The sequence below is a fragment of the Hyperoodon ampullatus genome (genome assembly GCF_949752795.1).
Source record: "Hyperoodon ampullatus genome assembly, chromosome: 7".
Taxonomy (NCBI): Eukaryota; Metazoa; Chordata; class Mammalia; order Artiodactyla; family Ziphiidae; genus Hyperoodon; species Hyperoodon ampullatus.
In genome coordinates, this window is record NC_136920.1 from 40652774 (window position 1) to 40724862 (window position 72089).

At 44.4% G+C, this 72089-nt stretch overlaps 2 protein-coding genes across 2 annotated transcripts; one reads left to right on the top strand and one right to left on the bottom strand.

Annotated features, from left to right (window-relative positions):
• Positions 1–18524: 18524 nt before the first annotated feature.
• VSTM5 (V-set and transmembrane domain containing 5) lies at positions 18525–47153 on the top strand (the record flags this gene model as incomplete). The annotated part of the gene is made up of 4 exons (XM_079708393.1): positions 18525–18718; positions 46402–46728; positions 46839–46979; positions 47110–47153. The coding sequence occupies exons 1-4, from the start codon at positions 18628–18630 to the stop codon at positions 47151–47153; spliced, it is 603 nt and encodes a 200-aa protein (XP_079564519.1). The 5' UTR covers positions 18525–18627.
• A 21151-nt stretch (positions 47154–68304) lies between these two features.
• On the bottom strand, positions 68305–70464 carry LOC307055452 (YTH domain-containing protein 1-like; the record flags this gene model as incomplete). Its single annotated transcript, XM_079707686.1, has 1 exon — positions 68305–70464. The coding sequence occupies one exon, from the start codon at positions 70462–70464 to the stop codon at positions 68305–68307; it is 2160 nt and encodes a 719-aa protein (XP_079563812.1).
• Between the last annotated feature and the right edge of the window lie 1625 nt (positions 70465–72089).

Sequence of the window (72089 nt, forward strand, 5' to 3'; positions counted from 1 at the left end):
AATGAACAAAGGAAAGAATGAAAGTGTGGGTGGATAGAATCACCTTGGCGAAAAGAAAAGATAACTCTTCTAGCATCACGGGAGGACAGCAGGGGGAGGATAGATGGGAATATGAGTGATGAGCAGATTCAAAGGTGAGGAGTTAGGAAGCTGAGTGAATCTCCACAAGATGTCTTTTTCTTTATCTGTGAATTGGAGGGGGCGGGGGGTGAGGGGTTATCTCCTGAAAGGAGGGGTGGTAAGGAACAGGAGGAAGGATTGAGGACAAAACCAAAGATCTGAAACAGTTACTGTGGGGAATGGGACTAACTGTCCACCAGAGACTCATGAAGGGACTGCTGAACAGAAGGGTGGTCCAGAGGATCCAACCGCGATACCAGGGCAGCAGATGCCAGCAGCCCAGAGAGGGAACAGAGGGGAATGAAGCCTAATTCAGGGAAGAGTTATGGGGGTTCAGACTTGCAGACAGAGCTAGTCATCTCAGATCAAGAATTTGTCAGGCTCCGGGAATAAAGACACAGACCTACTAGAGAATGGACTTGAGGATATGGGGAGGGGAAGGGTAAGCGGTGACAAAGTGAGAGAGTAGCATGGACATATATATACACTACCAAACATAAAACAGATAGCTAGTAGGAAGCAGCCGCATAGCACAGGGAGATCAGCTCGGTGCTTTGTGACCACCTACAGGGGTGGGATAGGGAGGGTGGGAGGGAGGGAGACGCAAGAGGGAAGAGAGATGGGGGCATATGTATATGTATAACTGATTCACTTTGTTATAAAGCAGGAACTAACACCATTGTAAAGCAATTATACTCCAATAAAGATGTTTAAAAAAAAATTGTCAGGCTCCTACTGTGTGCTGGACCTGCTCACTGAGTACAAAGAAAAATCGGAGAGCCCTGACTTGGAGGAGCTAGAAAATGCATCAAGTATGAGGGAGTCAAAAATGCATAAATAAAACCACAGGAGGTCTCAGACTATGGCTCAACTGTGAATGCAAAGGATGCCAACACCAAAGGTGTTTTCTCTTCTTTCTCTCCATTCTCCTTTCAAACCAGAAATCACATCCTTGTCTCCATGTCCTTAATTCTTTCTCAGCAAGTATGACTGACACTAGGCAGTATTGGAACGCCACCTGGTGGGTATTCAAGTTATTACATATTTAGCTTCCAGGCGAAAGGGGTCTAGATTATAAGAACAGGAGAAAAATGCATTCATTCAGCAATATTTATTCCCTAAAACTCTGTAACAGTCTAGAAATATAGAGATACCCTCAAGTTTCTTCCAAACTAATAAGAAAAAATTTAATTTTTTATTAGGACTTATACTAATTTAGTAATTAAAAGTATATATGAATTCAAATTTAATAAGAATTAAGATCTGTTGACTGAATTATGGTTCCTCATAGAAGAGAACATAGTATCCACTGTTAAATAGAAAATAGAAAGTCTAGTCCATCTATGTAAGCTGTTTTTTTTTTTTTCTGAGCCTACTCTCATCTCCTCTAGCTTCCCAAATTTTACTCTGACCAGATACTACAAAACCCCATATCTTAGCCGCATAGCACAGGGAGATCAGCTCGGTGCTTTGTGACCTCCTGGAGGGGTGGGATAGGGAGGGCAGGAGGGAGACACAAAAGGGAGGGGATATGGGAACATATGTATATGTATAACTGATTAAATTTGTTAAATAAAAAAAAAAATTTAAAAAAAAACCCATATCTTCAAAGGTGGCAACAGCGGGGTAGGGGAAAGAGAACCAGACTGAAGTAAACAGTCCTGAAGTTGAGCTAAATAAAGCCAGGTGAACTTGAGCAAGTCTTTTTATGTTTCAGAGCTTGTATACTCACTAGTGAAATGAAAATTAAAATATTTACCTTTCAGGATGGTTACAAGGATTAAATAAGATAATAAGGTAGGGGGACTTCCCTGGTGGTCCAGTGGGTAAGACTCTGCGCTCCCAATGCAGGGGGCCCGGGTTTGATCCCTGGTCAGGAAACTAGATCCCACATGCATGCTGCAACTAAGAGTCCGCATGCCACACTAAAAAGCCCACATGCCACAACTAAGATCCTTTGTGCCACAACGAAAATCCCGCATGCCACAACTAAGACCCAGGGCAGTCAAAACTAAAATAAATAATAAATAAATAAATATTAAAAGATAATAAGGTAGGAAACACATTTCAAAGTGCTGATCAAATTCTGGTTATTACAGTTGTAAGTCCATAGAAGCGTACCTTCCATAAAGGAAAAACACATCCCTTTCTCACTGATGAGCCATCACTGACCCCAGTAAATGAGGGAAAGGTGAGGTGAATACCATGAACATCTTAACAAAGCCATTTTTCATTTCACAAAAAAATCGAAACTACATAGAAAAATTATCTGTATCTATGGCAGACAGATTCTACCTTTTATAACCACATCAAAAAATATGATGTACATAGGAATAAATAAAACAAAAGTTGTGCAAGATTTTAACAAAGAAAATTACCAAACTTATTGAGAGACATTAAAGATAACTGAATTAAATTAAGAGATAGACCATGTTCATGGACTGGAAGACTCTATATTATAAGATGTCAATTCTTTCCAATCAATTCTAGAGTCAATGCAATTCCAGTTAAAATTCCAACAGGTTTTTTTAGTAACATTTGACAAGTTAATTCCCATCTTATGCGAAGATACAAAGGGAAAGGAACAGCCAAGATGCACTACAAGAAGAAGAGGAAGGAGGATGGGGGGAGGAGGAGGGGGGAGAGGAGGAGGAGAAGAAGAACCAGAAGGAGAAAAATGGAGGACTCGTACTACCAAATATCAAGATTTGTCATGAAGCTATAATATTTAAAACAGTATGGATTGGTACATGGGTCAACAAACAGACCTATACAATAAAGTCCAGAAGAAGAACTTTGTATTATGTAAGCACTTGATACATGATAGAGGCAGGCAAAGGACAGTTTTTTAGTGAGTGCTGCTGGGACAATTAGCTACCCATATAAGTTAAACAGAAATCAATTCCAGATGAATCCAAGTCCTTAAGGTAAAAGGCAAAACTATAAAGCTTTCAGCAGATAAAATAGGAGAATATCTCCATGACTTTAGAGAAGAAAGCTTTCTTAAACAATTACAAGATGTACTAATTGTTAAAGAAAACACTGATAAAGTTTGACTACATTAAAGTTAAGAAGTTCTGTTCATCAAAAGATACCATTTAGAGAGTGAAAAGGCAAGCCACATAATCATGACATACATAACTGATGAAAGGATTCGTATCCAAAATATATAAAGTAGGGACTTCCCTGGTGGTGCAGTGGTGAAGAATCCATCTGCCAATGCCGGGAACACGGGTTGGAGCCCTGGTCCTGGAAGATCCCACATGCCACAGAGCAACTAAGCCCGTGCGCCACAACTACTGAGCCTGTGCGCCTAGAGCCTGTGCTCAACAGTAGAGGTCACCGCAATGAGAAGACCACACACTGCAACAAAGAGTAGCCCCCGCTCGCCGCAACTAGAGAAAGCCCGCTGAGCAGCAATGAAGACCCAACGCAGCCAAAAATAAGTAAATTTATTAAAATATATATATATATATATAAAGTACTCCTTCAAATCAGTGAGAAAAAAACAGACAATCCCATAGAAAAATAGGAAATATATTGGAATAAAATCAGTATTTCGCCAAAAAAAGGAAAAATATATATATATATCTGTCCAATAAACTTCATTACAGAGAAATACTAGATTACAATAATAATGATACAACACTACAGACCCACCGAATAGGCAAAAAATTTTAAAGTTGGTATTATTAAGTGTTGGGGATGTAGAGCAACTGGAATTCTCAGACACTGCTGTTGGGAATATAATTGGTACAACCACTTTGGAACACTGGGGTTATCTACTAAATTTGAATGTGTGTATATTTTCACTCTTAGATACCTTCCTTAGAGAAACATATGTACATCTGTACCAGAAAACATGTACAAGAATATTCATAGCAGCATTTCTCAGGAGCCAAAACACTGTAGACCACTCAAATACGCATCAAGAATGTAACAGAAAAGTAAATGGTGGTATATTCATATACAGCTGGGGTCAGGAAACGTTTCCTGTGAAGGGCCAGAGAATAAATACATTAGGCTTTGCAGGTCTCTGTCTCAAAATCTTAGCTGTTTTTTCTCCCCCAACTTTATAAATATAAAAAGCATTCTTAGCTCATGGGTCAAACAAAAACATGGCCCATGGGCCATAGTTTGCCAACCCCTGATGTAGAAGAAAACTATACAGCATTGAAAATGAATGAACTACAGCTACCTGCAACCCTGTGAATGATTATTACAAACATAACATTGAGCTAAAGAAGCGACACAAATACACATACATATATACAAATCACATATACAAAAATCATAAATAAAAACCATAGGAATATAATTCCATTTATATAAAACAGGCACAATGACACTATAGGATTTAGAAATGTACAGATAGGCCTTAAAACCACAAAGAAAAGCAAGAAAATAGTTACCATACAAATCAGGATCATGGATACTTATATGTGAGGGAGGGGGTTGTGACCTGAAAGGGACCTCTGGGGGTCTGGCAATATTTAATTTCTCGACCTGGATGATGGTAACAGAGGTGTTGGCTTTATCACTATTTGTTAATATGTATGTTTGTGTTTGTTATTTGTCAAATTGTGTGTTTATGTTTTATGCATCTTCCTATGGGTATTGTGTTTGGATGGATCATCACCTAAGGTCAACAAAGACAACAGTAGAGGACAGAGTTGAAGACAAACGTATGGGAGGGGGTCTGAAGGGAAGAGGATTATGTCCCTAAGAATAGAGGAGGCTGGTAATGTCCAAATATATGGACTTCAAAGGCGGAGATGCTATTGAACCAGAAGGAGAAGCCCTGGTTAGAAGCAGCTTTGGGCAGTGGGGAGAGGGCTGCCTGATTTTTCTGGTCCCAGTTGCGGGCTGGTACTGGAAAGTCATTCTATACATTTCACCAGAGCATAGACACTGGATGGGCTGGAAAGACCATCAGGAGAAAAGAACAGGGTTGACAGGGCGTGGCAGGGCAGTTTGGGGCAGGCCTGAACAGTGTAAGATGATAAGCAGTTTGTGCCCTCTCTGATGCCTCAGCCCCCAAACACTCCTTCATGGGCACAGGGAAGCAGGCAGAAGAGCTGTGTGCAAAGGGAAGATGGAGGTTTTTTTTGTTTTGTTTTTTGTGGTACGTGGGCCTCTCACTGTTGTGGCCTCTCCCGTTGCAGAGCGCAGGCTCCGGATGCACAGGCTCCAGATGCGCAGGCTCAGCGGCCATGGCTCAAGGGCCCAGCCGCTCCACGGCATGTGGGATCTTCCCAGACCGGGGCACGAATCCGTGTCCCCTGCATTGGCAGGCGGACTCTCAACCACTGTGCCACCAGGGAAGGCCCGAGATGGAGATATTTTAAATACATATTTCTTAATCTCTATTTTACAGATCAAGAAATTGAGAATCAGGGAGGTTAAAAGATGTGTCCAGGGTCACAGATTAATAAATGATGCCTGGGACCCCAACTGGTAGATGTAGTAGTCAGGGTTCCCAAGAAAAACAGACCAAATAGGGGAAGGAGAGAGAGACAGAGACAAAGACAGAGAGACCCAGAGAGAAAGAGAGATTGATTTTAAGGGATTGGCTCACACCATTGGCAAGTCTAAACTCAGTAGATCAGGCCAGTGGGCTGGAAACTCAAGCAGGTTTTCTATGTTTCAATCTTGAAGCAGAACTGCTTCTTTCAGAAAATCTCAGTCTTTGCTCTTAACACATTTAACTGAGTGCATGAGGCCCACCCACATTGTGGAGTGTAATCACTTTGACTTAAAGTCAACGGAATAAATCACAGAAACCTTCACAGCAACATCTAGATTAGTGTTTGACCAAACAAGTCAACATCATAACCTAGTCAAGTTGACACATAAAATTAACCATCATAGCTGGATATAAGCACCCAGTATCGACGGACTCTGGCCTAACACACGGTGATCAAGTAAACTTAAGCAGGTGTCTCAGGTAGGAAGCATGGCCACATATGTGTTCCCACCATACAATGAGGAAAGCGAGGCAAGGCCATATTAACTGACCTGCCTGGGCCTCCCAAGTAATTAGCATCAAGGCTGGGTCTGGCTCCCAGTCTCCAGACTCCAAATGCCCTGCTCTTTCCTCCCAGCCATGCCACTGTCTGTGGCTGCTCATCACTTTCCCCCTGCTCTGGAGCAGCTCAGGTGCTAAGCCCAAGCCTGCCAGGCTTGGGCCTTGCAGTGCTGTCCTGTTTTACCCTCCTAATGAGAACAGTGAACTGTTCTTGGAAATTCATTTCTTTTTTTCTAGACTATTCAGCAAAACTATATTAGGGGATGCTTAATGCTAAATCATGCAAACTCCTGTGTCAGGAATGGCCTCCCTTCTCTCTGGGCACAAAACAATGACTAGCCATCCTGTGGCTCAAAGGTCCATAGAGGTCCAGGCCTTCTCTCTCCCTCTCTTCTCACATGACCTGGTGGCCCAGGTTCAAGAACAATTCCATCAGGTCAGAGACTCTCTCTGGACCACTTGGTGGGGCATAGCACTCATCAACCAAGGATCCCCAAAGGAAGCAGACCACTCCTGAATTTCAAAACTCATGTTCCAACCAACTTCCCGTGAAAGAGTGAGCCTTGCTTAGCAAAGCAAAGCCACACCCACTTGCGGGTTCAGACCTAGTGAGCATGTTTGGGCAACTGTTGGCCAGGAGCCAGTTTTACATCAGGAACAAGTAGCATCTTGGCAAATCATTTATCCTAATAGAAGAGTCCCTCATATTTGAAGGGGTCAGTGACATTGGAGTAGAGAGGCGTGAATCTCAATGCTGGGTGATGTCTACCTCTCAGATTGTACATTAGGAGCTATAATGAGGAATGTGGACCAAGAAGCGAAGGAGTGGTTTGCCTGATACCTCTGCAGGACATCTGCTCTGTGGCCTGTGCAGGGAACACTGTGCAACACCAGTGGGAGTGAAATGTACTTGCCCCTCTTGGAGTGAGGGCTGAAGCTCTTAGGGGCATGAAAGAGAAATGGTGGGGGATTGTCTCTTCCAGAGAGAGATGGCTAGAAAAGCTTAGTGGATTCTAGGTCAGTTCAGATCAGATCAATTCCCCTCTATGTGCCAGGGCCAGAGATGGACAGATGAACAAGACACAGCCCTTGTCTTCCCAGAACAGACCGACTGGTGGGGGAAATAGACAGATAATATCAATAAGATATAGTAAGTGCTATGAGAGAGACATACCCAGGGTGCCATGGGAGCCTGGTGGAGGGACACCTCATCCTGAAAATGGGTTGGGCTACGTGAAGGAAAAGACACTAGAGCTGAGTCTTTAAGTGTGAGCAAGAATTTACTCGTGGAAGAAAGTGAGAAGAGCACTGAGGCAGGAACAACAGTGTCAGCAAAGGCCCAGGAGCAAGAACAGCAAGAGTGAGTCAAGGAAACGAGCTGAGAGTTCATAGGTCAGAAAGTAGGAAGATAGGAGGGCAGGGAGCTAAGGCCGTTAGTAAGGGAGGGGCCAGGCTCTGTATGCCAAACTAATAAACAGGTTAGACTTTATTCTATAGGCTATAAGGAGGCCCAACAGGCTTTAAATAGGGGTAAGACCCATTTATAGAGTTCCAAATTGCAACAGGTGTCATTGATTTCTGTATGCCCACCTTCACACTATCAGGTTCCAGAGTGATCTTTCTAATGTACAAATCCAATATTGCATGAATGAATCAAAAGAGTTATTCAGGAACAAAGAGAAAGGTTGTCAAGCTGCACTGAGGATCCAGCTGAGATGAGAAATCATGAATTTGCAGAGCCGCCAACTTGCACTGCTGTGTCATGTTCTCCATGATGGAGACAGAGTCAGAATATTGCCACGTCAGACTCGAGAGTGAAGAGTGCTGGTGAGAGAGTAATTTTGATAACTCACCACAGTGGTGAAGGTTGGGTAAGAAGGAGCATAGCAATGGCCCAGCACCTGAGTCCTGGCCTCGCTCTTTCCTCATGGAACAAACAACATGAGCTTCAGTGCCCAATCCACCTCTCCAACTACCGGTCCCTGGGCTCTGCGCATCACTGGGCCACCGGGTCCAACCGGTCACCAGCGCTGCCAGCATCTATGCAGGTGCCGGGGGCTCGGGCTCCCGGATCTTCGTGTCCTACTCCACCAGCGTCCGGGGTGGCTGGGGATCCAGGAACACGGGCGCCGGGATGGCCGGGGGTCTGGTGGGTGTAGAGGGCATCCAGGGCGAAAAGGAGACCATGCAAGACCTGAATGACCGCCTGGCCTCTTACCTGGAGAGGGTGAAGAGCCTGGAGGCCGATAATAGGAGACTGGAGTGCAAAATCCGGGAACACCTGGAGAAGAAGAGACCCCAGGTCAGAGACTGGGGGCATTACTTGAAGACCTGTCATGAGCTGCTTCTCTCTGTTAACTATACTCATGGGGGTTGCTTGTCACCCTAGTCAGGCCCAGGAGAGGGAATTGGACTCACCATGTTTCCATCACTCCAAAGGAACTACTGTTTGCCTTCCAGATGACTCAGAAGTCTCAAGGCCCTGGCCTGGCATCAGACCCCAGGTTAGCCCAGGGTAGTGTCCTCTCTGTGAGCACAGCCCGGCATCTGCACAACAAACATGTAAGCTCTCTGGTCCCTCTGCAGCCCATGAGGCTCAGGGGCCATTAGAGCTGGCCGGGGCCTCTGATATTAATGAGGGATGCTCTCAGTGCAACTCAGCGCTGCTTCCTGGGTATCAGCCCACCAGGAGCAGAGACAGATCTCACTGGCAAATGAGCTTCCCTCCAGGGCTGGGACAATCCAAGGCTGCCCACTGGATGGGTGGTGTGGGAAAGATTCTGCTTCTCTTTTTCCCTTTGTCTCCTCCCTTCCTCCGTCTCCCATCTCCATCCTCCCTTCCCTTCCTTGTCCCGCTTCACTTTCTTTTTTTGGTCCCCTCCCCTCATGCACACTTCTTCTTACTCTGTTTCCTTATCACTTTTCCGGCTGTCCCATTGTCCCCTTCCTCCTTTATCTGGCGCCCACCTCTTTTCCTTTGCTCTTTATTTTTCTCATCTTTGTCTAATCCCATCTCTCTGCCACCTTGCCTCTTTCTGTCTTTTGTATATGTCTGCCTCTGTCTCCCTTTCCCTGTTTTCCTCTCTCCCCCCTCCCTCTACATTTCTAACCCTCTCGCCCTCAATCTTGCAACCACTACAGAGGCAGGAAAGCATGGTTTAGGGCACAAGAAAAGTCCAATTCTAATAGGACACAGAACACATAGAGGGGGTAAGCAGAAGAGCCTGGGATGGTATTTGAAATTATCTATGAGACAACCTTGAAACCAGGTTAAAGAGGGTTTTCTCCTTCCAAAATAAAACACAATATCATTTCGCACCCACAAGACTGGATAAAAATTTGACTTGACCAGTTGCTGGCAAGGATGTACAAACAATGGAACTTTCATACGCTGCCGGTGGAAGTAAAATGTAAAATGTAAAATGGTGCCACCACCTTGGAAAATATCTTTTTCTGTTCTCATAAAGTGCAATGTACATCTGCTCTATGACCCAGCAATTGCACTCTTTGGTATAAACCCAAGAGAAGTGAAAAACTATGATCATATAAAGACAAAACATAATCATAGCAAACTGATTCATAATAGCCAAAATCTGGAAAATACCCAAATGTCCATCAATAAGAAAGTGGGTAAATAATCATGGTATATTCATACAATGGAATATACTACTCAGCAATAAAAAGGAACAAACACATAACATAATGACAAATCTCTAAAACATTATGTTGAGTGAAAGAAGCCAAACACAAAAGAATATGATTCCATTTATATGAAATTAAAAAATAGACAAATTGCTCCAGTTGATTTTGATTGCAACTTTGTGAGACTCTGAAGGAGAGGGCAGAGGTGTTTTTCATGTCATTAAAACTAACCTACTGTGATAAAAATGAGGACGGTGGTGGCGTAGTACTGACAAGAGGGCAAGGGCAGAAGGGAGATTAACTGGAGGAGGAACCTTCTCAGATAATGGAAATGTTCTCTCATTTTGGATGACATTTATACAAGTGTATACAGTTATCAAAATTTATTGAACTGGACAGTTAATATCTGTCCATTCTATTGTACATAAACTGTTCGTTTTTAAAATCACCCATAATTACATAATCCACAAAAAAATACTGCTATATTTTCTTTTTTTTCTATTCATATACAAATATATTTTCATAACTGAGGTTAAATGATATATACAATTCCTTTTCTTTTAACATCATTTTGTGCATTTTCCCACGTCTTTAAAATTTATTGAAGAGCATCCCTTTTAATGAATATAATAGATCATCCTAGAGATGTTCCATAATTTGTGCCACCATTTCCCTATTATTGGACAGGTATGTTGTTTCCATTTTTCACTATTATTAATGGCAATGTCATAACAAACATAAATGGAAATGTGTAGGTGCTGAAGATTTTTTTACATTAAATTAGTGGTTTAAGAGCAGACCAGTTAAGTTTGACCCTCAGTTCCACCATTTACTGGTTGTGGGACCCAGGCAGGTTACTTAACCTTTCTCTGCTTCAATTTCCTCACTGGAAATGATGGAGATGTTAATAGTAACTTACCTCTAGGGTTGTGGTGAGGTTTAATGGGGTAATAAATATAAAGCACTTAGACACGTGCCTTGCATTTAGTAAGTCCTCAAGAGGTATTAGCTATTGTATACAGTATTATGAGGAAAGAAATACAACTGGGCTTAGAACAATTGATATTGCAAACAAGTTAAAAAAAAATTATTGTCATGGGCTTCCCTGGTGGCACGGTAGTTGAGAGTCTGCCTGCTGATGCAGGGGACACAGGTCCGGGAGGATCCAACAGGCCGCGGAGCGGCTGGGCCCATGAGCCATGGCCGCTGAGCCTGCAGGTCTGGAGCCTGTGCTCCGCAACGCAAGAGGCCACAACAGTGAGAGGCCCGCATACCGAAAAAAAAAAAAAAAAAAAACGGGGCCTAGAGAGTCTCCTTCTGGGCCAAATTATGAACAAAAATTCACAATCAATGTACTGGAAAAATACGTAATCAAACTGATCTACTTAACAAACTTATTATCCTTCCCAGTACTTAAATCATGTCTCAACACAAGAAACTAAAATGTCAAGAGGATGAAAATAATGCAGTGTATCACAGTCTACAAAATTCTATTGAATTTTACCTGCTGCAACTTTGCACATATGGTCCTGAAATGATAGGTAAATGGTGGGATGTTTGGCATCTTGCTCTGTGACTTTATACCTAAGGAAGAAGGAAACGAATATTTACTGTGAAGCTGTTATGTGTCAGGTACTGTGCTGGGCACTTCACATGTTATCTGGTTTAATAGCCTAAAGAAGCAGAATAACAGCGATGGGGAGAACAGTCTCATAAGCTAAACAGCTGGGTACAAGTGAAGCTCTGCTCTTACTAACTCCTGCCTCAATTTTCTTATCTGTGAAATGGTCAGAATGATAATAATAGTACTTTCCTCATGGGGTTGATGAACTGATTAACGAATTACATGAATTATTACTCATAAGACACTTAGGACAGCACTGACTTTCCATGTTTAATAATCTACCTTTAGGGCTTCCCTGGTGGCGCAGGGGTTAAGAATCCGCCTGCCAATGCAGGGGACACGGGTTCGAGCCCTGGTCCGGGAAGATCCCACAGGCCGCGGAGCAACTAAGCCTGTGTGCCTCAACTACTGAGCCTGCGCTCTAGAGCCCGCGAGCCACCACTACTGAAGCCTGCCCACCTAGAGCCCATGCTTTGCAACAAGAGAAGCCACTGCAATGAGAAGTCCGCGCACCGCAACGAAGAGTAGCCCCCGCTTGCCACAACTAGAGAAAGCCCACGCTCAGCAAGAAAGACCCAACGTGGCCAAAAATAAATAAACTAAATAAATAAATTTATTTGAAAAAATAATAATAAATCTACTTTTATGTTCACAGCATACTTGTGAGATAGTATGACAATGCTCAATTTACAGATGAAGTAACTGAAATTCAGAGACGGGAGGCAATTTGCTCAAGGTCACAAAGTTAATAGTGCAGGAGGTATTTGAACTCAGGAATGCTCCAAGTACAGCCCAACGTTAAATTCCTGGCATTATTCAATCCTGAGCTCCCATAATGTGTCAGGCACTGCAGAGAAAGTGAAGAACTAGAAGATGAGGTCCTGTTTGTTTTGGGGGAAAGAGGGAAGCCAAAAACAACCAAACAGATGAAGAAAATTTCAGACAGTGACAATGCAATGAAGACAAGGAAACAGACTGACGTCAATAGGCAAAAACGGAAAATAACCCAAATGTTCATCAACAGGAGAATGAATACACAAATGGCAGTAATATATCCTAACAATGGAATAGCAGGGAATGAAATTCTGATACACGTAACAACATGGATGAATCTCAAAATCACTATGCTGGGCGAAAAAAAGCACATGCAAAATACTACATGCTGTATGATTCTATTTATATCATTCTAGAGAATGCAAATGAATCTATATTGACAAAAAACAATCCAGTGGTTGCCTAGGGCTGAGGGCAGAGAGAAGGATGGGCTGACTGCCCAGAGGAAACTTCTGGAGTGAAGGAAATGCTCTGTTTCCTGATTGTGGTCGCTGTTTCATGGGTGTATACATATAATGAAAGACATCAAACTGTACATTTTAAATGGATACAGTTTCCTGCACATTAATTAAGCCCCAGTCAAGTTGATTTTAAAACATGGAATAGTGACTGTGCAGGTTGGTAGGGCAGGGCTACTTTAGGTCTCTCGAACAGAATGAAATTTGTGCTGAGAATTTAATGATGTTCAAGCAGTAAGAGATCTAGTCCAAGGGCACCCAAATATTTTCAATCCATGGCAAATCAAGGGAAGGGGGCATCTGGTCCCTGACGCAATGAGGAGGTGCAGTGTCTAAAAAGAACTTAAAAATAAGAGTAAGATCCACTTAAGAAATTTCATTATGACCATGCACCGGCAATTTTAAACAGTGTCAGTGACAGAATACTCTTCCCTGCTCAAGCAGACCACTCCTACAACCTATGTTTTCAGTAATGGTCCATGGGATCAGAAAATTCTGTGTGGCATATAGTTAACCTTAATTTTTTTTTGAGTACAGTAGTAAACCATGATTTTAAAATACGTCTCCTAGGGCTTCCCTGGTGGCGCAGTGGTTAAGAATCCGCCTGCCAATGCAAGGCACAGGGGTTCGGGCCCTGATCTGGGAAGATCCCACATGCCGCCGAGCAACTAAGGTCGTGCGCCACAACTACTGAGCCTGAGCGCTAGAGCCCGTGCGCCACAACTACGGAGTCCGCGTGCCACAACTACTGAAGGCCGCGCGCCTAGAGCCCGAGCTCCACAACAAGAGATGCCACCGCAATGAGAAGCCCGCGCACCGCAACGAAGAGTAGCTCCCGCTCACCGCAACTAGAGAAAGCCCGCGCGAGCAACGAAGACCCAAAGCAGCCAAAAATAAATAAATAAAATTAATTAATTAATTTTTAAAAATATGTCTCATAAGCTTTTATCATACCTATTATAATTTCCTTTACAGTGCCCTGCCTTTGCGACTTTTTCATTGACTTTTATTGAAATTAGACTTGAATAGCTCAGTTCCCATCTTGTACACGGGATACCCAGCCCATCTGGGTCCCTAATGGTCATGTCAGATACTGCTGGCCAACCAGCTCACAAATGCCAGCGAATTCAGGAAAACTATTATTTGTTTTTCTAATTTTTATTTTTGTTTTGTTGTGTTTGACTGAAAATCTCCTGCAGACCATATTCTGGGATCAAGCACCTGGCATCTACTCTAAACCATGCATTCAGTGCCAAACTCCTCATTTTTACCAATGAAGAAACGGAGACCCAGAGATATTAAATCATTTCCATAATGGAACAGCTAAGACTAGGATTCAGGTTAGACTTTTGCCATCCACCACACTGCCCCCACTGCATATTTACTGAACACTTTCTACATGCCGGGCCCTGTGCAGGAAGAGACAGCCCATAGATGATCTGAAAGAAATGGTCTCTGCCCTTTAGAAGTGTAGTCTTAGTGTCCAAGACTAAAAAGGCATGAATCCCACCATGGAAATGTATTCAATTGCTGAGCACCTATTATACAAGACACTGAGCTGGACGCTGTGATAATAACTGACGTGGATCAGGGGTTCCCGTGCAACCATCCCACTTCACACGTGTGTCTTATTTGACCCTCCCAGCAGCATTACTAAGTAGTAATATCAGAATCCCACTTTTCAGAGAAAAAACTGCTGTAAAGGAATGTGAAGTAGCTTGCCTAAGGTCACACAGCTAGGAGTGGAAGCGCTGGGCTTTTCCTGGGTCTGTCTGACTCCAGAGCCAGAGCTCTTATCCAATGTTCTCCCCAGAATCACTATTATCATGCAGAAGGGATATTAAGAGAATAGTACGGGCACTTACCCTTAAGGTAACCCTAGGCTAATAGGGGATAAGGCTTGCCTGTTTCATCACCACAACTCCTGCTCACAGAGGCTACACCCAGGCTGCGTGGTACAGGCAGTTTGGACCAGCCAAGTTCAAGGTAGAAAGAGAATTGCCATTTTGGATCTCCCCCTTAGTAGGCTTGGCCTCCATATGGTCCCAGAGTGACATGGGGAACACACACCAGCTCAGCTTAAGAGACTTAGGGCACTGTATGGAACCATAAAAGCCTGGCTCAAAGGAACCAATTTTAACAAAGATTTGTATAGGTCTTTCATACTGTAACATTCAACACAATCCCCTCCCACTTCAACCACCTGCCTGGCACCCTAAAACCATACACACATATATAATAAACTACAAGCATATTTTCAAGAGAGACAAAAAAAAAAAGCCCAAGAACTTACAGGTTATCTAAATGTGGTAATCAATTTTGCAAAACTGAACACCAAGATATATGGTCTCACTGGAAGGGCATATTTAAAATCAGGGCTGTCCCTGAACATGAGAATTATATGGGGATATATATGGCTGTCATAAAGCTAGATCACTATAAACACACATCATTTTCTTCTTCTGGAAGTGAAGAATGGCTCCTAAGGTTTTGAGAAAATAAACACTGGTGGATTTTTTTTTTTAACCAAGTGGTTGATTGGTGAGAATAGTTACCAAATACCTGAGGGCTATAGTTTATGTCAAAGATTTCAAAGGAGAAGCCTACATTTCATACTAAGTATGAATCTTGAATTATACCCTTATAGCAAAAACAAGCATCCTCGGTATCAGTATACAGACCCCTCAAATCTTAGTCCCAACATGCTTTTCTAGTTTTTCTCCCTATTCCTCCCTCTCTGCCTCAACCAGACTACTGCCATGCCTGGGATCTTGTAGGCACTTAACTAAAAGTTGTAGGAAGAAAAGAAGGAAGGAAGGGAAGGGAAGGAAAGGGAAGGAAGGAAGGCAGGAAGGAAGGAAGAAGGGAGGGAGGGAGGAAGGTAGGAGAGAATGAACAAATGAAATAGTAAATATAATCAGGGCTTAAATGAACTCATACTATCTCCCTCCTCCCCTCTATGAAATCCTACTCTATATAAAGGATCCCACAAACTCAGATCAAAGTATCATTTGAATATGACACAAGAAGCTTCTAACTAACCCAGAGCAGTGTTTTTCCACTCTGGCAGCACATTAGAATTATTCAGTGAGCTTTCAAAAAACACTAATGCCAGGGCCCCATCCCAGAAAATATGATTTAGTTGAACTGAAGTGAGGCCCTGGCCGCAGTGCTTTTTTTCTAATGTGCAGACAGGGTTGAGCATTTCTGGTACAGCCCAACCCCCTCAGAGGTCCAGGGAGTTGATGTTACTTCTCCAAGGCCAGAGAGCTGGTGGGTGACAGAGGCAGGACAGGAACTCAGAGCATCACTGAGTCACTCTAGCCTTTATCAGCTCTTGATCTCATGAAATTCTTCCTTCTCTCTTACATCTCTCAGACTACAGTTTTTCTAATTCATGTGCCAGGTGCCAGGTACATGGCAGTGAGCAAAACAGCCAGTTTGCTCTCATCTCGGCCTCAGCAGGAAGAGCCCATATACCTGGAGGCCTTTCTCAATCTGGATCATGCTGTCTACTTTGTGAGTTTCTTGGTACCAGGAGCCATGAATTAGTTATTCATCTTTGGAGCTGCAGGGCCTAGCATGTAGCCCGGTACGGGGTCAGATGTTATGAAAGTTTGATGAATAAATAAATGAATGCAAGTGATTCCTGAATCCCCTTACATGGAATAAAAAAAAAACAAACAGAAAACTGTCAAGAAGACCCCTTGTATGAGTCAGGACTTTCTCAATTTTATGTCAGAGAAATCCAACTTTTTAATTTTTTGAGGCAAAGAGGGTATTTATTTGCTCATAACTGGCAAAGGCTAGTGTGCAGAATCCCAGAGCTCAATCCATGTCATGAGGGCTCTATCTCTCTTCTCAGCTCCCAGCTTAGTTTGTACCATCTTGGCTTCATGCTTAATTCAGGGCCTTTCCAATATTCCCAGTATTCCCAGGTTCGTATACTCTCATTTTAGCAATCCCAACAATGACCACATATCATTCCCAGGGAAGACTCTGAGGGCCCTGTCCAACCATCCCTGAACCAAACACTTTGGCTGGTGAAAAGTGTACTCTGATTGGTCAGCCTGGCTCACAAGCTCACCCAGGGGCGGTCGGCAGGGTACCACTACTGTCAACCTCACCAAGAACACATGAAATTGGCAAGGAGTCCCCCTTAGGAGCCAGAAGAAGGAGACAGGAAAGTGTGCCGGACTGCCATGGTCTTCTATCTTTCCATCTTTCTGCTCCATCATCCTACTTGGCATGATGGCTTTTGTCCTCATCCATGTAACTTCATGGATACAAGATAGGTGCCACAGATCTAAAGGTTATGATATCTTCAAGGCAGGAAGAAAGGGAGAGGGGCAGCCCTAGCCTTATCTGTCACTTTTATCAAGAAAGCAGGGACTTCTCTGGTGGCGCAGTGGTTAAGAATCCACCTACCAATGCAGGGGACATGGGTTCGAGCCCTGATCTAGGAAGATCCCACATGCCACGGAGGAACTAAGCCCGTGCGCCACAACTACTGAGCCTGTGCTCTAGAGCCCGCGAGCCACAACTACTGAGCCCACATGCCACAACTACTGAAGCCCGCGTGCCTAGAGCCCATGCTCCTCAACAAGAGAAGCCACCGCAGTGAGAAGCCCGCGCACTGCAATGAGTAGCCCCTGCTCGCCACAACTAGAGAAAGCCCACATGCAGCAATGAAGACCCAACGCAGCCAAAAATAAAAATAATTAAATTAATTAATTAAAATAAAAGAAAGCAAAAACTTTCCCAGAAACACCCCAAGAAGACTTCCCTTAACATCACTGGCCAGCACCGGCCAGCACTGCTACCCCCAGCTGCAAAGAAGGCTAGAAAATCTAGTTTTAACAAACTGGAGTTGAATTTCATGACTAGCTGGGATCAATATTAATTCCTCCTCCACCCTGTACTCTCCCTCCCCAGGGTTAATTACTCTTGCCCTGAGTCCCCATAGCATACTGGGCCTCCCTTATCAAAGAGACATATGCACTGTACAGCAATTGCTTGTTTTTCCAGCCCTACCCCTCGCTAGGATTTCTAAAGACTTCTATCTTATTCATAGTTGTATCCCCAACCTTTAGCACAGTGCCCGGCTTCAAATCCACCAATGTTTTATGACTGTCTACCATGTATCAGGCCCTGTGCAAATAAGTAGGCTCTCAGTGAATACATCTTGTATGCATGGATGAATGGAGGTGTGGATGGGGGGGTGGGTAGATAGTGGATGGAAGAATGGTGGATGGTAGATGGATAGATGGGTGGATGGATGGTGGATGGATGTATAGATGGATGGATGGGTGGGTGGGTGGATGCATGGATGGGTGGATGGATGGTGTTTAGAAGGCTGGACAGTACATGGTGGATAGCTATCATCACTGTGCAGTGGCTCCACCCAGAGCAGCCTGAGGCTCCCTTGTCCTCTTCTCACCCCTCTCACCCTAGGCTGTCATTTCACCTACCTGAAAGCCTTCTCATTTCACATGGAGCCATTAGATGGTCCCTCTTGGTCCTCAGGCAACAGCTAATACCTTCCCTTCCTTCTGCCACCCAGCGTCCAGCTGAATTTTGAATCAATACCAGTCAAGTGGGTGTGAACGGAAGGAGACTACTCATTTTTTCTTATTATTTACCTCTGAGTGTGTGCGTTCCAACTGCTTCCTCTCTCTCCCTCCCTTCCTCCCTCCCGGTCTCCTCTTCCTTCCCCACTCCTTGGGAACTGGTTCAACCGGAGTACACCAGCTCATCTGCATCTGGCCTCACAGGACAGGCAGGAGGCAGCGGAGGAGGAGGAGCGGGCAGGCGGGCGGCCAGGAGCTGCAGCGGCTGCCACGTGAGCGCACAGCCGGGGCCGCGCCGCGCCGCGCCGCCCGGGACGCCAATGCCGGGCCGGCGGCGCGCGGGGTTTGCTCATGAGGCCTCTGCCGAGCCCGAGGAGGAAGAGCCACGGCCTCTCGCTGGGAGTCTTCGCCCTCTGCTTGGCCGCTGCCCGCTGTCTGCAGAGTAAGCAAGGGCCGGACCGGGCGGGGGGCGGGGGTCGCGGGGCGAACCACAGCTTTCCGCGGGGCTGGGCGCGGCCTGGAGCGGGGACCGGGCCCCGCGAGGATCCCCCAGGCCGGCTCCCGGGTCACTCTGGGTACGCGCCCCGCCCCGGGCGTTATCAGAGCCGGAAGGCGCCCGGAAGATAACCGGCTCGGCCCGGTGGCCGCCTCCTCTGCAGCATTTTTTATTTCTTTTTCCTGGAATAACCAGGCTGCAGCCCAGGCATCCGCGACCCCCCGGGCACACGGGCCCCGCCCCCTACTGCGGGGACCCTCCCCCTCTCCTTCCGGCGCCTTCCCTGGTCCCTGACGCTGGTCCCTGGTGCTGTAGGCCTCCCCACCTCTCAGAGGAACCCCCAGCAGACTGTCTCGAAGAGAAGGGGTTGTAGGGGTTTGGGTTGGGTGTTGGGGCCTGAATCCCTCAGGCCGGCTGTGGTCCTCACCGCTCTCCCCGGAGCGGAGGGTTTGGATGAGCTGTCCCCAGAATCCCCCGGCTTGGTGAGTCTGCATGTAGTGCACAGCCCCACAGACTACCATGGACCCAAACCGCAGATTAGAATGCAGTTCTACTTTCTCATTTAATCATGATCCTTATGACCATTCTCATTTTACAGATTAGTCATCTGAACTGTGGAGACTCACCAGTGCAGGGCCACTGGCGGTGGGAGGGTCTATAGTAAGAGGCGGTGCTTACTAAGCACGTTTGCGCTCACTGTCCCTGGGGCTTGACAACACTTCTTTCATTAAATCCTCGGAGCAACCCAATGAAAAAAGTGCCACTCTTATCCCTGTTTCACAAGTGAGGAAACTGATGCACAGCCGTCACCAGCTAGGCCGTGGTGGAGTTAGGATTTAAACCTGGGCAATCTAGCACACTTGACCTTTACACCTCTCTAGCTAGAGCCCAGCTTTGGAGGCTGCAGATCTCAGAAACCCAAAAGGACTGGGAGGGGGCATGTGCCTCTGGCTGTCTGTGGAGCAAGGAATAGCCAGCTAGTCCATCAGGTGGGTGGGTGTGTTTGGCCTTGCAGTGACCTTTTCTATCATTTTTCAACCCTTCAACATGTGTCTCCAATCAGGCATTCTCATGCAACATCTGTACAGCTGTCCCAGGCATTCAAGGACCAACGATTCACCACAGTGTATAATTCATTTATTCACTCACTCATTCATGGCACCCTCTGCTTCCAGGAAGCAGGCCACAATCGTACTGGGGATACCATGGTTCACAGTCCTGTCCTCAGACGAGCAGACAAGAGTGCCGGCTTGGAGTGGCGAGTCCTGAGAGGCAGGAAGTGCCAAAGTTCTGGAAGCCCTAGAGGCTCAGGGGAATGAGGCCAAGCCTCCCAAAGGGAGCTGCACCTACCCAGTGACAGATGGACAGGAGCAGCTAGGGGAATGGGACAGAGGGAACACAGCGCATCCTAGGTAAAGAGGAAGCACGTGCAAAACCAGGAGGAAGGTTCAAAGTTTTGCAGTTCTCCATTGAATAGTGACTCCTGCAAAGCTGTAAACTCCAGGAAGACAGATTCCCAGCGCTTGTCCAGTGCCAGCCAGAGTCTACCCCTTAAGGATAGTGAGTGGGTGTGCACCTGCCTGATGGGGGCCTGTGCTTCAGGGCCAGCACTGATGATGTAGAGGGGGCCTCCTCCCCTCAGCAGCTCCCTCCATTCTCTGCCTCTTCAGCCTCTGCCCAAAGCTTCCACCCAGAAAGTCAGATATTCATCATTTACACTGAAGTCTGCATGAAAGCATGCTCCACAAACACAAACACACAAACACCCAGCATTTGAGGCCTTTTCTCTATAAACGGGACTGTTATGGACTGAATGTTTGTGTCCCCCTGAAATTCACATGTTGAAACCTCAGCCCCCAATGTGATGGCATTTGGAGGTGGAGCCTTTGGAAGGCAGTTAGGTTTAGAGGAGGTCATGATGGTGGGGCCTCCACGATGGGGGTAGTGTCCTTATAAGAAGAGGAAGAGACACCAGAGATCCCTCTCTCTATCTCTTTCTGCCATGTGAGGATGAAGCAAGATGGCAGCTCTCTGCAAGCCAGGAAGAGAGTCCTCCAAATCTGCCGTCACCTTGATCTTGATGTCCCAGCTTCCAGAACTATGTTGTTTAAGGCACCCAGTCTATGGTATTTTGTGATAGTAGCCCTAGCTAAGACAGAAATTGGTACCGAGAAGTAAAGTGCTGCTGTAACAAATACCCAGAAATGTGAAAGCAGCTTTGGGACTGAGTAATGGGTAGAAGCGGAGGAGTTTTGAAGTACATGCTAGAAATATGGACCCTAAGGGCCATTCTGGTCAGGTTTCAGATGGAAATGAGGAACATGTTACTGGACAATAGAGAAAAGGTGATCCTTGTTAGAAAGTGGCAAAGAACTTGGCTGAGCTGTGTTCATGTTCTAGTGTTCTGTGGAAGGTAGAGCTTGGGAGTGAGGAGAAATTAGATATTTAGCTGAGGAGATATTAAGGAGTGTCGAAGGAGCAACTTGGTCCCTCCTCTCTGCTTATAGTGAAATGCAAGAAGAGAGAAATGACTTGAAGAAGGAATTCTTAAGCAAAAAGGAACTAGAACTTAAAGATGTGGAAAATTCTCAGCCTATCTGTGTTACGAAAAATGAGAGCATGTTCAGAAGAGAACATGTAGATTGAGGCCAAACACTGTTTGATAAGATTAGCCTGGGTGTGAACCACGGGCCTAATCAGCCACCCCAGGAGAAACAACTCCAGTGTAACTGAAGGGGGTGAAGACAGAATGGAATGAGGGAAGGCTGTCAGATTTGATAGATCCTACAGGGCTGACTGTATCGCTGTTTAGCTGTGTACACTATTTTTCAGGCTAAGAAAAGAATGACTCTGAAGGCAATTCAGCCAGCATCAGAGCTGTCTCCTCGGTTTCAAAAGGCGGGGGTGGGGCATTGCCTTGGTTTCAACAGGCAAGATGGAGGCCTTGCAGAGTCTCTGGGGGACATGGAAATGCCCAGCAGAGCTGCAGGGGTGAGGGTGCACCCCTGTCTCAGTGGGTCCTAAAGGCAAGACCACCGCCCCGGTAGGTCCAGAAGGCAGAGCATCAAACCAAAGAGCTAACGGCATTTACCTTGCTAGGTTTGGGGCTCACTTGGGACCCGTCACTCCTTCTTACTTCGGATTTCTTCTTTTTGCAGTGGGAATATCTATCCCATGCTTGTCCCACCACTGCATTTTGGAAGTACATAACCTACCTGGTTTCACAGGTTCACAGCTGGAGAATAATTTTCTTTCAAGATGAATCATACCCCAAGTCTCTGAAAGGAGTTAAGACTTTTGGAGCTGTTTGGATGGAATGAATGTATTTTGCATGCAAGAATTCATTGCATGAATTTTGGGGGGCCAGGGGCAGGATGTTATGGACTGAATGTTTGTGTCCCCCAGAAATTCATATGTTGAAGCCCTAGCTCCCAGTATAATGGTACGTGTAGTTGGGTGGGACCTTTGGGAGGCAATTAAGTTGAGATGAGGTCATGAGGGTGGGACTTCCATGAGGGGATTAGTGTCTTTATAATAAGAGGAAGAGACCAGCACTCCCTCTCTCTACATGTGAGGATACAGCAGGAAGGCGGCCATCTGCAAGATGGGAAGGGGGTCCTCACCAAGAACTGAGTGTGTTGCCACCTTGACCTTGGACTTTGCAGCTTCCACAGCTGTGAGAAGTAAATGTCTGTTGTTTAGGCCCCCCAGTTTTTGGTATTTTGTTATAACAGCTCAAGCTGAATAAGACAGGGACTTAAAGGCATATCCCCTCTGAAAGCTGGCAGGCCTCCCGCACCTGGCCAAGGTGGAGCGCTTTTCTAGGACCCTTGTTCGTTTCCTTTCTCAGCTCTCAACATGGGAAGTTATCCATCAGGCCTCCTCCTCATCAGTGCTCCTGCTCATTTGGAAGCAGATGATCCAAGACTCAAGCAGGAAAGTTTTGGGGTTTTTTGTTGTTGGTTTTTTTGTTTGTTTGTTTTTAATTGAAGTATAGTTGATTTACAATGTTGTGTTAATTTCTGCCATACAGCTAAGTGATTCATATATATATATATATATATATATATATATATATATATATATATATATTCTTTTTTAAATATTCTTTTCCATTCAGGTTTATCATAGGATATTGAATATATTTCCCTGTGCTATACAGTAGGACCTATTGTTAAGTAGGAAAGTTTAGCTAATGGCCCAGGCCAAGTCAGCTTGCTTCCTGTGCTCCAACCTCAGCTTCTAAAAAACAGCCCGCTCCCCCAGCATGTGCACACAGCCACACACATGCACACATGAATACACACACGAGTGCCCTTTAACATCCCCACTTGACCAGGGTGGAGCCAGGGATGGAGGAGCTAGCCCCACTGAGTCACTCATGGCCCAGTGCCCAGGAGAACAGAGGGGCAGCATGGGGGCTGAGCCTGGGTCTGGGGAGGGAGTTGATAGGCCAGAGCAGCCACAACCAGATGGAGCTATGGGTTCTGGATTAGCTGGAGGTGCCATGGGAGGGGAGGGAGAGCTGGTGTTGGAGGAATCCCCTGGAGGCCCCGGGGAGACACCGGGATCCATCAAGCCAGGACAAAGCCCCACTGGTCACCTATGCAGCCGTCCACAGTTATTAAGCAGTTATGGTGTATCAGGCTCTGCACTGGCCCAGGTGAAACAAATGAGGCGTGGTCTCTCTCTGCACTGTCCTCTCTGATTTATAGACAATGATCTTGCATACCTATAAAGGTACCCACCCAAAAGAGTGGTGCTTGGGTGTGCTTTTAAAAATGCAATAAAAAAAATGCAGTCATGCTGTGCTTGTTACTCAGCAACTTACTTTTCACAGCAATTTATTTATTTATTTATTTTTGGCCATGCCACACTGTTTGTGGGATCTTAGGTCCCTGACCAGGGATTGAACCTGGGCCTTTGGCAGCGAGAGCGCCAAGTCCTAACCACTGGACCGCTAGGGAATTCCCTTTTTACAGCAGTTTTTGAGCTCTGTCCATGTTGATAGCCTAGATCTTGCTCATTCCTCTCAACTGCTATCCATATGTCATTGTATCCACATGCTACTTTTTTTTTTTTTTTTTGCGGTACACAGGCCTCTCACTGTTGTGGCCTCTCCCGTTGCGGAGCACAGGCTCCGGATGCGCAGGCTCAGCGGCCATGGCTCACCTGTCCAGCCGCTCCACGGCATGTGGGATCTTCCCGGACCGGGGCACGAACCCGCGTCCCCTGCATCGGCAGGACTCCCAACCACTGCACCACCAGGGAAACCCTCCACATGCTACTTTTTCCTTAGCTAGCCCCCTTCTGATGGACATGTCAGCTTTCAGATTTTAGCCCTCCCTGGGGGGAGAACAGAGCCCTAATGCAGGGTGCTGAGTGCAGTGCTGTTGATATGCACATTGTATGGAGGATGAGGAAGGCCGGGGGCCACCTCCAGGCCGACAGGTACCCCCTGCACACACACCTCCTCCCCTTGGGGGTAGTACTCAAAAAATGCCTGGGGGATTACACTGAAGCTATTGAGGGAGGGGCGGAATCAACCAGAAAGTCACCCAAATTTCTTCATTTCTGGTCTCCAAGGGAGTCCTGAGTATATTCTCTGCTGGTCTGGGAAGGGGCTGCAGTCAGGAGACTCTCCTTTCTCCATTGTCCCCAGGACTTAAGGACACCTATTTATTTCATCTGCTCTAAGACTTTTTTTTTTTTTACTTTTAATATTCCGATATATCTAAAGTCAAGATGCATGTTACAAATAAATAACTTTGCTGTAATCTCTGTCAGCCTGGACTGAAGTTGAGTCCTTCCCGAATGTGTGTTGCTTCTGTCGGTCACCGTCACCGGGAAGCATCCTCCTACCTGGGGAACGGGAATGAAGAAGGTGAGGTTGAGTCTTGAAAGATGAGTAAGGGTATACAGCAGGACAGGGTGGAGAAGAAAGTTTTAGGCATACAGTAAGTGCTCAAAAACTAGGTTCAGGACTTCCCTGGTGGTGCAGTGGTTAAGAATCCGCCTGCCAATGCAGGGGACACGGGTTCGAGCCCTGGTCTGGGAGGATCCCACATGCCGCAGAGCAACTAGGCCCGTGCGCCACAGCTACTGAGCCTGCGCTCTAGAGCCCGTGAGCCACAACTACTGGGCCCGTGTGCCACAACCACTGAAGCCCGTGCGCCTGGAGGTCGTGCTCTGCAGCAAGAGAGGCCACTGGAGTAAGAAGCCCGCGTACCGCAACCAGAGAAAGCCCGCGCGCAGCAACAAAAACCCATCCTAACCAAAAAAAAAAAGCCTAGGTTCATGCATCCTCTTGGGGCCTGGCAGGGTCTGGGTGTGCTAAGCGAAGGAAGAGGAAGTGGGGAAGTGGGAGAGTTGCCTTGGTAGGCACCTACTGGAAACTTAACTGGTCCCCCACTCAGAGACCCCACTGACACTGCACCCCCGTAGCCTGTGCTCTCAAACACTGGGCTGCCTGCACCTGGGTTTTCCCTGGAACACAGTCTCAGGGTCAGAAAGTATTTACTTACCTAGCGGAAATGGGAGTGGGAGAGAGGCATCATTGGCAAGTGTGAGTTTGGGCAATGATTTTCTCCCATAACTGGTTTGCTGGGCTGGGAAGGCACCGGTCAGCCCTGTGGGCAAAGGGGAAAGGACACACTGGACCGTAAAGCGAGCACAGAACATTCCTGCTGTTCACTGTGGTCCAGGAAGCACAGTGGCCTTTCCCCTGCTGAGGCACATCCCTAGGGGCAGCTCAGGCCAGTGACATGCTGATCCTAGAGGAACCCCGCTGCTCTGGGGCTTCCTGGGGAGTCCCCAGCTGGGAAGGGGCAGGGCCTGAGGGGCTGGTTCCAGTCCCGTGCTGGCAGTAAGCCCTGTATATGGAGTCACCTTCATTCTCTGAGTGCACAGGGCCAGGAGGGTGGGCTGTTTAGCGGTTCTCAGCCAGGGCTGCACATGAGAACCTCCTGGAGGGCTTGTAAGACCTACAGATGCCCACACCCTACCCCAGATGGTTACATCCATCTCTTTGAGGGCAGGACCCAACACTGTTTCGTTTCAAGTTAGGCTCCTGGGGTGACTCTAAGGTGTGGCCAGGTAGAGAGTTCCTGGACTAGACCATTTCCACGTCCCCCCCATTCAACTTATCTTAGGGAAAGAGCTGGGCATGAACCGTGCACCTTTCTCCCATCTTCCGTTCTCAGAACACCCACCACTGTATGCAGACAAGTCTCGCTTATACCTTATTTGTAGTTTAATCCTGACAAACCCATGATACTCTGCCACCGGGCTTAGGTCAAGAGAGAAGGCTGCTTTGCTTTGAAGTTTGGTTTGGTTCACTAAATGGTTCCTGAGCACCTACGGTGTCAGGAGCACCATGCCAGGAGCCAGGGGTACTCAGCACGGTCCCTGCAGTGGGAGGAATCACATGACCCAGAGGGGAGGTCAGATCCTACCCAGATGATTTGAGGTCAGATGCCCAGGGAGTACTGAGAAAAGCATTTAGCTCAGCTGAGAGTTGGAAGGAGTCTTCTCAAAGAAGAAGCCTCGAAGGCAAAGTAGGAGGAAGCCAGGTGAGCCGGGAGGAGGAAGGTTCTGAGCGACAGGAAATAATGAGCACAGACACAGCACTGCCACCTTCTCGCTCTTGGGGCCAGTAGTGGGTGACAATTCTTTAGTTAAGTCAAGTTTTTCAGCTCTGGTCAATTTCTTCATATTCAATCTGATAAGTTATCTTAACAGTTAAAGGACTGGGGCTTGGGAAGGTCTTGGATCTTAAGTGCTGGAATATTTCCTCTGATAGAGTCTTACACTAGTGCCAGGGGATCAGGAGGGAGATGTGGGTCCCTCGGCACCAGACACTGGCCAGGGGACCTAACGTGAGCCTTCTCTGGCTGTTTGCCCTTCTGTCCTATTGCAATATCCCCACCCCAGGCTCACTGTGGGACTGGATGACATTCCTTTTGGAGGCCAATGCCCCAAAGCGGAACACCAGACCCGCTCTTTCCTCTTGCCTTCCTCAAGCAGGCCTTCTGCATACTCTGGGATGGGAGTTCAGGAGTCCCTGAACCAGAGCTTGTTCTTTTATGTCAGGTAGACTGTCAATTCAGTTTGGCAGCCCCAGTTGGAATGAGCCATCCGTCATGTCACACACTGCTGGGGTGCTGGCGATTTGGATCTCAGTGTGAGCTTGCCTGCTCCTTCTAGCGGGGGAGATGGGCAGTCACTCATCCAACACGAATGCAAAGCCAGCTGGGAACTGTGCTGTGGGAGCCGAGTGGGGCCTGGCAGAGGAGTGACATTTAAGATGGGCCTTTAGGAGTGAGCAGAAGGCTGAGAATGGGGATGGGTGATCTGAGCTGAGCTAGAGGGAGTAAGCCACAGTGGTCCACAGTCTGGTGCCACTGGAATTGGGGGGTGGCAAGGGGTCTTGGGAGATGGGGAAGGAAAAGAAGGTTGAGGTGAGACTTTTTAGGTCTTTCGGAGCCAGGAGAGACACAGCAAGATATGTAGTCTAGAAAGATCACTAATAATAGTCTCTAGCCAACTGAAGAGAAGAAAAGCCAGTACCTCCTGAGTTTTTATAATTGTTAATAACAATTACAAGGCAATAATATCTGTGACTATTTATTGAGCACCACATACTTTGTGCCAAGCACTGTAACAGCTGCTTTCCCATGCAACTTCACAGTAATCCTGCAAATAGGTATTATTAGTCCCCATTTTATAGATGGGGAAAACGAGGCTCAGAGAGGTTGAGAGACTTGCCTAAAGACATTCATTCTTTCATCAGATGTTTACGGGAAACCCAAAGTGCCAGGCACTGTGCCAGGCCCAGGGGAGTCAATGAAGAACAAGATAGACCAGCCCCTGTGTTCATAGCTGAAAGTTGATCTGGGAGGATGGAGCATTAATCAAGAGAAATTACAATGGACAGGGATAAACTGATAGAGAGGGACAGAGAGCCATGGGAACCCAGAGCTGGGACCCCTAACCTGGTGTTGAGGGACTGTGGAAGGCTTCCTGGAAGAAGTGATGTTTAAACTAAGACCTGTAGGATGAAGACCAATTGGCCCTTTAGTCCCGTTGAAGGAGGAGCTTTGTACTCTAACTGTGGTACCCAGTCACGTGTGTGCCTGAATTATCTTTTGATCACTCGACACCCCTCTTCCAAGTGCCTTCAGGCATCCTGTAAAAAGAATTGTTGGGAGGTCAGCCACCTCATTTCCTCCTTCATCCTCCTGTTCCACACACATTTCCACAGAAGTGTCTGAGGAGCACCCCACCTCCTGGTTCCCCAGGCTGGCCACTGACTCAGGCCCGCCATAAGTCCTGCAGCCCAGATCTGCAGAGGGAAAACCCAGCAGCACCCCATCCCCCATGCTTGGGCAGGGCCAGGCAGCCACCTTTGCCATACCTGGCTTCCTTGACATCCGAGTAGAAACACAGCAGTGACTTGACCGTAGCCTGTGATCATTCAGAAAAGTGTTTGGCTTTCTAGCAAGGGTGGCTCTTGCTTAAGTCAGAAAGATTCCAGAAGGAATTCCACAGGGAGGAATTTCGGGTCACCCAATCTCTTGCTACACCTCCACAAGTGGATCACAGATTTACAAATGCTGATTCAAGTTCTATACGTGTTATGTAATTTGGGCTGGAAGAACGAGCCTCCTTCACACAACACTGCAGCTCTCAATCTCAGATCTACTGCTTCAGTCCCTGGTACAACTCCAGCTTCTCCTTACACACCCATGAGGATGGGGAGCTCACTACCTCAATAAGCAGCTCAGTGCATCTTCAAAGAATTCTCAGTCTTTGAAGAATAATCGTTCAATAATGATTGAATGGGCACCAAGTGTTAGAAACTGTGATAAGCTCCTCATATGTCTTGCCTCCCTTAAACTTCATTCTGCTGCTGGAGGTGGGCACAACCCTATTATAGTATACTTATTTCATTGGTACGGTAACAGATTCTGAAAGAAACAAATTTACCCCAGATCACACAGCTGTTATTGGCAGACTTAAATGTTGAGGATAAGTCTGCCTGACTCCAGGTCTATGAATGCATGCGTTTATATACACACTCTCTCAGTTCTCTTCACCGGAACCCATCTTCTTTCAATCTTTACACACTGGCGCTTGTTCTGGCAATGATTGGGTGTCTCAAGTCTTCCCTTCTCCAAGATGAGACGTTCTGCAGCAGAGGCTCTTCCCCTGCCTGGCAGAAGTGGTATTAACTGTGCTCGGGAAGGAGAGGAGGGGCCAGCTTTCAGGGCTCCTAGGAGCATCCTCAGTGTCCCCTTTGCCCAGAGTTCTAAGGGTGTCGTCCTGGGACCAGCAGCAGCATTACCTAGGAACTTGTTAGTGATGCAAACTCTAGGGCCTCACCCCAGACCTGCTGAATGAGAGACTAGGGATGGGGCCCAGCAATTGTTTCAATAAGCCCTCCAGGTGGTTCTGATGCAACTAAATGTTGAGAACCATTGCCTTATAACATTGCAGACAGTAGAGGAGGCAAAGGGAAATACTTAGGTCACTCGATCTTCCTCCCTAACCCAAAAGCATCTCTAGAAATAGGACCAGATATAATAAAATTTGAGGGATGCCAGAAAGAGCCCATTTCCCCCAAATATCTTGCTGAAAGGCTGTCACAGGGCCTCAAACATTCCTTTTTCACACAATGGCCCTTCATTCCTTTGGTTTAGGCAATGTTAAATGCCCCTAGGAAGTGGGTCTGGGCTTCAGCTGCTAACCCCTTAGTGTGGATTTGTTCAGTGGTTTTCAGTCTTGGCTGTACACTAGAATCATGTGGGGACTTTTAAAAGGCACAGAGGTGGGCTTCCCTGGTGGCGCAGTGGTTGAGAGTCCGCCTGCCGATGCAGGGGACATGGGTTCGTGCCCCGGTCCGAGAGGATCCCACATGCCGTGGAGCAGCTGGGCCCGTGAGCCATGGCCGCTGAGCCTGTGCGTCTGGAGCCTGTGCTCCGCAGCGGGAGAGGCCACGACAGTGAGAGGCCCACATACCAAAAAAAAAAAAAAAAAAAATCACAGAAGCTTTGGTCTCACCCCCAAAGATTCTAAACTCATAGTCCAGGGTAGGATTTTTAAAAGCTTCCCCAAATGGTCTAATATTCAAAGATTGACAATAGCTAGATTAGATCAGGTGGTTCCCCTTGGTCCAGTCTGCTGACTGGGGAGGTGGGTTTGCCGGGCCTTCTCTGCGGGGCTCTGAGAAGAGATTGGGTGGAGCTGATCAGATGCCAAAGGAGCTAATTATGGATTTGCATGTAGCATGTGTGACTCCGGGCTGGTGCTCCATCAGTGTCAGTCCCCTTGACTTACTTTCCCAAATGCTTGTTGAATGGGGGGAGAGACTGGATTGAGTCTGGGAGAAAAATCAGAGAAGGGAGCTCCTGTGCCCCCTGGAATTGTTCCTGGCCGTCAAGCTCTCTCACCTACATTTTTTTTTAATTGAATCATTAACAGCCAAGCCATGATAATCCTTAATTACAAATGAGGAAATAGTGGCTCAGAGAGGGGAGGGGATTTGCGCTGTTGTTCAGCTAGGGCCTGGCGCAGCTGAAACAGTACCTGGGTCTTCTGATTCCAGGGCTTCCCCAGCCGGCATCTTGCCCTCCTCTGCCACCCTTGGTCCCCACAGGCAGGTGTGCCTCCCCAGCATGTGGGGAGAAGGGCGGCGTTTCCTCTCTGCCGGCAGAAAAGGAGCTGATGAGAACATTGGGTGAGTGTGGTGGCCCAGGAGCCACAGGGCGTTGCAAGCAGGAGAGGGTGCTCAGTGGTGTCCCAGGAGGACGAGGTCGTCTGCTGGGAATGAGGAGGAATTTGGAGGTCAAAGAGATTGGAGGGGGGATTCCCTGGTGGCGCAGTGGTTGAGAGTCCACCTGCTGGTGCAGGGGATGCGGGTTCGTGCCCTGGTCCGGGAGGATCCCACGTGCCGTGGAGCGGCTGGGCCCGTGGGCCATGGCCGATGCGCCTGCACGTCCGGAGCCTGTGCTCTGCAACGGGAGAGGCCACAGTGGTGAGAGGCCCACGTACTGCAAAAAAAAAAAGAGAGATTGGAGGGACATAATAACCATGGAGAAAGGAAGGGTGAATTTACGTGAACAATACATTAAGGTGGGCAGTCCGGAGGGCCCTCTCGAATGTGCACTGGAAACCGTGTGCGCTGTTGTTCTGGAGAGTGTCGGCCATGGGATGTTCTCCTGCCGTGCTGACTGCTCAGGTCTCAGGTCTGGGCAGGGAGGAAGTGAAGAGCTGTTGATCCAGGGTGAGGGTTTTGCTAGTAGATGTGATTAAAAGACAGAGGCCACTGGAGTTTGAAGAATCTTGGCAAGAGTGTTTGGGACATGATGGGCTATGGAACCCAGGCTGGAGAGGGAGGGATGTGAGAATGATGGATTGGGAAAGGTAGAGAGAGTTGGAGTGGAAGGACTGAGGAGGCCAGTGGGAGATGTTGAACAGTAAACAGGAAGGAGAGAAGGTTGTGGTCAGAGCAGGCTGCTCTACTGGAGACTGAGGTAGAGGGAGAATCTTCTTGTAGATGTTAGAATAGAATTAGGAGAATCTCCTAATGCTGGAGGTATGTAGGATGATGCCATACCTTGCAGTAGAGTTGCCAACGTGTTTGAAGAGTGAAGAGGAGATTGGGGGACCAGAGTACTCACGATGACGAGGAGGGGAGAGGGTGAAACAAACTCAAGGGAAGAGGATTTTTCTGAAGTGGGTGGAGGAGTGATGGTCTAAACCAATGGTATCCAATAGAAATATAATGTGAGCCACACATGCAAGACATGTATGTAATTCTAAATTTTCTAGTGGTCACATTAAAAAAGAAACAGGCATGGTTAATTTTAATATATTTTGTTTTACCCAATATGTCTAAAATATTATTTCTACATGTATTCAATATAAAAACTTATTAATGAGATATTTTACATTCTGTTTAACATGCTAAGTACCAAGTCTTCAAAATCTGGTGTGGGGCTTCCCTGGTGGCGCAGTGGTTGAGAGTCCGCCTGCCGATGCAGGGGACACGGGTTCGTGCCCCGGTCCGGGAAGATCCCACATGCCGCGGAGCAGCTGGGCCCGTGAGCCATGGCCGCTGAGCCTGTGTCTCTGGAGCCTGTGCTTCTGGAGCCTGTGCTCCTGGAGCCTGTGCTCCGCAACGGGAGAGGCCACAACAGTGAGAGGCCCGCGTACCGCAAAACAACCAAACAAACAAAAAATCTGGTATTTTACATTTAGAGCACATCTCAATTTGGACTAGCTAATTTCAAGTGCTCCATAGCTACTGTGGCTTGCAGCTACCATATGGGAAAGCCCAGGTCTAGACTCTTGCTTCTTGTCACATCTGTCTCCCAAGTCCTTACCAGCACTGAGTGATGTGCTATTTTGGGAAACATAAAAGAAGTGAAAAACTCCACCTCTATACTCAAAGTGCCTTATCTTATTAGAGGCAGCTGTGGAGCAGTGAAAGGAGAGTTGGGTTCCAGTCTCAGCTCTGATTTTCTACTTGTCAGGGATTTGGACACTTATACTGTGACTCAGCCTCAGTTTCCTCATTTTTTTTCATGAATAAATACACTGCTGGCTTAATAAGATTTTGATTGTAAAACATTCTGATCACCAACTATCTTTTTTTTTAATTGAAGTATAGTTGATTTACAGTATTAGTTTCAGGTATATAACATTGTGATTCAAAAATTTTATTGATTATAATCCACTTATAGTTTACAGTATTGGCTATGTTCCCTGTGCTGTACGATATATCCTTGTAGCTTATTTATTTTATATACAGTACTTTGTACCTCTTACTCCCCTACCCCTATTTTGCCCCTCCCCCTTCCCTCTTCCCACTGGTAACCACTAGTTTGTTCTCTGTATCTGTGAGTGTTTCTGTTTTGGTATATTCACTAGTTTTAGTTTTTAGATTCCACTTATAAGTGATGTCATACAGTATTTGTCTTTCTCTATCTGACTTATTTCACTGAGCATAATACCCTCTAAGTCCATCCATGTTGTTGCAAGTGGCAAAATTTCATTCTTTTTTAGGGCTAATATTCAATATAAACTGTGTATTTATACCACATTTTCTTTATCCATTCATCTGTTGATGGACACTTAGGTTGCTTCCATATCTTGGCTATTATAAATAATGCTGCTATGAACATTGGGTGCATATATCTTTTCAAGTTAGTGTTATTGTTCTCTTTGGATATATACCCAGGAGTGGAATTTCTGGGTCATATGGTAGTTCTATTTTTAGTTTTTTGAGGAACCTCCATAGTGTTTTCCACAGTGGCTGCACCACTTGACATTCCTGCCACAGTGTCCAGCGGTTCCCTTTTCTCCACATCCTCACCAACATTTGTTATTTGTAGTTTTTGATGATGGCCATTTGACAGGTGTGAGGTGATAGCTCATTGTGGTTTTTTTTTTAATGTATATATATTTATATTTATGTATTATTGTTTCTTTTAATTAATTTATTTATTTTTGGTTGCTTTGGGTCTTTGTTGCTGCACTCAGGCTTTCTCTAGTTGCGGTGAGCAGGGGCTCCTCTTCGTTGCAGTGCGTGGGCTTCTCGTTGCGGAGGCTTCTCTTGTTGCAGAGCGTGGGCTCTAGGAGCCTAGGCTTCAGTAGTTGTGGCACGTAGGCTCAGTAGTTGTGGCTCATGGGCTCTAGAGCACAGGCTCAGTAGTTGTGGCGCACGGGCTTAGTTCCTCCGTGGCATGTGGGATCTTCCCGGACCAGGGCTCGAACCCATGTCCCCTGAGTTGGCAGGCGGATTCTTAACCACTGTGCCACCAGGGAAGTCCTCATTGTGGTTTTGATTTACATTTCCCTGATTAGCCATGTTGAGCATATTTTCATGGGCCTATTGGCCTTCTGTGTGTCTTCTTTGGAAAAATTTCTATTCAGGTCTTCTGCCCATTTCTTAATTGGGTTGTTTGGGGTTTTTTTTTATAGTGAGTTGTATGAGCTGTTTATATATTTTGAATATTAACCCCTTATTGGTTATATCATTTGCAAATATTTTCTCCCATTCAGTTGTGTGTTTTTGTTTTTGTTTTTTTTTTTGTCAATGGTTTCCTTTGCTGTGCAAAAGCTTTTAAGTTTACTTAGATCCTGTTTGTTTATTTTTGCTTTTGTTTCCTTTACCTTAGGAGACAGATCAAAGAAATATTGCTATGTTTTCTGTCAAATAGTGTTCTGCCTATGTGTTCTTCCAGGAGTTTTACAATTTCAGGTCTTACACTTAGGTCTTTAATCCATTTTGAGTTTATTTTTGTGTATGGTGTGAGAAAATGTTCTAATTTCATTCTTTTACATGTAACTGTTCAGTTTTCCCAGCACCGTTTATTGAAGAGACTGTCTTTCCTCCACTGTGTATTCTTGCCCCTTTATCATAGATTAATTGAACATAGGTGCATGGGTTTATTTCTGAGCTCTCTATTCAGTTCCATTAATCTTTGCATCTGTTTTTGTGCCAGTACTACACCGTTTTGATTACTGTAGCTTTGTAGTATAGTCTGAAGTCAGGGAGCATGATACCTCCATTTTTGTTCTTCTTTCTCAAGATTGTTTTGGCTACTTGGGGTCTTTTGTGTTTCCATACAAATTTTAAAATTATTTGTTATAGTTCTGAGAAAATTGCCATTGTTTTGATAGGGATTGCATTGAATCTGTAGATAGCCTTGGATACTTTGGACATTTTAACAGTATTAATTCTTTCAATCCATCTTACCATAGTATATCTTCCTATCTGTTTGGGTTGTCTTCAGTTCCATGGAAGACAACAGTGTCTTATAGTTTTCTGAGTACAGGTGTTTTACCTCCTTAGGTAGGTTTATTCCTAGGTATTTTATTCTTTTTGATGTGTTGGTAAATGGGATTGTTTCCTTAATTTTTCTACCAGATAGTTTGTTGTTAGTGTATAGAAATGCAACAGATTTCTGTATATTAATTTTGTACCCTGCAATTTTACCAAATTAATTAATGAGCTCTATAGGTTTTTGCTGGTATCTTTAGGATTTTCTTTGTATATTATCATGTATAATATCATGCAAACAGTGACAATTTTACTTCTTCCTTTCCAATTTGGATGCCTTTTATTTCTTTTTCTTCTCTGATTGCTGTTGCTAGGACTTACTATACTATGTTGAATAAACGTGGCAAGAGTGGGAATCCTTGTCTTGTTCGTGATCTTAGAGGAAATGCTTTTAGCTTTTCACCATTGAGTATGATGTTAGCTGTAGGTACGTTATATATGACCTTTATTATGATGAGGTATGTTCCCTCTATGCCCACTTTCTGGAGAGTTTTATAATAAATGGATGTTGAATTTTGTCAAAAGTTTTTTCTGCATCTGTTGAGATGAGCATATGGTTTTTATTCTTCAGTTTATTAATGTGACATATCATATTGATTTTCTAATGTTGAACTGTTCTTGCATCCCTGGTATAAATCACACTTGATCATGGTGTATGATTGTTTTAATGTATTGTTGGATTTGGTTTGCTAGTATTTTTTTAAATTAATTAATTTATTTATTTTTATTTTTTTTTGGCTGCATTGGGTCTTCATTGCTGCATGCGGGCCTTCTCCAGTTGTGGCAAGTAGGGGCTACTCTTTGTTGCAGTGTGCAGGCTTCTCATTGTGGTGGCTTCTCTTGTTGAGGAGCCCGGGCTGTAGGCGTGCAGGCTTCAGTAGGTGTGGCTCATGGGCTGTAGAGTGCAGGCTCAGTTGTTGTGACGCGTGGGCTTAGTTGCTTCGCGGCACGTGGGATCTTCCCGGACCAGGGCTCGAACCCATGTCCCCTGCATTGGCAGGTGGATTCTTAACCACTGTGCCACCAGGGAAGCCCCTGTTTGCTAGTATTTTGTTGAGGATTTTACCTCTATGTTCATCAGTGATATTGGCCTGTGGTTTGTTTTTTTTTTGTGATATCTTTGCCTGGTTTTGGTATCAGGGTGATGGCTAGCCTAGTAGATGAGTTTGGAAGAGTACCGTCATCTGCAATTTTTTGGAATAGTTTCAGAAGGATAGGTGTTAATTCTTCTCTAAATGTGTGGTAGAACTCACCTGTGAAGCCATCTGATCCTGGAATTTTGTTTTTTGGGAGTTTTTAAAATTACTGATTCAACTTCATTACTGTTAATTACTCTGTGGATATTTTCTATTTCTTCTTGCTTCAGTCTTGGGAGATTGTATGTTTCTAAGAATTTGTCCATTTCTTCTAGGTTGTCCATTTTATTGGTATAAAGTTATTAGTAGTAATCTCTTATGAGCCTTTGTATTTCTGTAGTGTCAGTTGTAACTTCTTTTTCATTTCTGACCTTACTGATTTGGGCCCTTTCTCTTTTTTTCTTGATGAGTCTATCTAATGGTACAATTTTGTTTATCTTTTCAAAGAACCAGCACTTAGTTTCATTGATTTTTTTCTATTTTTTTAAATCTCTATTTATTTCTGCTCTGATCTTTATGATTTCTTTCCTTCTAATTTTGTTTTTTTTGTTCTTCTTCTTTTTCTAGTTCCTTTAGGTGTAAGGTTAGGTTGTTATTTGAGGTTTTTTTGTTTGTTTCCTGAGGTAAGTTTGTATTGCTATAAACTTCCCTCTTAGAACTGCCTTTGCTGCAACCCATAGATTTTGGATCACTGTGTTTTCTTTGTCTCCAAGTATTTTTTTAAATTTCTTCTTTGATTTCTTTAGTGACCCATTGGTTGTTTAGTAGCACATTGCTTAGCCTCCATGTTTTTGTGGTTTTTGCAATGTTTTTCCCTTATAGTTGATTTCTAGGCTCATAGCATTGTAGCCAGAAAAGATGGTTGATATGATTTCACTTTTCTTAAATTTACTGAGACTTGTTTTGTGGCCTAGCATGTGATCTATCCTGGAGAATGTTCTGTGTGCACTTAAAATGAATGTGTATTCTGCTGCTTTGGGATGGAATATTCTTTATATATCTATTAAGTGCCTCTGGTCTAATGTGTCATTTAAGGCCAGTATTTCCTTATTGATTTTCTGTCTGAATGATCTGTCCATTGACGTAGTGGGGTGTTAAAGTCCCCTACTGTTATTGTGGTACTGTCGATTTATCCCTTTTTGTCTGTTAATATTTGTTTTATGTATTTAGGTGCTCCTGTGTTTGGGTGCATATATTTAGTGATCAAATAAGTAAGTATCTATGAAGCAAAAAGCATGGGTCCTTAACCCCAGTCCCCTGCCTGTCTCACAGGTTGAGATAGTGCCTATGAAGTACTTTGTCAATTGTGTATATGTGAATCACTAACATTATCAAATGTGAAAAATCTGGGACTCTGACCCAATCTTGGCATTCATTTTATTTATTGTTTTTCTTTAAGTAATTCACAAACTCACTAAAATATTCTAACTGTTCAAAAGGATATAAAATGAAATGTAAAGCTTTCTTCCACCCCAGACACCCAGTCCCCTCCCCAAAGAGAACCATGGCACCTGATTTTTAGAATACCCTTTGGGAGATGTTCTGGGCATTTTATGGATAAATGTGCAGATTTCTGTGTGTGTGTGCGCACACACATATATACATATCATTAGTTTACTCAAATGGAAACAGTCTCTACACACTGTTCTGCTCTGTGCTTTTTCATTATTTTTGAGATCATCTAATATCAATGCATGTAGATCTACCTCATTTTAAAAGTGCCGCTGCAGGGCTTCCCTGGTGGCGCAGTGGTTGGGAGTCCACCTGCCGATGCAGGGGACATGGGTTCGTGCCCCGGTCCGGGAAGATCTCACATGCCACGGAGCGGCTGGACCCGTGAGCCACGGCTGCTGAGCCTGTGCGTCCGGAGCCTGTGCTCCGCAATGGGAGAGGCCACAACAGTGAGAGGCCCGCGTACCGCAAAAAAAAAAAAAAAAAAAAAAAAGTGCCGCTGTAGTATTCCCAAGTGTGAATATTGATAATTTATTTAACCAGTTCTGACTTAATAAGAAATATATATTTGGTCTCTGCTCCTGATTCCTGACACAGAGCTCCTAAAAACCTAGTAATTTCCTGGGTGATAGCAGCGATAGGACCATCTTTTGTTATAATATTTGGTCTTAGTCTCTGGTTCCAGACACATAAGCTTCTAAGACCCTTGGATTCTCCAGAGTGATGAGTGTTTTTTTGATTGTTAATGATGTGACTCTTGGAAGATGAGGGCTCGTTTGCAGAGAAACCAACCATGTGATTAGAAAGTTGGAATCTTAGCCCCATCCCTGACCTCCCAGGAAGGGAGAAGGGCTGGGGATTGAGTTAATCACCAATTGCCAATGATTTAATCACGCCTATGTCATGGGATCTCCCCAAAAAAACCCTAACTGAAGGGAGTTGGGAGAGATTCTGGGCTGGTGAACACATGGAGGTATTGGGAGGGCAGTGTGGCCCAAGAGGATATGGGGGCTCCACGCTCCTTCCAACATAGCTTGCCCTGTGGCATCTCTTCCATGTGGCTATTCCTCAGTTGTATCCCTTATAATAAAGTGCTCATAGTAAGTAAAGTGCTTTCCTGAGTTCTGTGAGCTGTTCTAGCAAATTATCAAACCTGAAGAGGGTGTCATGGGAGCCTCCAATTTATACCCAGTTGGTCAGAAGTATAGGAAGCCTGGACTTGTGATTGGTGTCTGAAATGGGGAGCAGTCTTGTGAGACTGAGCCCTTAACCTGTGGAGTCTGCACTAACTTCAGGTAGTAAGTGTCAGAAGTGTTCTTTTTGGAGTAAGAAACAGTTTTCCTTTACCTGTGAACACATAGGTTGTCACCAGTCTTTTGCTACTGCAATTGACAATATGTACACTTATAACTTTGCATCTATGTGCCCTTATTACTTGTAGGATAAGTTCCTAAAAGTAGCATTTCTGGGTCAAGAGTTATGTGCTATTTAATATTTCTATAGGTTTCAACATGTTGCCCTTCAAGCAGATTATACCCATTTATAATCTCCACAGTAATGATTGGGTATAACTTCTGCACACTGGTGGCAACATAATGTTATCAAACTTTCTCATTGTTCCCTGTCTGATGGCAGCCAAGTCATTCAACTTTCCCAGCCTGGGTTTCACTGAGCTGTGATAAATGTGTATGACAGCTAGTACTTAACAAGTGTTACCAGTAGAAACGGTGGCTCTTGCTCTTTTGGAGTGATTTTTCTGGTTGGGGTATAAGTACAGGAACCTGATGAAGGAAAGCAGCCTGCCAGCCTCGATCTAAACCTGCATCTGTCCATTTTGTTTGGGTTTGGCTGACATCTGGGTGACTTCCCAAGGCCATTATATGGCAATATCGGGGTGGGGTGGGGGGTGGGAGGAGCTCCCTCAGGGAGGAGCTGAGCTCTTTGGTATCTGAGTAATCAGGCACCAAGAGGGGGAATTACTACCTGAGCTAACAGGAGGGATAGGTACCCTGTAAATTGTATGCAAATGTCAGTCATCAACACTAGTCATGGCATCTAAACCTGAAAGCCATTATTTGGGGTTTCTGTGTTGGCCCCTCATGAAGCTGTGTGTCTGAAATTCCAGGCTCGCTTGTTTCAGGAATAGCAGAAGTTAGGCAGGGACATGGATATATTAGTTGCCACTTAAAACCATCCCATTTCTCCTCCTAGCTATTTGACTCTCAGCAAACTTGGGGCTGGGAAAGGGGTCTTGCCAACTCTCCCTCAGCCAGACCTGATGCCCCCTCAACTCAATACAGATCCAACCCCTTACTTTCCTGATCTCTCCAAATGGGCAGCAGTTCAACAGGCAGGGCACATGTATTTGTTTATTCTTTATTCATTCTTTCATACAGGCATGTCATGAGCACCTATGAAGTGCCAGACCTTGTGCTGGACACTGGTGTTTCTGAGATGAATCAGAAAAGAGTTCTCCCAGCAAAGATCTCACAGTCCTAGGGCAGATCTACCACACATGTGTGTACTTCCTGCTGCTCCCCCCATCCCGTCTCCCCAGTCCGGGCCAGAGACTGGCCCAAGTCTGGCCACACTCAGCACCTTAAGCTGTTCCCACTTGTTTGGGCTCCAGCCATGAGCTCTCCTCAGGGTGCATAGGACAAGCACATGCAGTGAGCCCAGGGCCGTGCAGGTGAGGTGTGTAGATGATGAAATCGTGAATTCTGCTGCCAGATTGCCCTTCCTGAAGCCCAGTTTAGAGCACGCCATGCTTCTACTTGAATACCATCCTAGGGCCTCACTGCCCGCGGATAACTCCTTCGGCTGATCCCCAGCCTGTGACAGATTCCTCGTGGTATAGCCCATCTTTGTTTCTTACTCACCAGGTCCCCAACATGAGGATCCATCATGCTCCTCCAGGTGGGCTCATTTCTTTCTTAGCTGGGATTGCCCTTCCTCCCTTTCAGAATCTTATTCTTCAAGCCTCAACTGTAATGATGTCTTCCCCATTCCCCAGCTCCTGCAAACATCCTGGCTTATTATCAGGACAGTGGAAGAATACCCCGATTTCCATCTCTACTCAGCCACTTACTGTGACATTGCACAGATTACCTAACCTCAGTGGCTTGACCTTGCTCCTCTCTAATATGGGGGTGATGATATACTCTTCACCAGGCCAGCGCCCACGAGCCAGTGCCCTGCCATGGAGGAAGCATGGCGAGTGTGGGGCTGGGCTCAATCACTGGTGGGCGGTCCCCACTAAAAAGGGGATGCGGTGAGATTGCTGACCCATGGGAGTTGTGTTCAGAAGCCAAAGGGTTAAGGGAAGAAGGGCTTTTGTCCTCTCTGTCTACCCAGAGCTGGCTGTCTCTACACCCCCACTGTGGAGCCCCCTTGGGTGCCTCAGAAATCAGCTGTTGTCTACCTTAGAGTTTTCTCTTTGCTCTTCAACGTTTCTTTGAGTCTCAGATGGCGTGACCAGCTGTCCTGTTTTGCCCATGACTGTCCTGATTTTAACACTGAAACTGTTGAATCCTGGGAAGACTCTCAGCCCTGGGCAAACCATGAGGGTTGGTCACCTGAGGCTGGTGACACACTGATGGAGAGGGGTGAGCAGTGGGGACTGCAGCTCCTGGACGGGTACCTTGTGCTCAGCCCCACTGGGCCTTACATGTGTTGTGTCACCTCATCCTCACAGCCCTCCTCCCGAGGTTTTCCAGTCCTCATTCCACAGCGGAGGAAGCCAGGGCTCTCAGCAGTGAAGGTGCCGTCTCTAGGTCTCAACAGCTAAGAGGTCCCCAGGGTGAAACTGTTTGAATCCTCTCACATCAGGTATCTCCACCACACCTCACCGCACCTGGAATAACCCTTTTGTGATGTGACTCATCACTTCACGAACCTGCTCCAGTACTTCTGAATTAGGACCCCTAAACTAGGCTTTCTGAGTTCTAGTTTAGTTGCCTACAGTCTTGATAAGGATGCTGATGACGATGATGCTTGTTTCCTGGTTCTCATCTGATGATCACACTGGCTGGATAAGTGGCTTTCCAGATAAGTGAGATGAAAATGAGTTGTCCTGGGACTTCCCAGGTGACACAGTGGTGAAGAATCTGCCTGCCAATGCAGGGGACACGGGTTCAAGCCCTGGTCGGGGAAGATCCCACATGCCATGGAGCAACTAAGCCCGTGCGCCACAACTACTGAGCCTGCGCTCTAGAGCCCGTGAGCCACAACTACTAAAGCCCGCGCACCTAGAGCCCGTGCTCCGCAACAAGAGAAGCCACCGCAATGAGAAGCCAGCGCACCGCAACAAAGAGTAGCCCCTGCTCGCCGCAACTAGAGAAAGCCCATGAGCAGCAACGAAGACCCAACACAACCAAAAATAATAATAATAATTAATTAATTAATTTTAAAAAATGAGTTGTCTTGATTAAGGTATATCCTCCATGGCAGGCAATATCTGTCTCCCCTTTAATTGATGCTGTTGTCCCCCCAAATTGTGGTGTGAACAGTATTAACCTTTATTTTGATTTCAGGAAATATATCCTTCTTAAATAATAAATTTTTAAAAGGAGCAAAGCGCTACCTCTGTAATTTACTTGTAAGAAAAGGAGTAAGGATTACTCCTTTTAGATTAGATTAGAGTATTAGATTACAGCCTGTTGCTCAGTAGCTGGCTTCACCTGCCTGGTACTCTCTCTTTGATTAGTTCCCAAGGGGTGTTACCAGCTGTAGGAAATCAGGCTTTCCGGAAGCCCCTGGGTTCAGGTTCCAGTGACTTCTGCCCTGCTAATATCTTCAGTTACGTGACCTCTTCCTTAAAGGAAGCATCTACATCTTTCTGGGAAATTGGTAGAATTTAGTTTTTCTCTTCTCTCCACATAGAATTCAAGTAAAGATGAAAAGCAAGGTAAACTTTTAACCTTTGCTCACCAGATATCTTGGCCTAATCAGGAGAACTTTAAATGATTTTTAAAATATTTTTTATTATCAATTTAATCAATGTGAAAATGCAAAATGATATAAATGTATAACTTGGAAAATTTCTGGTGCCATCCAATCTCTAACGGATAATCCCTGTTAATATAGCATATATTACTCCAACATTTTTCCATACTAAATATATACATATTAGCACATAGTTATACAAATGTAAGTAAGATCATAGCATATTGTTTTATAAATTTATTTTTTAACTGAGTAACATGTCATAGACATCTTCCCTTGTCTGCACAAAGTTCATTCTTGTTCATGGCTGCCTGGCATCCATTTTACACGTAAAATCTGCTTTATTGCACCAACCTCCTTGAGTAGAACATTTGAGCCAGGTCTGACTATTGGCCTAGCCACTAAGTTTCTCTGGACTTGTTCTGGAATGATTTTAGCATGAGGTGCAGTAGCGGTTACTCATTAATTCAACTTTTTAAACAGTTGACAAGCAGTTTGCCTTTAAACTCTTGGAACTGTTCATGTTCCATCTTTTTTTTTTTTTTTTTTTTTTTTGCGGTACGCGGGCCTCTCACTGTTGTGGCCTCTCCCGTTGCGGAGCACAGGCTCCGGACGCACAGGCTCAGCGGCCATGGCTCACGGGTCCAGCTGCTCCATGGCATGCGGGATCTTCCCGGACTGGGGCACGAACCAGTGTCCCCTGCATTGACAGGCGGACTCTCAACCACTGCGCCACCAGGGAAGCCCCATGTTCCATCTTTGCCATAGACCATTTATTTGTACTTCTATGTGTCAGGAAGAAGAAGAACTCTTTGTTCCTAAAACCTAGTTAAATGCCTGATTAATTTGTCAGATTAGGAAGAGGGTTTTCTAGTCAAAAGAAAACATAGAAGCTAACAAGGACCAGTTGGCCAGCTTCCAGCTGTGTCAGCATCTGAGAAACTTGGGCATGTTATTTTTGTTTTTCAGTTTTGCTGTTTCTTGACACAAAATAACTGGAAGGCTCAAAATGGAGGTCCCTAAGGCTATTAAAAGGGCTGCTACTCTCCCGGGAGACTAGTCTGTCAGTAACCTTGACTAACTTGGTTAACACAGGATGTACATGTAATACAAATAGTTGATGATCCAGATTTGTCATTAGTTCTAAATATAGTTTTCCAAATCTTAACGGTAATCATAATCCCAGCTGCTCATATGTGAGGTCAGGGAAATCAGAAAATACAGATAAATAGATGATAGATCAGTAGTCACCAAGTAGAGACGAAAAACTGTGGGTTTTGAATCAGACAGAACTGCATGCAAATCCCACCTTTGCCATTTCCTAGCTACATGGGCATGTTGCTGACTCCTGTAAAAAATAAAAGAGAAGGATTTTAAAATACATAATAAATAGATAATAAAGCAATGGGCACATAAAGCCTTGAGTAAACTACAGTTCTCTTTGCTATGTGTGTATAAGCTTTTAGATGTGCCTAATTTTTCAAACCACCCAAGCAGCAACATTTCTATCAGATTGGCTCGCCTTCTTGCTGCTATAATTAGTCATTCACTTATTCATTCAACAAACGTTTATTGGCCAATCACTGTGTGTCAGGCATTGTGCTGGGTACGGGGAACACTGAGATGAAGAAAGCACCTAATTCCTGCCCTCCAAGGGCTGACCTGGAACTTGACCTCTGTTCTCTACCTGAGAGAGAGAGAGAAAAAGCAAATGCGGCAAAATGTTAATTGGTGAATTTAGGAGAGGGTATATAGATGTTAATTGTACTTGGCTTTCAATCTTTCTGTGAGTTTAACATTTTTTAAAATAGGGTGGGGGAGAAAATATTTTTCTGTTACGTGGCAGCTGTAATTTTTTTTTTTTTTTTTTTTTTTGGCTGTGATGGTTCTTAGCTGCGGCATGCAGGATCTTCATTGTGGCATTCAGGATCTTTCGTTGAGGCTCACAGGCTTCTCTCTAGTTGTGCTGTGCAGGCTCAGCAGTTGCGGCACATGGGCTGTCTAGTTGTGACATGTGGGTTCCAGAGTGAGCGGGCTCAGTAGTTGTGGCATGTAGGCCTAGTTGCCCCATGGCATATGGGACCTTCCCCAACCAGGGATTGAACCTGTGTCCCCTGCATTGCAAGGCAGATTCTTAACCATTGGACCACCAGGGAAGTCCTGGCAGCTATAACTCTTGAAAGCAGTTATTACCTCCCAGTTTTTCATCATGGAACCTATCGGATTATCTCCAGCCACTTAGCCGAGCCTTAGGAGAGGGGTGGTAATGGGATATTCTGGGGATGGGTGAGGCCAATGAGAAAAGTCTGGAAAAGTAACAGGCGTGGTTACCTGAAGCCACACAGCAGGGGCCCAGGGTTAACTGGGCACCCAAAGAATGAGGGGTTAAACAGGAAGTAGAGGTGGAAACAGAGGCATGGGCTCCAGCTTGAATCCTGCCCTATTCACTATCCAGTCTCCAGCCAGCCCTGACCGTTCTCTGTGTGGGGAGGGTGGAGGTGGAGGTGATTTATCACATTCTGTACCCTTAACTGCCAACCACTGACCTTTGACTTGAGCATAGAGGTTAAATATCTGACCTTTGGAGTCAGCAGCCCTTGTGTGAATCTCAGCCTTGCAGGGTCAACTTGGACAAGCTACTTAATCCTGTTGACACTGGTTTCTTATATCCTTGATGGAATTGTAGTAGGTTGTGTGACACTTTAATGGCGTGGCGTGTGTAAAGCAGTTAGCGCAGGGCCTGTGCATGGTACCTACTTAATAAAATATTTCATGACATATATTATCTTAGCCAGTGGCTCTACTGTTCATGTACACACTCATGCAGAAATCTCGGCTTGATGCCTCTTTGCCTCACCCACTGCCACGGCTAGTTATCAGCATGTTCTGTCCTCTTTCCTTCCAAATGCATCCTAAATCAGACCACCCTTCACTGTCCCCAAGGCTCTGTCTCCATCTCTTATCTAGTCTCTGCGGCAGCCACCTGTCTGTTCTTCCCGCCTCCACTCTGGCCCCCTCACCCCCAGATGTTCTCCACAGCGGACTTTCTCAAGCTTAATGGAGAATGTCACCTTCCTACCTAAGCCTTCCTATGGCTTCCCATCGCCCTTGAGTAAAACCCATCCCTGACTCTCACATCATGACCCAAGTCCTGCCTAGCTCTCCAGCCTTGTCTCCTGAACTCGCCCCATGGCTCCCTGCCTCCTGCGTTCTGGCCTTCTTTCTGTCCCTCAGACGTACCAGTTCACTCTCACCTCACTCTCTGTAGTTGTTCCCTCTGCCTGAAACGTGTGTCTTCGCGTGGCTGCCTCCTCGCCCTCCCTGTCGTTTGGGTCCCAGTTCATTTCCTCAGTGAGGTCCTCTCTGACCGTCCTGTCTCATGTTGTGTACCACCTCCATCCCCACCCACCACTAGTACCCTATTTTATTATCTTTAAAGCACTTGTTATCTAAAATGATCTCATGTGTTTATTTAACCCTTGTGTGTCTCCCTTATACAATGGAAGCCCTAGGGAATAGTGAATAGTAACCTTGTGTTTTGTTCACTGTCCTAGCTTGGGCTGCCATAACGAAATACCACAGACTGGGGGCCTTAAGCAACAGAAATTTATTTTCACACAGTTTGGAGGCTGGAAAGTCCAAGATCAAGGTTCTGGCAGGGTTTGGTTTCCGAGGAGAACTCTCTTCCTGGCTTGTAGACAGCCACTTTCCCACTGTGACCTCAAATGGTCCTTTTCCATATGAGCCCATGGAGAGAGAATGAGAGAGAGAGGGAGAATGAGAGAGAGAGGGAGACTTTTCTTATGAAGACACCAATCCAGGGGACTTCCCTGGCTGTCCAGTGGTTAAGACTCCACGCTTCCAAAGAAGGGGACTCAGGTTCGATCCCTGGTCGGGGAGCTAAGATCCCACATGCCATTCGGCACGGCAGGAAAAAAAAAAAAAGACATCCAACTGGAGCAGGGCCCCACCCTTATGACCTCATTTTACCCTAATTACTTCCTTAGAGACCCCATCTCTAAATACAGCCACACTACGGGGTTAGGGCTTCAACATAGAAATTGGGGGGGCGGACACAAACATTCAGTCCATGACATTCACCATTGTAGCATCAACATTGGAACCTAGAAGAGAGCCTGGCATGTAATAGGCACTCAATAAATACGTGCTAAATAAATGAATGTGTTATAGACATTCACTTCACTGTGAGTCCATATGAGTGGCGCCAAGTCTAGCACTCCATCCCGCAGGTCAGGGCGTGTCCCTGTACATTCCCCAGGCAGCCATCAATGCCACGGTGGAAGAGGACATCCTGCTCTCGGTTGCATACTCCTGCCATGGCATCCCCACTATCGAATGGAAGTATACGTCCAACTGGGGAGTGCAGAAGATCGTGGAGTGGAAGCCAGGGACTCAGGCCAACATCTCCCAAAGCCACAAGGACAGGGTCTGCACCTTCGACAACGGCTCCATCCAGCTCTTCAGCGTGGGTGTAAGGGATTCCGGCTACTACGTCATCACGGTGACCGAGCACCTGGGGAGCAGTCAGTTTGGCACCATCGTGCTGCACGTGTCGGGTAAGACACCCCCAGGGGCCCGGCGCCTCTCAGAACTGTGAGTGTGCGGAGGCCGACTTCATGATATTAAAAGAGACGTTATCTCCCCCTCCCCTCCCCCCGCCCCGTAGAGATCCTCTACGAAGACCTCCACTTTGTCGCTGTCTTCCTTGCTCTTCTCGCTGCCGTGGCTGCAGTGTTAATCAGCCTCATGTGGGTTTGTAATAAGTGTGCGTATAAATTCCAGAGGAAGAGAAGACACAAGCTCAAAGGTAATTCTCTGGGCCTTGTGATAATCGATTCACGGCTTGGATGGCCAAAGGTGGCCCTTGTCATCTTGTTCTCACCCAGAAACCACCCCAGGCCGATTGCCAACTCATGGATGTGTCTTTTGCTTTGCAGAAAGCACAACGGAGGAGATCGAGCTGCAAGATGTGGAGTGTTAGCCAAGGCTGGGCCCAGTTACATTCCTACCTCAAGAGGAAAACGTTATCTCCCAACGAAAGGAGCAAACACGGCCAGTCCACCCCGAGCCTCTTGTGCCACACACTGGTTCCTGATGGGACAGCTGGATGTTGGCAAGGTTGACTGCCTGAGCTGGACTCTGGATTGGATGAAGGCAGTTCCAGTGGCATGGAGTTCAAAGAGGGGAGGGGTGGAGGCTCTGAGCCAGAGCTGTGCTTGGCTGCGGCTCCCGGGCCATGCGGATGCATCAGCAGTGGCCCCGTGCAGGCCCTGGCTGCTTCCTCACTACGCTCTGCTCTGGCGGGGGGATGGCCATTGGAGGGGTCCCCGTACCAGAGGCCAGAGTATTTCCGGATCACGTGTGCAGCCAACACCAGAACAAGCTCTCTGTGCTCTGGTCTTCTCTGCCTGTGGCCTCCTCCAGCCCTCTGCTGTGGGAGCTATTGTGAGAGCTGAGGCATTAGAGCACCTGCTCAGATCAGGGAAAGGACCCTCCCCTCTGTGGCCTGGAGCTTTAGGGAGAAGAGCTTAATTTGTTCCACAGGGACCAGCACTGGGAACAAGGAATAGGGAGAAAATGATCTCTCTCGTTCTCTCTTACTCCAATGTTAATTAGATTTTCCCCTTCTACGGCCCCAGTGTAGGCCAGTGTGAGGAAAACAGTTCATCTCCACCATGGGCAGAGTCTGGCTTCCAAGTGACCCCCTGACAAGTTGGGTGACACTACCTATGTGAAGGCTGGGCCTGCATGGTGGGAGGGACAATGGTAAGTCAATCTCTCCCCCTCAGCCAGTCATACTTCCTGTCAAGTCAGAGCCTTGCTTACTCCCAACTGGGCTGAGGAACACCTGGCCCTCACCTACCTCACCCTCAGGGTATCAAGTGAGGCCCACAGTAGCACAGAGCACTCCGAGCAATGGAAGGAAAGCATGAGGAATCTTCCAGAGCCTAGAAAGCAATAAGCATTGTGCTGAGTCCTGGAAAATGTAAAGTACCCGGGGGTATTGGGGCTCCAGGTGAAGGTGGGTACAGGATCACAGCCGGCCTTGGCCGTTATTCTCTGAAGTTGTTGGCCACCACGTTTGCCTGAGTTTCTCCATCCCAGCTTCCTTTCGGCAAGCTCTAAAGCAGGCATGAATTTATCTTCCATTCTCTTTTCCCTCCCCAACATCCTTAGCTACAGATCAAAGGTACCATCCCAATTATTGGTGGAATTTGAGCTTAGTAGCTGTGTCCCCAGCCCTCAGCTGCAAATTTACCCACACAAACATGAAGGAGAGCTAGAACATTCTCTTCTCCATTTCTTCAAGTCCCCAATGTCCACATCTTTTCCAGAAGTTACCTGGAGATGTTAGTATGAGGCTTTTCCCTGAATACTGAATCTGGGGTTACGGGAAGGGATCTTTTGGGGCTATCAGTGATCTAGAGCAGAGCTCCAAAGGCACTACTTGACTCAGAAGGTGAGAGAGCAGTTGATCTACATGACTGATTTGTAGCCTAAGTATGTGACACACAGAAGGGTCTCACCTCAGGCCACCTCCTGGACACGTGTAAACACACACACCTGCACCCTTTTCCCTGGACAGCAATCAGAGGAACCAGATCTATGCCACGAAGGATGGGTTTCTTATTCTGGTCTCCAGTGCCACGAAGAAGCAGGATAAGTGCCAGAGAGGGTCAAGGATCATCTGATCACTTCTTCGTCCTTTGTCACACAGCACACCCATCAGCAGGAAACCGGACTGGATCTGGGTAGCTGCTAGAGCCTCTGTCCTCTTGACACTACCTGCTTTCCAGAACTCTACCTCTCAGCGTATGAGAAGTCAGGGGTGGTAATCTTTGTAATAAAAGGAGAAATGGAAAAGAACACCCAGTGAGAGGCACAAACCCAGATGTAAATTAAATCTGTGCCCTGCCCCTGCCCCAAAACTTCATGAAAGTTTATTCCCTCAGCTTTCCGTGTCTTTATTTTGCACTTTTAAGCTCCCCCCATCTTGAATATTCCTGTGGAAAGTTCTTGATTCTTGAGCCTGGGGGTTTTGTCTATTTTTTAAAAAAGAAAATATTAAGTCATAGAGGTTTAGCCACTGAACATGTTCAACTATAAGTTATGTTTCAAGCTGTGAGGGAAAAAAAAAAGTTTTAAAGACTGAAATAAAACCTGCAAACAAAGCTCTGGTCCTTTGTGTGTGAGCCCATCCCTATGGAGAACTCAGAGGCCCTGGGAGAGGTTTCCATCAGCTGTAGACAGAAGCAAAACCCTCAGCCACAGCCAGGGACCTGACAGGTTTTTTTCATGACAATGGAATTAATCACATTGATTTTAACCATAAACATTCTTTAGCAATTCAGAAAAGCCACACCGTATTAGTGCCATTATTCTCCCCTGTATTGTAACCAGAAGACTAATTTGAAGTTTTTGCTTCCGGAATGTGACTTGTGATTCAATAGAGTCCTTCCTGCTTCTAGAAGGGGCTGAAACGAGGATGCGGCGGTTGTCATCACCTCGTTCAACAGTGCATAAGACGCGAGAACTTTCGTGCTTTGTTGACAGATGTCCTCTCAGAGATTGGGATCTAAGAAACCCAAAAGGGACACACTGTTCTTTCTCATTTCATGGTGTTCCAGGTAGGCAAGGATTGCTGAAACAAAGCACCCCTGTCCTCTGGAGCTAAATACTCCACAGGACTTCACGCTTGCTCTGATTTGAAATGGTACCACACAAAGCTGAGGAGCTAAGGCGGTGAGAGATAAGAAGGTTATCAGGATATCTTGCTCAGTGCAGGGATGTAGAGACAAGCCCTGAGAGAGGATAGGGTTTGGAAAGGCTAGATAACTGTAACGAGGGCAGAGAAGACGTGGCAGAATAGAATGTTAGGAGATGGAACCAAGAGGAACCAAATGTGATGGGGTGAAACCCCAGGGCCCAGACACAAATACAGCCCCCTGTGGCAACATGGGAGGGGAGACTGGGGAAAGGGAAACCCTCTCTCTGTCATCAGCCTTTATATATCCAGCATGTTTCTTCTGCCCAGTTTCCAGGGAAGCCTCAGATGCCTCTAGTTTACTGAAAGCAGAGCAAATCCCTGTGGTAGTTGATAGTGTGTCAATCCAGAGCTCAGCTTCTATTAAGGGACAGTGCAAGTCTCCAGCACATGCACCTCTCTGCACACCCATAACCCATCCCCACTGTCAACTTTTCCAAACCCTGAGAACATGGATACTGAGTCCACTATTTCCACTGCCTTTTATTTTATTTTAATTTTTTTATTAAAAATTTTTTTTTATTGAAGTGTAGTTGATTTACAATGTTGTGTTAGTTTCAGGTGTACAGCCAAGTGAATGTTATATATCAGCTATATATATATATATATATATATATATATATATATATATATATATATATATATACGTTGTTTTTCAGATTCTTTTCCCATATTGGTTATTAAAGAATACTGAGTAGTGTTCCCTGTGCTATACAGTAGATCCTTATTAGTTATCTATTTTATATATAGTAGTGTGTATATGTTAATCCCAATCTCCTAATTTATCCCTTCCCCCCATGTTTCCCCTTTGGTAACCATAAGTTTGATTTTGAGATCTGTGGGTCTGTTTCTCTTTTGTAAATAAGTTCGTTTGTGTCATTTTTAAATTAGATTCCACGTGTAAGTGATATCTCCACTGCTTTTATTTATTTAAAAAATATTTATTTATGTATTTATTTATTTGGCTACGCCAGGTCTTAGCTGTGGCACGTGGGATTTTTATTTGCAGCATGCGAACTCTTAGTTACGGCACGTGGAATCTAGTTGTTCCCTGACCAGGGATCCAACCCGGGCCCCCTGCATTGGGAGTCTTAGCCACTGGATCGCCAGGGAAGTCCTTCCACTTCCTTTTCAACATTAGGTGGGTGTTTGGTTTAATTACAAAGGGGATGAGTCGTTCTTTAAAATAAAGTGATATTGGAGTCCATATATAAAGTAAACAGTAAAAGTTTTTTTCCTACGCAATAGTTAAATTCGGGTGTATCCTTCTAGACTTGCTCATGCATATATGAAAATATCTGTCTATATATACATGGACCACAATATACATATTTAATCTATTTTCTTTTTAGGCAAATGGGATTCTATTATACACATTACCCTACAACTTGCTTGTTCTCCCTTAATGTTTCTTGGGCATTATTTCATGTCTCTACCTATTCCTAAATATTCTTATTGCCTCCACAATGCAATTCATAGCATGGATACATTGTAATTGTTTGTTCACTGAAAATTTTTATTTCAAATGGTATATACAAAAATAAATATCTTGGACAATCTTCCTATCACATCAGACTTGTTCCTTCAGCCAAGATGGCTTCCACCTGTTAACTAAGGTGCTCAATTCCATCGCCTATGACTCTCTTCCTCTTTCAGGAAATTCAATGTTTTATAATATTAAAAAATTTTTTTTGAAATATAGTTGATTTACAATGTTGTGTAAGTTTCAAGTGTACAGCAAAGTGATTCAGTTATACACATATATATTCTTCAGATTCTTTTCCGCAATAGGGTATTACAAGATATTGAATATAGTTCCTTGTGCTATACAGTAGGTCCTTGTTGTTTACCTATTTTATATATAGTAGTGTGTATATATTTTTTTCTTCTTTGTTTTTGCTGTGCTGCACAGCTTGTGGGAGCTTAGTTCCCCAATCAGGGGCTGAACCCGTACCCCCTGCAGTGGAAGCGTGAAGCCCTAACCACTGGACTGCCAGGGAATTCCTAGTAATGCGTATATGTTAATCCCAAACTCCTAATTTATCAACCCCCATCCCCGCCTTCCCTTTTGGTAACCATAAAATTGTTTTCTATGTCTGAAGTCTGTTTCTGCTTTGTAAATAAGTTCATCTGTATCATATTTTTAGATTTCACAAATAAGTGATACCATATGATATTTGTCTTTCTCTGACTTACTTCACTTAGTATGATAATCTCTAGGTCCTTCCATGTTGCTTCAAATGGCATTATTTCCGTCTTCTTTTATGGCTGAGTAATATTCCATTGTGTGTATATGTGTGTGTGTGTGTGTATGTGTGTGTGTGTGTATACCATATCTTCTTTATCCATTCATCTATTGATGGACACTTAGGCTGCTTTCATGTCTTGGCTATTGTAAATAGTGCTGCAATGAACATTGGGGTGCATGTATCTTTTTGAATTTTGGTTTTCTTCAGGTATATGCCCAGGAGTGGGATTCCTGGATCATATGGTAGCTCTAACTTTAGTTTTTTAAAGAACCTCCATACTGTTCTCCATAGTGGCTGTATTAATTTACATTCCCATCAACAGTGTAGGAGGGTTTCCTTTTCTCCACACCCTCTCCAGCATTTATTATTTGTAGACTTTTTGATAATGGCCCTTCTAACAGGTGTGAGGTGATATGTCATTGTAGTTTTCATTTGCATTTCTCTAATAATTAGCAATGTTAAGCACCTTTTCGTGTGCCTGTTGGCCATTGGTATGTTTTCTTTAAAGAAATTTATTTAGGTCTTCAGCCCATTTTTTGATTGGATTGTTTGGTTTTTTTTGAATGTTTTATAATATTGGTGGGTTTTATGTAAAGTTTAGCAAAGACTGAATGTTGGGAGAGGGAGAAAGAGCACTACTAATGTAAAATCAAAAGATTTAGCTTCAGATTTGACCTTATCAAGTGCACCCACAGGTAGGTTAAATTCTTTTGATGCAAGACTCCTGGTTGTTCAGGCAGTTCTGTCACTAAATATGCTAGAAAGTACTTTTCCCTCAGGTACCTCATGGTTTGAAAAGACTTTTTCTTACTAAACAAAGTGAGCTTATTAAATAATAATTCAGTTTCCTTTTTTATTCAATAACAATGCATAATGCCAGTTAGAATTCCCGGTCAACATGAGATTATCAGGAATACCACTTTGATTTCATGGTGTTCTGGCAAAGAAATCTGATGGTGGAGTTTTAAAGGGTAAATATATGATTTCTGTTAGGCTTGTTACCACAGATCAGAGCTCTCTCTTACTGCCTCTTTGGGTCTCAAGGGGATCGGAATGGGACTACATGTAAAGAAGGTTAAAAGAGAAGCCATGGATAGAGTGGAAGAAGAGATTCTGCCACTGGCCTAATTTCCTTGGTATACTCACTAAGTTATCAGGAAGTTTTCCAGATTGTACGTTACTTTTCTATCTCAAACTTCTCCCTCACCTACCAAATTTCAGGTCAAGTATAGTCTGTTCTACAAAGCTCACAATCAGTAAATAGGGAAACGAAGACAGTATAACATGGAAGTTTTTCTGGTGCGTAAGCTAGGGAAGCCAGAATACCGGGAGTAGAAAAACTCCTCAGCCATTTGAGCTCAACTTTTAGAGAAGTAAAAATGAGTGCCTGCATCTGGGACCCCTCTAGCATAATTTTAGTCATTCTTTCAGATGTTTAGATTGGTCTCAGTTTTTCACTTTTACAGACCTCCTTGATAATCCTTACACAATGATCTTTGTGAAGTATGTCTATAGGATAAATTTCTGGAAGTGAACTTGCAGATAGGAAACAGCAAACTTTAAAGCAAAGACCCAGTTCTGGTCACTGACTTTTGAGTACCACTTGTGTCACTGTGTTTGCTGCTTAGAAGAGACAGGGTTTCTCCATGGTGAACTTCCTCTTAGTTCCCATCCTAAAGTGAGATTCAGAGACTTAAATTTAGCTCCAAGTATTTAAGGTATCAACAAAGAACAGGAGTAGGAAAGTGAAAGTGAATGAAAGACGAAGAGAGAGGGTGTAGAGAGAGGTCAACCACAGAGAATGGCTTTAAAAATAAACTGGAGAAAACAAACCTTCCACCCACAAATGCGCTCCCTGTCTTTACCATCTGTAAATTTGAATATAGGACATGCTAAAACATTTTCTCCTAATGATAAATAAACATAAATCTGATGTCTTAACCATTTTTCCAACTTCTAATTAGCTCAACTTTTAGGAAACAGTTGCTTAATGCTTTATATTTGCACAATACTTTAGAATTTAACATCCATTACCAACCATATTGAAACCTTTGAACCACCTCTGCGGTTACCAGAGGCATCCTTGTCCCCATTTTATATTCATGGAAACAGCTTCAGAGAGGGTAACCCTGCCAAGCAGACACAGCTGAGCAGATGTAGAGCCAACATTCCAACACAGCTCCTTTGCCAGCCTATTAAATACTTGGTGAGGGACTAATTGGTTTTCTTCCAGCCTCTCTCCCAAATTCCACAGCACATCCTTCCAACTCCAGGTAATTCAGGTTGAAACATTAAGCTGGAAAATATAGAGTTGCTGCCACAGCAACTGAGCTGCCTGCCATTTCCCCCATATTTACTTTAGTTTTCACCATTCTTCAAGTGGGAAGTGGCTATTCTCTAAACAGTGACTTAAGATAATGGGGACAGGAAGGTATTTGGAGATCCTGTTGATCTTCAGTTATCCCGGTCCACACAGATGAAGTGTAAATGAGCAGGTGGTAATGTCTGTGTGTGTATTCTCATCAGCTCTACTCAAAGTGTGGTCCTTTTACTGGTTTATGACAAGATAATCATAGAAACAGAAAATAAAACATTCAAACATTTTAATATTTGACAGCCATTTTATATCTATTATAATAAATGGGGCTTTTATTTTGTATCTCAAAATTTTTCTAGTAATTAATTTTTATTGTATTTTACCAAAGTATCAATCTGCAATGGATAGAAATTAAAAAAAAAAAAAACAGTCCTTTGGTGAAAGCTTGAGAATCACTGTACTGCAGTGTGAGCCTTCTTAAAAGACTCCTTATGTGAGTAGAAATGTACAGATTAGCTTAGTAAAATTAGCTAAGGCAACTTTTGGTCCACCATAACTTATGAAGCACAGAAATTTTTTAAATGACTGCAGATTCATAACAATCTTTCAATTTCCATGGGTAGAAAGACGTAGTACCTTAATCAGGAGGAAAAAAAGCAAACAGAAACAGAAAGGTGTTAGGTATTTTATGACTTACAAGCTCTATTTATCTTTTAAAAGAAAAAATGTAGAGAAATACAAAGGACTTTTTAAAAGTTACTTCAGTTGTAAATTATTAGAAAGGTATCTTTTAAAAATTAAAAGCTACAGATTACTTATAGATCGTTTATAGTGGCACCAAAAGGCCCATAAGGCTAAATCTCTTATTGAAACAAGAGGGAAGGGGACAGGGCACAACCATTAAAAGAATGACATGGCCATAGGCATGACAAAAACTGGTTAGAACTCACTAGATCCAAGATGGCGGGAGATTCAATTTCCAATGGACCTTGAGCCTCATTATATGCTCATTGTAATATATTAGCATGCTAAATGACACACCCACCAGCACCATGACAGTTCTGAGGCTAACCATAAAAGGCCATAAAAGACCAAAAAGTGGGCAGTGGCCCAATTCCTGGAAATCTCTGCCCCTTTCCCCCAAATAATTGGAATAATCCTCCCACTCATTAGCCTATGAAATTACCCAGCCCATAAAAACTAACCACACCATATTTTGGGACCCTCTCTTGCCTTCTGAGATGGCCCACACTCTGTCTGTGGAGTGTGTTTCTCCCAAGGCCTCCCATCTTCTGAGATGGTCCACACTCCACTTCTTACCTATCACTTCATCTCCAAATTCTTTTAGAACGAAGCAAGAACCTCAGATTCACTGGGAACATATTGGTGAGCTAGCCAGGAGAATTCGGTAAGCCTCAGCCTCTCGCCTCCCTTGCGCTTGAGAGGGACTAATTTATTTCCCACCATTACTCTCCCATTCTCTCCTACTCTCTCCCTTACTCTCTCTTTTGCTTTCTTACTCTCTGTCACCTTTTTGGACTTAGCCTCTCACCTCCCTTGGGCTTGAGAGGCACAGCCTTACTGCCAGTCATCCTCACAGGCATCTAGGGACCTGAACCACAGGATCTTTGCCTTCTGGGTTTGCCTCATCCACCATTTAATTAACTGTTAACAGGTCCAATTGTGTAAAAATATGGAATACAACCTTACTTAGAGTTTGTGCCATGGTTACAGCGGCTGCAATCCCTTCGGGAGCTCCCTCAAGCAGTAGACTGTCTGTGCGCATACCCCCGGGTATTAAGAGGGGGATGGTTCCTCCCCACGTGGTTGGGACTCACAGTGGTGGGACCATCATTCACCACCCGCCTCCTGGCCTTTGTCCGGCCCCCTCCAGAGTCCACCCCGACCCCACTGCCACCACGCCCTGTTAGGGCTGGGCAGGCAACTCAAACTGCATGGCCACGCCCCAGGGATACATGCCTGAGCAATGACCCGCATCTGCCGTGCTTGCCTCCCTGGGGTCACGTGATTGGGAGTGTTCTTCTAGGGTTGCGGGGCCCTCCATCCCCCTAACGACAGTCACGGTGCCTCTGCCTCGGCTGCCATATCAGCCCCTGCACCCAGCCCCACTGCCCGCTGGCCAGAGCATGTGTGGGAGGGGGTGAGGGGGAGGATGGCACCAAGGTCCCAGGGGTGCTGCCCACAAAAGGGAAGGGAAAAGAGAAGTTTTTTCTTTCTCACAAACCATCTGCCGTAATGGCCAGTGCCTGTTTTCTGAAACTTACCACCTTTTTAGGGAAAAAGGCTGGGACTTAAATAAGTCTTAGAGCCATGAGGATGTCCATTCCAGGGGAACATATCCCAGAACACAGGAATTAATCTATAGACTGTATAGAGAAACCTTCAGGAAGGTCACTCATCCTGGGTACCACAGACGCCAGGATAGGATACAGGTCCCAGGACTTTGGGGCCAACAGGACCACCACATGGGGGAGTAGCTAACCCCCATTGTGGATAAAGTCAACAGGACTATGTGGATGGGGATGCCTGGAACCACTCCTGTCTTAGAGAACTCCCATGGGACCGCCTAACGGTAGTGCTCCTCTCTGGTACAGGAGCACTCTCCCCATGAAGGAACGATGGGAAACACCTCCTCCATCCCCAAGGACTCACCCCTTGGTTGCAGTTTGAGTCACTGGGACAAGTTTTCTCTAGATTCTTTAAAACGAAAAAGCTCATTTTCTTTTGTAATGAAGCCTGGTCCCAGTATGAACTTGAGGACGATGAGGCCTGGCCAGCAAATGGGAGCCTCAACTATAATACCAATCCTACAGTTAGACATCTTTTGCAAAAGGCAGGGGAAATGGGACAGAAGTTCCTTATGTACAGGCTCTTATGGCCCTGAGAGAAAACCCGGAGCTTCGCAAGTCCTAGGTTAGGGAACCTGGCCGGCTGGGACCCATTTAGGCTACACAAAAGCCCTCTGTAGTGGCACACCTGGAAGAACAGGAGCCTCAGCGAGAAGACCCAAGCCCTAACACTCTTCCACCATCTTCAGCCTCTCCCCTGCCCTATAAGCCTCTTTACCCTTCCGTACCAGAAATGCAGCCAGAGCCTCTTTGCCTCCTTCAGGAAGTTAGTAGGTGGGCCTCAGGGAATTATCAGAGTCCACACCCCTTTTTCCTCGTCTGACCTTAACCAATGCCACACCTGCTTAGGCAGATTCTTGGAGGACCCTGGCCAGTTCACCGAAGAATTCCAGGCACTGACTCTCTCCTTTGACCTTACCTGGAAGGATGAAAATATTGTCCTTTCCCACTGCTGCACTAGTGAGCAAAAGGCCCGTATTTGGGCACAGGTTCAAACATATGCTGATGAATTACAGGTTGCCCAACCACATCGATATCCTTTGGGCCTGACAGCAGTGCCTCTAATGGATCCCAGTTGGGACTATCAACCAGGCCAGCCTGGTATCACTAGTAGGGATCACATGATCCTTCACCTCATTGAAGGGATGAAATGATGCATAATTAAACCTGTTAACTATGTTAAGGTTAAAGAGGTCACCCAAGGCCAAGATGAAAATCCAGCCCTATTTCAGCCCCGATTGGTAGATGCCCTCAGAAAATATACGAATATAGACCCAAATATTTTCAAGGGACACACTGTGTTTGCAACCCACTTCATTAGCCAATCAACCCCTACATCTGTCGGAAGCTTCAAAAGCTTGCCATGGGGCCCTAAACCCCTCTCAACCTTCTTATTGACACAGCCTTCAGTGTTTTTAACAATAGAGACCAGGCTGAGGAGGAAAAGAAGGAACGGCATGATTTAAGGATTGAACAACAGCAAGCCAGGCTTTTGGCAGCTGTCATGACGAAACCTAAGCCACCTCCTTCCTGGTCACCCCAAAAGTACTCCTAGAAGACCTCCACCAGGGAAAGGAGCCAGTTTCAGCTGTGGGAGTCCTGAACACTGGAGCAAGGAATGCTCAGGAAACAGGTCCCAGCCTACACCCAAAACGCCATGCCCACTCTGCAAGAAGATGGGCCACTGGAAGAAGGACTGCCTCTAGCTCCAAAGGGAGTGAGGATATTCCCCCATGCCAGTCATGGCAGTGGTTGATTGACAGGACCTGGGACCTCCCAAGGCTCCTGAGAAGACAGTCATCATACACGGGAGGAACTGCGGGTGACCACTGATGTGGCAGATAAGCTTGTCCAGTTTCTAGTGCACACAGGAGCCACTTATTCTGTCCTGACTTCTCATGCTGGGCCCCTTGCCCCTGAAACCTGCTCTATTGTTGGGGTTGAAGGAAAACCAAAATGAAAACATTCCACCACCCCTCTAACTTGCACCTGGGGAAAGTCTTAAAACTCACAAGCTCCTTGTCATGCCTGAATGCCCCAGCCCATTATTGGGAAGGGATTTTCTCAGTCTTGGGGGCAACTCTTACTCTCCCTGAAGACCAAAGCCAAGGAGTGTTTTTGGCTGGACTGTGTATTATACAAGACATGGACAATCCAACCCAAAATATTCCCCCCAGAAATTTAAAGACTTACAGATCCACAGGTCTGGGATCAGGGAATCCCAGGGAAAACAAATTTGTTACTCCTATAAAAATCACCTTACAGGAAACTTATAACTTCCCTTCCGGGTGCCAATACCCCATAAAACCAGAGGCTCAAAGAGGCCTCCAACCCCTAATCTCACAATTCATTAATTATGGGCTTTTGGTGCCATGCCAATCTCCCTGTAATACTCCAATCCTACCTGGTCTTCTCAGGAATCCTTATCTCTGCCACCTTTTTAAAATGCAAATTTTGAAAGAGGGTAAAGGCCTTCCCAGGAACCCTAATCTCTGCCATCTTTTTAAAATGCAAATTTTGAAAGAAGGTAAAGTAATTTAGAACTTGACTTGTCAAGGATAAATAGAAATCCTAAGTGTCTCTTCTGTAAACATTAGTAAAAAGGGTTTAGCCATCTAGACAGGTGACCTGGATTTGTTCCATCTTTCAGAAGCCCAATTTGAATCCAACCCCTTGTAAATGATGGGTTTTATATTACTGTACCTGACTCGGGGCTGAAATTTTGAAATGGGAACTATGAGGTCTCTGTGTTTGTGTGTTTGTATGTATCTATGTGTGTTGTAGATGTATGCTATTGCCAAAACTAATTCATAGAAGAGTTCTATTTAATTGGCTTAAAGGAAATTAAGTCCTTATAGCTTATATAAATACTCAGAAATATAAAACTGGCCAGAATGAATTTCAGGCTCATGTCATCTGGGAAATATTCAGTAAGGGAACGGTGGTGGGAGAAAGAGAAGTCGGTGGGGGAGTAACCTCTGGAAAGTTGAATGGATTGGACCAGGTGAAGAATGGCAAATAGGTGACCAGTCCCCTCACCCCTGCCACCTGGGCCCTTGGCAGTCAGAGAGCACTATGGCAGCCATTGCCAGTTCCTCAAAATTGGCATATAAATTGAAGCTTACTTCTACCAGGAATAAATAGCCATTATGGTCTTTTTTATTTATAAAATAAGTAATTCTTTTTTTAATAAAAGAAAATTTTAATGTGCTTGATTTTCACCGATGCTGACAGAAATTATAAAACCAACAGTACTTATGTTTTAACTGTATTAGGAACATCCTCAGATTATGTTTGTTAAGCAAAGTGAAAAGCAGGGCTTCCCTGGTGGCACAGTGGTTGAGAGTCTGCCTGGCGATGCAGGGGGCACGGGTTCGTGACCTGGTCCGGGAAGATCCCACATGCTGCAGAGCGGCTAGGCCCGTGAGCCATGGCCACTGAGCCTGAGCGTCCGGAGCCTGTGCTCTGCAACAGGAGAGGCCACAACAGTGAGAGGCCCGCGTAGTGCAAAAAAAAAAAAAAAAAGTGAAAAGCAAATGCAGTAAACTAAAAATGGTACCAGACCCTTCTCTAGCAAAGGGACAGTATGGACATGAATAAGTACTTGAATTTATGGGAAAATAATTATCACCTGCAGTATTGGGTTGTTTGTGTTTGTGTATAGAAGGTGCATTCATCATGCGTGAAATCCAGGTTAAGCTGTGTCTCAAAAGTGACACCCTTTGTGCAGGACCGGGATGAGACTTGGGAACACGCTCAAAATTCTCAGAATATGGGATTTTGTAATTTGCAAGTGGAGGTTGCACTTCTCACTTTCTCTGGTCGGAACACAAGGAAATTTTTAATCTTTTGTTGCCAGAATAAAAATTTTTGAACTGCATCTTCACTGTATTATATGCCCATAATAAAGAGAAAACTTTGCCTACCTGGAGAATAACTTAGTCAGGAAAATTCCATTTTTATGAGGAAGCACAGTTTCTTTCCCTTGAGAGGGCTGATTGGATTGGAATCTAATAACAATTCCTACTGGATTATTGACAAGAGCTTATCATTATGGTCCTGTATTATTATAATTTGATTCTGGTATGAGTACAAGTTATTACTATTTTGCACAAGGAATAATTAAAATATTGATTTATGGGGTACTTTATATTTCTCACAATATTATCCCATCAGTTACTAATTTTAGTTTTCCTATAGCACCTCAAAGAGCTGTAGCCTGCAGTGTTATCCATATGAAATAGATAAGAGAAAGTAACTGTTGAGAGAATTGCCAACTGTACCAAAGCTATTTAAGCAGTGGACTGAAGTCTAGAATTGAAGTTCTGTATTACTTTAACTGCACATTTCTGGCTCTCTCTCTCTCTCTTTCACTATTATTCTTTTGTAATTTTTTTTTTTTTTGGCTTTCTCTCTCTCTTTTGTGGTAAAAAACTCATAACATGAAATCTGGCTTCTTAAATTTTTAAGTGTACAGTACAGTATTGTTAACTATATGCACATTGTTGTACAGAAGATCAACTCGTGTAAATCAAAACAGGCTCAGCATCATGGTCCAGTACTGCATTAACCGAGTACTGTGGAATATTTGATATTTTTAAGTGAAAGGTGGACAAACATTTAAGAATTTTGTATTTATTTTAATGTGAATTAGGATAAGTGGCCAACACATCAATCTCATTTGTGAAAGTGAAATGAAGTTTAGACTATATTTATTTAAAGGAAAAAGAGCCAAATGAAAGAATACTTAGTAAACAATAGTACACATATGGCAAAAGTCTCATAAGTGGGATGCAGTTGACTGAAGTTTGGAAAGAGTTAGCAGAGAGGAGAGAGACAACTTTGGGTTCAAATCCTTGTCCCAGCACTTCCTGACCATGTGAATTTGAGAAAGATACTCAACTTCTATGGGCCTTAGCCCTCTTACAAGTTGAAGGAGGAAAATTTGCCTCCTTCTGGTGTTGTTGTAAGGATTAGATGTAATATATGTCAAGTTTCTGGCATCACAGTTGATATACAGCAGATGCTTAATAATAATTAGAATTAATTGAATGCTTACTATTTGTCAAGATTGTTCCAGAGCTTCACATATATTTACCCAATCCTCCAAAAAAAAGAAAAGAAAAAAGAAAGAAAACAATTTATGGGAAAGGTACTATTATAACCACCTTTTTGCTAATGAGGAAAGTGAGGCCCATAGAGGTTAAAGTAATACTTTTCCAAGTCACACAACCAGTAAATTGTGGAAGGGAGATTGGAACCCAGGTAATCTGGCTCTAGACTCAACTAGATGACAGTATGATCTACCATCATGTACTAAAGTTTATCATTCAGAGGCCTTTCTCCACAGGCACTAGGTAGTCCCTGATATGTGCTACAGGGACTCCCAGGGTGGCCAGCAATGCCTGGGAGTGGATGGGACATGTGGGGAAACAATTAAGCGACATACTGGTGCCCTTGAATGATAGAACAAGAGATTGGGGTTTATTTGGCAGGTAGTGGGGACCAATTATGGCCATCAGTATATTGCAGATGCATTTTTAGGTGCTGGGCATAAAAAAACAATAACAAACAAATGAATAAAATATGGCCCAGCCCTCATGTTACTCTAGTGAGAAACAGCTGGTAAAAATTCATTGCAATAAAGAGGGATAGATACCATGAGAGAAATCTACATGAAACAAGTGGAGACACATGGAACAGAGTGTCAATTCTACTCAGAGAGGCAGGGAGAGAGAAGGCTTCACAAAGGAGATGAAATAAGCTGATCTTAAAGGGTCCATAGAAAGTTTTGAGCAGGTCATAGAGCTGTGCATTTTGTCAAATAGCCTTTTGTGACAGCCCAGGGAAATGAGGGCCCTGGGTGATGGCAGTAAGAATGGGAAAGAGGAGTGTAGAGGCTTCGGGTAGGATTATTAGGGGGTGACAGTTACATGTGGTGTCCAAGGAGAGCAATGAGCTAAAGTCCTATGACTGGGGTGCCATTATCGGGGACAGTTTGTGGAAGAAGAGAATGAATTTATTTGAGTTTGAGGCACCTACAAAATAGAGGTGTGGATAAAAGACAAAACAAAGGAGTATTGGGTTTTGGCAATAGCTTTTTCTCCAGAATGACTATTAAAAGCCATGTTACTGATAAGGAAAGAAAAAGATCATTCCTGACTTTCCCCCATTACCTCAGGTCAGTTTATTAGCCTTGTCATTGTCACCCGAGGCTCAAGCAATGTAGGAGATGAGATGTGATTTCCACAGGTGAGGGGTGGGGACCATGGCCACATTCAGTCCTGGGCTGGTTAGACAGAGTCTCTCTCCTTTTCTGGCATCTGGATTTGCTTTCTTAAGGAAAAGAGAAAGAGTGTTATTTTAGCTAGTGGATGAGCAACTTTTGAGAACTTAGGTATTCATTTAACTTTCATTTGACAGGTATTTATTGGGCAAATGTTTATTAGTATGTAGTAGGCACAGTTATTGAGGTTGGGGATGCTGTAAGGAACAAAACACAGCCCCAGCTGTCCTGGGACTTACGTTATGGGTGCTGTGAGCTAGTATGCAAATACAGAAAGGAGTACGCTATACAAATGCCTGGGGGAAGAGGACCCAGGAAGCTGGGACAGCCAAGTGCAAAGGCCCTGTGGCAGGAGCAAATCCAGGTTAGCGGAGTGAGTGAGTAATAAATTGCTCTTCTGGACCATCACCTCTTCCCTCGTTGAATTTCAGGAACGGGCTCTGAATTTCTTGGTTACTGAGTGAAACAAATTCTCCTTGAGAGGATAGACACCCTGTTACTTGGTGTGGCTCTAGGCCTGATTTGTAACATGAATGAGAGCCTTGGATAAGCTTTGGAGATTTCACTTCCTTGGAGCTCAAATGCTCTAGGAAGCAACTGCCATCTAGTGGCCAAATGAGGAAACATGCCTGGTAGATTGGGAAGAGAGGAAGCTCAACCTTGGATCCCTGGCTATGAAATTACTCTGAAAATCTGCATATTTTCCACTCTCACAAAATCCACGTAAGTTGAACAATAAGGTCCAAAGTAACCTCTATCACAATTGTTTTCTGACAGAAGGAGTCATTTTCTTTGACATCTACTTGGCATTTTAACGTTTCCGTATTTAATCTTCACAGCAACTCTGCAAATTGGCCATTTTTATTATCCTCATTTTGAATAGGAAGATAAGTAAAGATTGAATCACTTTTTCAATGTATTGGATCTGTTCAATGACAGAGTTTGCATTTACCCTGGTTTGTGTGAGGACAAACTTGAGTTACATTGTCTACCTGTAGGCAGCTCTGAGCACTTAGTAAAGGAACTAGTTCTTAATTGGATGCCAACAAGTCCAATTAACTTACTATGAAACCAGGTCCACAATTCTCATTATTAAGGAAATGCTCAGAACTAGGATTAATAGGGAGAAATCACCACAGGTAAATGTTACTTCAGCATAAAAAACTTTCTAGTAATTAGACTTGTCTGCAGTGGAACAGCATGCCTTAGCGAGCAGACATGGATGGGGTCACTACTGGGCACTGGCAGGACATTGCTGTGTTTTTCTGGCCCAGACTGAGTCTTATAAACATTTGCATTTGAGTGCTTTGTCTTGGAGTTCTTTCCAGTTTGTCACAGTCTCAGCCATTTCCTAAATACTACACATGGCCCAATTCACACATCTACCTTACCTGACTGGCCCACTAGGCATTTAGATTGTTGACCACTGAGTAAATTAGAGATGTTTTAAGTGATGTCCTATCATATATTTGATGGGCTTAACAACGTTTTAAAACTAACTTAATTTTTTTTCAGTAGAAGGGTTAATAAAACTAACTTAGTCCTCTGTTACCATAAATATTTTCTTGTACAAAATAGATAAAAATATACGGAAGAAAAAAGAAAATAACAATTATTGACATTTGTTGAGTGCATACTATCAGTGACCATAAACTCTGATTTTCCCATTTTTGTCCTGTCAGTGCCTGTTGTCACTGTATAATTATTAATACAGCCCCTTTTCACTTTTCAAATTGTCTCTTACCCCAATCTCTCTCCTGCCCAGGGGCAGCCTCTGTTATTATTTTCTTGACTATCACTTAGGAAATTTCTATGACTATATAAGCATATATACATGCATATATGGCCCTTCCAAAAGAAAAAATACATAGGAGCACACTGTTTTAATACATCATTCTTAGCCTTGCTTTTATCTCATTTAGTGTGTCTTAAAGATTTTTTTTTTTTTTCGCGGTACGCGGGTCTCTCACTGTTGCGGCCTCTTCCGTTGCGGAGCACGGGCCCAGCAACTCCGTGGCACGTGGGATCCTCCCGGACCTGGACACGAACCCGTGTCCCCTGCATTGGCAGGCAGACTCTCAACCACTGCGCCACCAGGGAAGCCCTAAAGACTTTTTTTGCAATACATAAATAAAATGTTAAATGTTAAATTTAACATGAATATGTGTTTTTTAAACCTTTTATTTAAAAATGATTATAGATTCATAAAATAAATATAGACTATAGATTCACTCTGTACTATAGAGAGAAAGAGGACCATGAACGTTTCACTCAGTTTCCCCCAGTGGTTACATCTTACACAATTATAGTACAATATCAAAGCCAGGAAATTGACATTGGCGCAATGTTTGTATATTGTTCTGTGTCATTTTGTCACATGACTCATTTAGCAACCAGTGCCGTCAAGATGGGGAACTGGTCCATCATCACGAAGATCTCCCTTGTGTTACTGTCTTATAGCTGCCCCCTTCGCCCAACTTCTCACCATCCCATAACCCTGGCAACCACTAGTATGTTTTCCATCTCTATAATTTTGTCATTTGGAGAATATTATGTACATCAAGGGTCCCCAACCCCCAGGCCTCAGACTGATACTGGTCTCCAGCCTGTTAGAAACCGGGCCACACAGCTGGAGGTGAGCAGCGGGCAAGTGAAGCTTCATGTGCCACTCCCCATCGCTCCCCATTGCTCCGCATCGCTCCGCATCGCTCGCATTACTGCCTGAACCATCCCACCACACCCTCAACCCCTGGCTGTGGAAAAAAATTGTCTTCCACGAAACCGGTCCCTGGTGCCAAAAATGTTGGGGACTGCTGATGTACATGGCATCTTATAGTGTGTCACACACTATATTGAGATTCGCTTTTTTTTAGTTAGCATAATGTATTTTTGAGATCCATCCAAATTGTTGTGTATTAATAGTTCATTCCTTTTCATTGCTGAGTTAATTAATTCCTTTTAACTTCATAGTATGGGTATACTACAATTTGTTTAGCCATTCACCTATTGAGGAACATTTTGTTTGTTTCAGTTTCTGGCTGTTACAAATAAAGCTGCTCTAGCACTCATATGTAGAATCTAAAACAAAACAAAACAAAACAAAACTGAGCTCATAGATACAGAGAACAGATGAGTTGTTGCCAGAGGCAAGGGAGTGGGGAGTGGATGAAATGAGTGAAGGGGGTCAAAAGGTACAAACTTTCACTTATAAAATAAGTCCTAGGGATGTAACGTATAGCATGGTGACTATAGTTAATAAAACTATATTGTATATTTGAAAGTTGATAAGAGAGTAGGTATTAAAAGTTATCATCACAAGAAAAAAAATGTATCCATGTATGGTGACAGATGTTAACTAGACATATTGTGGAGATCAGTTTGCAACATATGCAAATATCAAACAATTATGTTGTACATCTGAAACTGATATGATGTTATATGTCAATTATACTTCAATTAGAATTTTTTTAAAGCTGCTATAACAATCATTTACTGGTTTTATGTGAACATAGGTATTTGATTCTTTGGTATAAATACCAAGGAGTGAAATGGTTGGGTTGTATAAATGTATGTTTCATTATTTTAAAAAACTGCCAAACTGATTTCCCAAGTGTACCATTTTACATTCTCACTAGCAATATATGAGAGATCAGATTCTCCATTATGCCAGCATTTGTTATTGTCACTATTTTTCATTTTAGCTGTCCTAATAGATGTAGTGATATCTCATTATGGTCTTTAAAAATTTTTTTAAACCCCTTTGTTGGAGTATAATTGTTTACAATGTTGTGTTAGTTTCTGCTGTATAACAAAGTGAATCAGCTATATGTGTACATGTATCCCCATATCCCGTCCCGCTTGCGTCTCCCTCCATCCCTCCCTATCCCACCCCTCTAGGTGGTCACAAAACACTGAGCTGATCTCCCTGTGCTATGTGGCTGCTTCCCACTAACTATTATACACTTGGTAGTGTATATATTTCGATGCCACTCTCTCACTTCGTCCTAGCTTACCCTTCCCCCTCCCTGTGTCCTCAAGTCCATTCTCTACTTCGGCTTCTTTATTCCTGTCCTGAACCTATGTTCATCAGAACTTTTTTTTTTTTTTAAGATGCCATATATATGTGTTAGCATACGGTATTTGTTTTTCTCTTTCTGACTTCACTATGTATGACAGTCTCTAGGTCCATCCACCTCACTACAGATAACTCAATTTCATTTCTTTTTATGGCTGAGTAATATTTCATTGTACATATGTGTCACATCTTCTTTATCCATTCATCTGTCTATCAACACTTAGATTTTTTCCATGTCCTGGCTATTGTAAATAGTGCTGCAATGATTATTGTGTTACGTGACTCTTTTTTTGTCAATCTTTACCAATTTATTTTATACAAAACAGTAGCAATGTAGAATATGGGAACTATCTTCCGCTGCCACACACGCAAGTTGTGAACATTCCAAGCCAATGTATACAGTTTGGAGGGGAAGGCTAAACAATAGCATCAACCATGCTACTGAACATAGGAATTTTTTATCTAAAAAGACTAACAATTAGATAGCAACGTCTTCTTAATATTGCTCTCATCATTGAAGGTGGAAGAAACATAAAAAGTGACTTTTTTTAAGATTAAAAAAAGGAAAAGGAGAAACCAAGAGGATGCTACAGCACTGCCATACAGTCAAACCATCATATTTCAATATTTGCATACTTGATAGCAGCATTATTTTTACTGAACCATGTGCACCTACATTTAGAAATACATCAAAGCAAAATATTGTGGCAGTCATCCATCAAGATCCAAAAGAAAGAAAGCAAACAAAGAAACAAAAAACTCTAGGATGAACATATTATATGTAGATGAACATTTATGGAGACTGAATCAATATCTACATTCTTGGACTGTTCCATTCTGCCACAATAAAAGCCTCAACTCAAATTGTCAACTGTGCATTTTTTGGAGGATTTGAGTTTTTCCAGTTCTTATTATACTGCATGCTTGGAACAAAGAGGGTCATAATAAATCCTTCTACACAATGAACTTTAAGTAGACAGTTGAAAATAATTTTACTACTTGTAAACACACACAAAAAGAAGAATACAAGATTCTTTTTATTTTTAAACAATCAGTGCTTCCAAAAGCACATTATCTTCTATATCGACCTCTCTCCCCTCGGTCTCTGTCCCGATCACATAATCGCTCTCTTTCTCTATCACGTCCTGTATCTCGTTCTCTGTCTCTTCTGTTATCTCTAGGGTGATCTCGCTCTCGCTCCCAATCTCTTTTACGAGGTCTACTTCTCCGACCAGTGACAACAGCTTGTGTTCGATGAAGGAAATCATCCACCCTCATATCATAATCATGTACTCGTTTATCTCTGTATCTTGCTTCATGTGGTACTGGGTGATGTCCTGAGTAGGGGGGATGAGCTTGAGGAGGTGGAGCATGGTGCTGATGGTGTGGAGGTTGTTCCATTCCAGGATAAGGAGTCATTCCTCGCCGAGGTGCTGGTGGTCCCATGTTATGAAATTCCCTCAAATAATCATCGTAGGACCCATTTAAAAACACATCTCGGCAAACTCCTGAAAACCGTCTATCTACTTCCTGGTATCGTGGATTCTTTAAATACCCTGGTCTCTGATGAAACTCAGGGGCATAGTCAATCCTTGCTTTCTTTCTGCTGTTATGAATATCATAATCTTCTGGTCGACGCCTTCCCACATCCCGGACTGGTTCTCGACGGGATGGACGATCTCTTGACCGGGGCTGAGAATGCATTCTTCTCTTGTGAGGCATTTTATGAACGACCTGATGCAAATCAATACTTTCATCAGGGGGAAATAGAAGACAAAGCTGGTTTCCACATTCAAGTTCAATTTCCTGTCCATCATGTCCGATCTTTACTGGCTTATGTCCATTCCAAGGATTGGTGAGATGAGCCGACTTAGTGAAGGGTAATTCACGCCTGCAAATCCAGTCAATTTTAAAGACACCTCCCAGCATTTTAGCATTCATTCCTGCTGGAAGTACCCAATGTATAGGAGATCCTCCATGGTGTGATTCTGAAGAAAGTCTTGCAAATCCTTGAAATTTTCCACTGTCTTTCACAGAAAATATTAAGATAACACTCCTTGCAGATCTGAATGCAGCATTTAATTTCTTCTCATTTACTGGCAGTGTAGACCATACACCCTTAGCTTTGGCAAGGGACACATTCTCATGGCTGTTACTCTTTATGAGAAAAAATCTCGCATCCTGTAGGACATATTTGAGTTTACTGGTTTGATCTTTTTGGACAACATGAACGGCAGATTGTAATTTCACATGCTTCTTTTCTGAACCTGCATATGACTCTGATGCAGAGCTTCCACCTGTATCAAAAACAATAGGAGATACGCCTCTAGCTCTCTTCCTTTCCTTCTTTTTCTCATCTGACCCATCTGTTCCTGAACCAGATCTGACAGGTCCATCCGTGAAGGAAACAGAGTCGATAGCCTCACTTTGGGTGTCATAATCATTTCCCTCTTCCTTCTGGTTTCTCTCATCCTGTTCATATTCTTCTTCTTCCTCCTCCTCCTCTTCTTCCTCCTCTTCCTCCTCCTCTTCCTCCTCTTCCTCCTCCTCCTCTTCTTCTTCCTCCTCTTCGTCCTCTCCATCGTCATCCACCTCTTCATCTTCCTCCACATCTTGCACCCCTTCCTCCTCATTCTCAGTGTTGTTGCCTTGCTCATCAGAAGAACCACTGCTGCCAGTCTCATGGTCAGAGGCATATTCTTCAGAGTTCACTTCCTCCTTAGAAGACTGGCTGGATCTGCTTGCACGTCTATCCACTTCAAGCCCAATTCTCTCAGAACCATCTGGTGTAGGGGATTTGACCCTCCTTTCAGGATCCCTTTTCCGCAGACATGTTTTCTCAGGTTGACTCTTATAAGGTTCTCTGGAGGCACTGCTTGACAAACGAATCTTCCGATCAGCTTCTAGACGTTTGTATCTTTCAGATCTTTGATATTCCTCATTTTTATACTCTGTGACTGGCTTTCCTTCTGTACTAACCATTCTTTTGTTATTGCTAACTGATGAGCTCAGTGGCTTAGAAATCAATTGTCTTGAATGAACAGAAGGCTTTTGTCGCTTTGTGTCAGTAGATTCCATTCGGTCACTTTTTCTTTTTGAACCCTTTTCCTCATTTTTATCTTGTTCACTCTCTGGATTATAGAGTTCATCATCCTGTTCTGGTTCTTCAGACACAATAGCATCTAGAACAATAAGTTCTATATCTTTCTCCTCTGGGCTGTCGGCCGCCATTGCTCCCCTCTTGTTTCCGCTGCTGCCGCCGCAGCCGCCACCGCGGCTTCGACGTGACTCGGGTGGGCGCCGCAGCCGCGGCAGCAGCAGCACAGGCGCGTCCGTCGTCAGTCCGTCCGCTGGGCTTGCGCGCTTCGCACGTTAGCCTCTACCACTAACCCTTCCCGACTCACCCTTTCTCCTCACTTCTTCCCTTTCTCCCTTTTCCGCTTTTCTCCTTTCACTCCTGCCTCCCCCGCCCTAGGCCCAGCCTTCCCGCTGGGGCTTAGGGACGGGAGGCAGTAATGGGGAGGGAAGGGAAACCGTGGAGGCAGCGGGCAGCGCTATAATGGAGCTGTGTGAAACGATCCCCCTCCCAAAATGCCCTGCGCTGTTTACGCTTCGTTCCTCCCTGGGAACGTCACAGTGCCACGTGACGCTTTTTGAATTATGGTTTTCTCAGGGTATATGTCCAGTAGTGGGATTGCTGGGTCATAGCGTAGTCTATTTTTAGTTTCTTAAGGAACCTCCATACTGTTCTCCATAGTGGCTGTATCAGTTTACATTCCCACCAAGAGAGCAAGAGCGTTCCCTTTTCTCCACACCCTCTCCAGCATTAATTGTTTGTAGGTTTTTTGATGATGGCCATTTTGACCGGTGTGAGGTCATACCTCATTGTTGTTTTGATTTGCATTTCTCTAATGATTACTGATGTTGAGCATCCTTTCATGTGTTTGTTGGCAATCTGTATATCTTCTTTGGAGAAATATCTATTTAGGTCTTCTGCCCATTTTTGCATTGGGTCGTTTGTTTTTTTGATTTTGATTTTGGAGATTAATCCTTTGTCAGTTGCTACCTTGGCAAATATTTTCTCCCATTCTGAGGGTTGTCTTTTCATATTGTTTATGGTTTCCTTTGCTATGCAAAAGCTTTTAAGTTTCATGAGGTCCCATTTGTTTATTTTTGTTTTTATTTCCATGTCTCTAGGAGGTGGGTCAAAAAGGATCTTGCTGTGATGTATGTCATAGAGTGTTCTGCCCCTGTTTTCCTCTAAGAGTTTGTCTGGCCTTACATTTAGGGCTTTAATCCATTTTGAGTTTATTTTTGTGTATGGTGTTAGGGAGTGTTCTAATTTCATTCTTTTACATGTAGCTGTCCAGTTTTCCCAGCACTACTTATTGAAGAGGCTGTCGTTTCTCCACTGTATATTCTTACCTCCTTTATCAAAGATAAGGTGACCAGATGTGCATGGGTTTATCTCTGGGCTTTCTATCCTGTTCCATTGATCTATATTCCTGTTTTTGTGCCAGTACCATACTGCCTTGATTACTGTAGCTCTGTAGTATAGTCTGAAGTCCAGGAGCCTGATTCCTCCAGCTCCATTTTTCATTCTCAAGACTGCTTTGGCTATTTGGGGTCTTTTGTGTTTCCATACAAATTGTGAAATTTTTTGTTCTAGTTCTGTGAAAAATGCCATTGGTAGTATGATAAGGATTACATTGAATCTGTAGATTGCTTTGGGTAGTATAGTCATTTTCACAATGTTGATTCTTCCAATTCACGAACATGGTATATCTCTCCATCTGTTTGTTTCATCTTTAGCTTCTTTCATCAGTGTCTTATAGTTTTCTGCATACAGGTCTTTT